General features: G+C 34.7%; 1 protein-coding gene across 1 annotated transcript; it reads left to right on the top strand.

The window, feature by feature from the left end:
- Nucleotides 1-14003: 14003 nt before the first annotated feature.
- Nucleotides 14004-68853, top strand: LOC145664822 (monocyte to macrophage differentiation factor 2-like). Its single transcript, XM_081731815.1, has 6 exons — nt 14004-14291; nt 24724-24857; nt 28998-29085; nt 32901-33058; nt 44666-44918; nt 54151-68853. Exons 2-6 carry the CDS (start codon nt 24769-24771, stop codon nt 54340-54342), a joined length of 780 nt encoding a protein of 259 aa, XP_081587941.1. The 5' UTR covers nt 14004-14291; nt 24724-24768; the 3' UTR covers nt 54343-68853.
- The last annotated feature ends 3236 nt before the right edge of the window (nt 68854-72089 follow it).

The raw sequence follows: 72089 nt of genomic DNA, 5'->3' as shown, positions 1-72089 counted from the left end.
TTGCTAAATCACTTCACAGCTACAGTATAACAGAAATGTGGAAGTACGGTTTGACGGATATATTGAAAAACGCACGCTTTGAGGGATAAATAGAAAAACGGGCAAGTTTAACTTTTGCGCTAGAAGCTAGAGTACTAAAAGCTCTTAGAAATGAAACACGGATGACAAACTAGAGAAGAAAAAAGATGTCGATAACTCAAAAGTTAAAATAAAGTTAAATAGCCTCTAAAATTACCCTCAAATACTACATTCTTCATGTTAGCTTTAATTCGTAAAACATGTGCTCCATCCATCTTGATGGTGAATTTCAGAGCGAAATATCACATTCAGGTCATGGAATTTTTATCTAATTATAGAATATACTATAAGAAAGCTATTTAGATAGAAAAATCATGAAGTTGAAAAAAGCCAAAATTTCCAAAATTCTCGTTTTTTTCCCAAAAAAGCCGGCTTTTTATGTGAAAAAAACCATCGATTCAAAAAAGCCGGCTTTTTTGCATCTCTAGATATTTATCCTCACCATACTGTACATTTAACTCCCACCCCAATCTCTCTTCAAGCCAAAAATCGAAAGTCTAGTTTCGTACTCGACTAGATCTGATGACGAATTCATACACAATTAGATCATATGTGAATCAAATTTACTGCCTCCAGGTGATTCTTTCTATGAGGAAATCTGGTAATAGAATCAATACACTATTTTATATATAAGTGTAGATATATTGTGTCTGTTAACGTATTACTACAGAATACCGGTAGGTGTACCGATTTCAATTTTTATTAATTTATTTAGCATTTGAGAGAACATAATTTCGCGGTGGTTTCATATAAATTTCAAAAGCATTACTAAAAGCTTATCTCAAAAGCTTATAAATGCTAGACCTTCAGAGCTAGACTATGAAACATCTCAACGGGTGCAGTACGGAAATCATAATTAACCGATTTTAATATGTGTGTGTTCAAACATTACTTCGACATAGTTGCATCGATTTTGATGATTCTTTATTATTATTATTATTATTATTATTATTATTATTATTATTATTATTATTATTATTATTATTATTATTTGAAAGAGTATGCTTTTTGTTTGAATGAGTATACTTACTTTTTGTTTGAAAGAATATGCTTACCTTTTATTTGAAAGAGTATGCTTACTTTTTGTTTGAAAGAGCATGCTTATTTTTTGTTTGAAAGAGCATGCTTACTTTTTGTTTGGAAGAATAGTTTTACTTTTTCTTTGAAAGAGTATGCTTACTTTTTGTTTGAAAGAGTACGCTTACTTTTTATTTGAAAAAGTATGCTTACTTTCTGTTTGAAAGAATATTTTTACTCTTTGCTTGAAAGAGTATGTTTACTTTTTGTTTGAAATAATATTTTTACTCTTTGCATGAAAGATTACACTCACTTTTTGATTGAAAGAGTGTGTTTGCTTTCTGTTTGAAAAACTATGCTAACTTTTTGTTTGAAAGAGAATGCTTACTTTCTGTTTAAAAGAGTATGCTTACTTTTTGTTTGAACGAATACGCTTACTGTTTATTTGAAAGAGTATGCTTACCGGGTGATTTCACACAAAGTTCATTAGGATCTGATGATAATTTTTCGAGTTAGACTCTGAAACTCTTCAATGGTTGACAGTGTCAACAACGTAATTAACTGACTTCATTGTGTGCAGTGTCACGTATAACTTCAAAATATTAGATTTACCAATTTCGATTATTTTTGTTTAGTTTCAAAGAGTGTACTTTCTCCCTATAAATTTCAGGTTCCGTATAAATTTTATCAAGATATGATGACAGTCTGGTGTTACACCATGAAACTTGTTAGCAGATGATATTGTTAACAAAGTGTGTATGTTCACGTATAATTTCGCAACACGTTATTTCAGTTTCCCACAAGACGAGATTTGGAACTTTCTCGTGTCAGAAAAGTGTCATGAAAGTGCTATCTCGTCTCGAAAAGTATATATAAGCTCTATTGAAAGATATTTGTCTCGTCTCGAAACGTATATAAGCTCTAATAAAAGATTTCTGTTTCGTTTCGAAAAATACAAAAGCTCTGATTGCAGATTTCTGTTTCGTCTAGAAAAGTACATAAGCTCTGTTGGAAGATTTCTGTCTCATCTCGAAAAGTATATAAGCTCTACTGAAACATTTCTGTTTTGTCTCGACAAGTATATAAGCTCTATTGAAAGATTTCAGTCTCGTCTCGAAAAGTACATAAGCTCTGTTGGAAGATGTCTCGTCTCTAAAATATATGAACTCTATTGGAAGATTTCTGTCTCGTCTCGAAGAGTATATATAAGCTCTATTGCAAGATTTCTGGTTCGTCTCGAAAAGTATGCATACGCCTAAGCTCTGTTGGAAGATTTTTGTCTCGTCTCGAAAAGTACATAAGCTCTATTGCAAGATTTCTTTTTCAACTCGACAAGCATATAAGCTTATTCGAAGATTTGTTTCGTTTCAAAAAGTATAGATAAGCTCTATTGGAAGATTTCTGGCTCTTCTCGAAAAGTATGTAAATTCTAGTGGAAGATTTCTCTCTTGTCTCGACAAATATATAAGCTGTGTTGGAAGTTTTCTGTCTCATTCGAAAAATAAATAAACTCTATTTGAAGATTTCTGTGTCGTCTCGAAAAATATGTATAAGCTCTATTGGAAGATTTTTGGCTCGCATCATATCTCATAACTAAAATTCCGTCTCACCTCGCGAACAACACTTGAATATCTGAATATTCTGCAATCATTACATATGTTTTCTATGGTTTAAAACATATAAGTCGTAGTATATTTTCATATATATAATTATATAATTATATAGGTCGTAAAATGTTTTAAATTTATTCAGTCATAATGCCAGTTTTTGTTCATTCATAATATACATAAAGTCGTTAATAATGTCTCTTATTAAAGAAAAGAAAGGTTAGCATAACTAAATAGTGATTTACAAGAAAAATAATTATAAAATTCTCGGGCTATGGGAACACGGGTAAAATAATGTGAAAGATATGATTATATAATAACAATAATAAGCTGTTCTCGTTTTTTCCCGTCCAGGATCTTGCATGAACTGTGGATATTTGTGAAAATATAATAGTGATCAACATTGACCTTTATAGACTGCATCCGGAAAGTTTCATAATGTTGTCTATCAAGCATATAAAAAAATAAAAAAAAAAATTAAAAAAAAAAATAAATAAAAATAAAAATAAAAAAATAAAAGGAAAAATTTTTACATTTTCATATACGGTGATCATGTATACTGAAATGTTATAAACTTAAAGTGTATATAGCCCTAGAGCTACGCAGTTTGCATACGCAACTTTGGCGTGGGAGAATCCGGTGGGAGCTCCCGATTCCCGGTGGGAGCTCATGTGGTTCGAGTTCCAAGTAAATCTGTATATCCAATTCTCGTAGCCTCAATGTTGATCGGGGCTCTCACAGAGGTGCCCACAAAGGGGGGCTATGACGCAAACTCTATCATTGAAATATTTTTGGGGGGTAAAAATCTATATAAATGTGTTTGAGGGGGTGTAAAAATTAATCGATTTTTTTTCCATGGAAGAACACCTACGGATAGACAATTGGGGGGCTGCGTCATGGACATAAGGGGGGGGGGGGGTGGGCACCACTGCATTAAGTTGTATGTCTGATAGATTTCCAATGGATGTTATGTGCTGGGGATAGGTTATACTACAAAAATTTATTATAAGAAGGCTAAATCCGCTGGCGCAACTTTTTCTTTTTTTTCCAGCTGGGCTTCTGAGCAAAATCATAATCTGGCCCCTCTCCTTAATACTTTTTTAGTGATCATGAAAACAATATTAACCTTAGGGTTCTCTCGCAATACGGATTCTGCGGGGATGTAAGAATGTAAGTTACACCAAAATTTCGAACTAATGAAATTAAAACAAACTATTTATACATACTTTCAAGAGGTTTAAATACATATAACTGTACATTGCACTAAGGTATTACTAAGGTATTTAACTAAGATATTACAATACCTTGTAACACTTACATACTATAGACCAGAGTTTCTCAACCTGGGGGTCGGGACCACTAGGGATTGCGAGAGGAATACACGGTCATCACGAAGATTACGTGTTGTTTTCCACGACTCGATTTTGCTGTCGTTTGCCACGGTATTGTTCTCTCTGGCTTATCTTATATCACAGTCGTGAAGATTCCTATAAAATCGACTCATAAGCTGAGGGTTGCCAGATGACCATATTATAACAATCAAATCTATTATAGTTATAAACAGAATACATACAATTGAAACTGTCTTAAGCACGTTATTGGGTTACCGTGCTTGATGTTGAACGGGACGCTAAATCTGAAAATCAAATCAAAACAAGCCAATCCTGAGGAGATTATTACAATACAAGGGTCGGCAATCCCTCCATAGATTTTCTGAAACAAGAAGAAATGTGCACTAATTGGAGTAGATTTTGAGTTGAGCATCCCATTCAGCAGCAGACTATGAGACCTGAACCTACAATTTAACATGGAACCCGATTCAAATGAGTTTCCGCCGGTAATCGAACCCGGGTCTCCCATACGAAAGGCGCATTCGCTATCCATATAGCTACAAGGGAGCTCTGTGTACGATTTGAGACAATAAAACCTATGGCAGAAGTAAATGGGCAGATTACATTTCTCTACGTTTGAACCGTTAATTTTCTCGGACGTTTGAAGGTAAAATGTAGACCATATATATGTAAGAAGTTGAATCCCGCAATGGAAAGATAGCTCATTTGAAACTAAAACACTCCCAGAAGAAACCGAAGAACAATTTAAAATATATATATTATGTAATCGTACACAAGATCGTATCTCAGGTGGATTCTCGGCGTGCACAAATGAGAAATATTTGCTTAACTTTTCAAGCAATTCTCAGAGTAAACACTTTGGACGACAGTGACGCAATCAAGAAATTAATTAGAATCCATTCGGATGACTTTAGTTATAATTTTGTCCAAGAGAAACAAGTGTAGAAGTTAGTGTGTGTGCAGGTACACTCATGTTCAAAATGATTGTCGCATATCTATAACTGTCTTCTTGTAAGAATATAATTTGATAATGATTTTGCAGGGTACTTTTAACACTGATACAATGTGTATAATCGGGAAATGTATATTTGTAGTAAATTTCATAGGAAAAGAATTATAAATACGAACATTACAATGAGTAAAACAAAATGTTGCTAAATGAATAAAAAAAAGTTTTATTTCCGTTTTATTGTTCTTATTTACTGCTCTTTTTACATGAAATTTACCACATACACGTCTTTGCCGATTATACATACACTAACATTATAAGAAATACTGGGGGAATTCGTTATCAAATTATTTTCGTACAACAATATGTTTATAGACATGCGACAGTAATTTTGGACATGAGTGTACTTTCTCGGATCTTTACAATGAAATTTATAAATTGAGGTTATATTTGTATTTCCTGAACTTTACAAGCCACTCAGAATTTTCCTTATCCTGTTAGTGACTGCTATTTCAGGTGAGATCGTTAAAATCACAAACCATTGATATCAAAGACCTCAACTTTAAATGTCATTCTTCTCGTGACCTCATGCATGAATATATTTAGAAATATTTTCATTCGATTCAGCGTCCTCCAATTAATTTAAAAAGCTAAAATTAGACATTTATTCAAGTGTGGGCATTTGTTACGAGTTGCATTAGCGTTAGCGACATAAGATTTATAGTACACTTTCGCGAAATAACTTTTGAGTAACTTTGTTATCACCCAATCCATATACTTCTCAATAACAAGAACTTTCCTCATTAAAAGAAAAAAAATTGACAATTATCACTGATTTCATGCCTATTGAACACATTATACCTATTTTTTATTTTTTATTATTTTTTTGCCCCTAGAGAAATTTGTTCGAATGCATTTTGTATATATGAAAAAGGTCCCATATATATTGACAATATCGACGAGAATTCCAATTCTCTCTTTTCTAAAAGTTAATGTCAAAAAATCCCACGAAATGAGATTTTTCACACGGGTTGACATCACTGACTCTGTTTTGATGTTGAGATTTGTTTTCTCTTAATAGCGTGAACCAACTACATTTTTTCTCCCCTTTGTACTTTTATCTTCCACGATACGATCTATTACATTTATATATATATATATATATATATATATATATATATATATATATATATATATATATATATATATATATATATATATATATATATATATATATATATATATATAAGAAATTTGTTTCTAGCAGGGACATACGCAGGAATTTCTTTCGGGCGGGTCCAAACACAATTTCATGCTAAATTATATTAAAAATTGTAAAATTGCCCCTAAAATTAGACTAAATTTACCAAAAAAAGTCTGTATTTGCGGGGGTGTGTCCGGACCCCAAGGACTCACTCCCTGCGTACGTCCCTGGTTTCAAGGTAATATGTTAAATAATTACACTTTCCTTGCTTGAGAAAGATTTATTGAAAAGCTTTATTTATTTTTTTTTTTTAAATACGACAAATTTTGACATAAGGTTACAAAGCATTAAATTTTTGTTATTCACTATAACTTAACGAAAATGTATTTGTACATTAACAACGTGTCCGTCTTGCTGCATGTTTGAAGACCGGGTATCCTTATCATGTATATCCGAGAAGCGGACATTAAAAATGATGACTCATCTGGAAAATTGGTACCAGTGAGGTCAGTGGTGCGGTTCATATAGGTCACGGGTTCGATTCCCGGTGAGAGCTCATGTGGTACGGATTCCACCGTTAATCAGTAGGTCCACGTCTCATATAGCCTCGCTGCTGAATGGGACGTTAAACTCAAAATTAACTTAACTCATATAGGCCAAAAATACTACTCTTGCTGACATTCATAGAAAAAGATTGCAGATGTGTATGGAGAGGGCTAAATTGCAAAGCAACATGTAGGGAAGTGGTGTCGTGCCTTTAAAGGAAGATGGGCCAATATTGTTAATGGCAACCCGGACACAGTGGCAGTGTTGGGTAAGTTACTTGTAAAAATGTAACGCGTTACAAGTTACTTTACTTTCTCTTAAAATGTAACGCGTTACCGGTACTAACGCGTTACTTGACTCAAAAATGTAACTGTTACTTTATTTCGAAAGTAACGCATTACTAACGCGTTACTTTTAGGTCCGAAACTTTGAATATGTGAAAAAATCTTATTACTTCAGTTTTCCGTACTATTATTACTACCGCTATTCTTTCTTCTTCTTCTTCTTCTTCTTCTTCTTCTTATTATTATTATTATTATTATTATTATTATTATTATTATTATTATTATTATTATTATTATTATTATTATTATAACAACAACGCTGTGTCTGAACATGAAAGATAGGCGGTTTATATCTGAATACTAAAAAAGTAGTTGATTGCCAACCTCGGTAGTCGTGAAGTCTAGGAGTCAAAGACATTGTTTACGAGCTTCTGAATTTGGGTTGAGGGTGTAGGTTGAGTATTCGGGTTCGAGCCAAACATTGTTAAAAGTTATAGGGCACTGGCCAAATATCTTCAAAACTTCTCGGCCCGGGTTTAGAATTGTCAAGGACTCAAGCAGCTCGGCTCACAGCTCATTCACTATCGACCCAAACCGAGTCGGCTAGAGCCCTTCGCTCAGTTGAGTCGAACCGAGCAGATGGCTCAACCCAACCAAGCCAGATCGAGCCGATGGTTCACTCCAAGCGAGCGGCTCGAGCCATCGGCTCAGTTAAGCCGAGTCGAGCTAAGCTTGTTATAAAAAATCTCTTGTAGTCTCGCTATCGAGACGAGACGAGATGCGAGCAGTATCCCCTCTCGTGAGCAATACTAGAAGTATTCCATATTACTGCTTAGCTTACATTTCTCATGGCTTTCGCTTCCCAGTGTAATCAGCCCATGATTTCAAAACGAGTTAAAACGAGCGAGCCATTTATCAAACTCGACTCGAGAATATTACTTTTGATTCGACTCGAAACTCGACTTGGATTGGAGTCGAGTTTTAGCTTGACTCGTGCCCATCCCTATGCGTTAGAAAAAATGGTTGCTTAATATTATTCTGCTAAACTAATTATATAATAATAACAATGTTGCTATGTAAAATTAAAAATATAGAATATAGAGAAACATTACACTACAACTGACAAAATGAGAACACATGAACTGGGGTGAATCAAAACTTGCCAATAACTCTAAAATCGATACATGCTTTTTAAAGCTAGTTGTTCCAAACTCTATAATCAACGGGACTTTAGGATACGCAAACTGATCTAAAATAACTCTAATATTACATACCATCAACATTACATCAATAAAGTAGACATGCTCATCAGAACACAGTTTATTCGTATTAACTCCTTACTGTATGTCGTTAATTATGGCACCCTAGTTGTTGATAAATATTTCCCGCCGGGCCACCACTTTACTTTTAAATTCTGTTCACCATTATCTTCAGCTTTTAAGAAAAAATATTCTTTCAAATGTTCCAACGGTAAAATATTTTCGTTCTCCATCTTTATAAAAACAACATCAATCAAAGTAAAATAGACTACCAGTACCATTGCACTCGTAGTTCATTCACTGAATGTATTGATTTGGAGCTGTCAAAATCTAAGACAAAATCTTCCGGGTGCTTGCAATCAGTACAGTGATTTTCCTGAGGCTGTCAACATCTTCCAAAAAACAGCAAGTGGTACTATATTTTGTTATATAAATAAACAAATCAAATTGTATCTATGCATGTATTTGCGAGCCTACCAACATAAAGTTCGTAAGGCGAAACGGGAAAATGCACATCGAGATTTCCCGTTTCGTCTTACATTAAGATGAAAAGTGATAACAGGTTTTACATGCAAATTTCATTGTTAGAGGTCTTAAGGCGAAACGGGAAAAGGCGAACAGTGCAGGAATCATCGGTCACTGACATCCTTCATGCTCCATTATTCCATTCTGAAAAATTCACTTACAGGAAAGAAACATTTGTTTCCGAAAAAAATATACATATGTTGTAGTTACTCATCCGAAATGTAACGCGAAAAAAGTAACGCAAACTAGGTACGTTACTTAAAAATTTGTAACGCGTTACCGTTACAGTTACTTTGGAAAAAATGTAACGCGTTACTAGGAAACGTTACTTAAAAAGTAACGCGTTACAAGTAACGCGTTACTTGCGTTATGTTACTTCCCAAGACTGCACAGTGGTAGACCCAGTATTTCAACCACTGACGTTACGCTTGGAACGACTAAAACACCCTTTCTACAGCTCTGACTTCTTCCCAATGACTTTCATCCTTTCTCTGTTCTAACCCTTACGGGATCCGGGGTTTTGGGGGTATTTTTTAGACTTTCAGTCAAGCAGCTACTGCATCGTCACTATTTATCCTAGGATCATGGTTCATACCTCATTCTTTTCAGAATGGAGCTGGCTTTCAAATGGTACCACTTGCATGCTCATACCGTATACCAGGAGAGGGGAAAATGATGTCAAAGGGAAAATTTCGGAGGGAATGTTTTTCACACTTTGTGCCCCTCTGGAACGGCTCTGTGTGAACGTATAGATCTAAAAAAAATCTGATAAATAGTACTTGGTATACTGAATGTGTGTGCCAAATTTTAAGTTTCTATCTTGAATACTAAGGGCGGAAGAAATTTTATCAAGAATTCCCACAATGCCCCAAATTACCGCAAAACACCATGATCTCAAGTAAAAAATTTCCTGAGACATCCCTATTTACCCTAGGACTATAATCCGCCAATCATTCTCTTCAGAATAGAACTGACTTTCAGGCGGTACCATTCACATGTCTTCATCATGTATCTAAGGCGGGAAATACCCGAAAAAGGGATTTTTTGGTCTAAATATCCCTATTTTCAACTTTTAGCCCCTCTGGACCCCCCCTGTTTTAACGCATAAATCTGAAAAAATCTGTTAAATACTACTCGGTGAACTGAATGTTTGTGCACAATTTCAATCTTCTAGGTGCAAAAATAAGCCCGCCAAAAATATATATATACTGACAATGTCCCATATTCCTCTATACAGAAATATATTTTGATAAAAATTCCCTGACACATCCCTAATTACCCTAGGACTATAATCCGCCAATCGTTCTCTTCAGAATAGAACTGCCTTTCAGACGGTATGACTCACGTGTCTCCATTATGTATCTAAGGCGGGAAAATCCCGTAGAAAGGGATTTTGTGGGTAAAAATATCCCTTTTTTCAACTTTTTGGCCCTCTGGATCCCCCCCTGTTTTAACACAGAAATCTGGGAAAAAATCTGGTAAATACTACTCGGTGGACTGAATGTTTGTGCAAAATTTCAATCTTCTACGTGCAAAAATAAGCCCGCCAAAAAATAATGAATATAGGCTTAATAAATGAAAATATATATTTTAGAATTATGACGTCATCATCTCCTATGTCTCGACGCAGAAAGGTGTGAAATCATACGTAAGGTCTTCTACAATGCCTCTGGACTTAAAAAAAAAAAAAAAAAAAAAAAAAAAAAAACGGACGAAAAAGCTCAAATAGGAGAGTTATAACGCAATGTACCATGAAACACCCGTATGGTACAAATTGTACCATTGGATCCCCAAAGGACGAAAGAAAAAAATGGGTGGCCACCATTATCCGCATGTGATTATGTCAAAACCACTGCCTCATGGTGGATACAAGAACTTGACGCAGATTTCTATGCAAATGGTATAGAAAACTTTATCTGCCATTGTGATATGAGCTTGAACAAAAACTGTGATTATATCGAGAACTAGTGTTGAATGTCCTCTATCATCAGGTGTTGATCTTCTAACTATGTCTCACTCATAAGCCATAATAGGCCCAGGGGCGTAATTTCAGACTTCGCTTGGGAGGGGCAAGAGCACCACTGACATGAGAATCTCACGTTTTGTACTAATATATTAGTAGACAATCTATTAAAGCATACGTATTCCTCAAACTTTGGGGGGGGGGGGAAATTGCCCCCTAAATGACGCCCCAGGCCTTTTGTAACATTTTTTTTTGGATCATTCCTCATATTAATGTCTCTTAATGTGTAATATCAGAGGTAGCGTTGCTACGAAAAGAGATTCAGTTAGGAATAAAACTTTGTCCTCTCGTAAATTTTGTAGGTTTCGCTCAAAAATTTATAAACTTGTTTCTTTTTTAATTTCATCTAGCAGTTACCAGAATCGTTCCGCATCACAAGAAGACCACGGAAGGTTTGATACAATTATGCATATATTTAAACTAAATTTAAAATTGGAGAATACATATTGTGTAACAATTTTCCTATCTTTGAACTTTGATAAATGCTCTTCATTGCGTTCGTAATCAATTTATCAATTTCTAACTTTTTATGGTATGAATTATGTAACACTAAAACGCAGGGACGTACGGAAGGGGGGGACACGGGGGTCCGGACCCCCCGAAATTTCGACTTTTTAAAAATTTAGCCTAATTTTAGGGGCAATTTTAGCAATTTTAATATAAAATAGCTTCATATTTAGTTTGAACCCCCCCGAAATAAATTCCTGGGTACGCTACTGCTAAAACGGGATTTGAGACCTAAGATTTGGGCGAACTAGTTGCCAGCGAGATTCGTGAAATTTCTCTTCTCGTCTCGAATAATAATAATAATAAATAATACTTCTCATCTCGATTCTTGTCTGGTTTTTGAGACGAGAATCGAGTGGGCAACACTAGTCAGGGGTGTACACAAGCTAGTTTTAGGGCAACAGCTCATGCCTATTAGAACATTTGGAGGACACTTTTAATTGGAAAATGGTAGGTCTACAATCAAACTGGGTAAATTTGGGTGGAAAAAGATATATTTAGGGGGGGGGGCAGAAGTTAGACTGGTGGTAAAATTGGAAGTTAGACTGGTAAATTTGGAATTAGAATAATAAATTTGGAGGATTGCACCCAAGTCCTTGGGGAAAATGGACACTCCTATTTAATACTTTAGTTGACTATACTTCTCTGCTACCGCGTGACTGATTAGCACATCTATCAATACCTACTGCATGCATAGGCGTAACTAGAGGGAGCAGGGTGTGCCAGCCCCCTACCGAAAGTTTCAATTGGTTGACCATACTGCGTTAAATTTATCACAGTTTACGCAAAGCGAATTTTTGTGTTGTGTTTGCCTTCTGTAAATTTTGACTCTACCTCACTCCTCTTCGCCTCCATTTTATCTCATGCGTAACACTATTTAGAATCTTATTTATAATGCAAATATATCTCAGTCTGTGAGTAAAGGTAATATGCAAACCTAAAAAATTTAAGAGTTACGGGTTGCATAACATTTAGCCAAAACTATTTAGACATTCTTAATCTTTATTATAAAAGCAAGACGTCTGTCTCTCATTTACATTAATTCCCAGCAGTTGTCAGCCAGGATAATAATTGTCACTAGCTGAGCTCCCCCATACCTGATGCCAAGATATGTCGCTAACGTGCCGGCAATTTACAAGACTTGGGAAAGTAAGATCTTCTGAGAGAGAGTTTCAGTTATCAGAAGTAAGAAGCCGTGTTCTTCAGTTACAAAAACTTTGAGTAATTGCTCCAATGACTATGTACAGCATGTCCTGTGCAGTGGTGGCTTTAGCGGGTAGGCCGGGTAGGCAAGGCCTACCCAAAATTTTTGAAAAATATATAAACGCTAAAAGATACAATAAACAGTAAATATATTTTGCACTATTTATATTAATGGTAGCTATTTAATAAATAGCATCAACCACTATTGTAAAAGTAATTTCCGTGCAGTTTTATTATCAGGATCCATAGTATAAGTAGTAGTAGTAGTAGTAGTAGTAGGAACTGGTTAGAAACCCCGCAGGGGTTGATTGGGTTCTGTTCTCGACATGAAATGGGCAAATTTTAGACGTCCATTTTTTTTCTGTATTTTACAATCTATGCATCTGTATAGTAAAGCTGCACCGTAATTTCCTACTGTCATTATTCAATCAAAAATATGTATATGTATCCATAAGCGAGAAAGCGGGCCAACCCAAAATTAAAATCCGAAAGCCGTCCCATGTGTTCGATTCTGAGCGGGCGTACAATTTTTGCTATTATCCTAATATTATGATTGTATATTGAGGTAATTGGGTATCTAGGAACATGATAATTGAGGTTAGAATACTTACGGGAGGAAAACTTGTGATAATAATAATTATAATAATAATAATAATAATAATAATAATAATAATAATAATAATAATAATAATAATAATAATAATAATAATAATAATAATAATAATAATAAATATGTTTATTGGGACAAACAGCATTACAGCCACAAGTGTCCCAAAGAAAAAAGAAAGGGTTTTACAAGCATAGGGTGTATGCAAATAGAATTAACAACATAAAACTGATCATAAAAAAGTGAAATGGATAAAACATTGGTTCAAAAAAGATAACATGAAAACATGCAGTACCTATTACAAACTGAGAAATACAAAAATAACAATAGTGAAAGATATAAGCATAAACATACATATAGAATAAGTATACCATATGGAATAGGTATATCATATAAAATATAAAATAAATTATTATTCACAGTATAGTTGAAGCAGTTTACAAAATATTAAGAGAAAAATAGTTTTCTGAAAGACAATATGTAAATAATAATAATAATAATAATAATAATAATAATAATAATAATAATAATAATAATAATAATAATAATACGTTATTATGAAAGTTATTTTGAATATCGCAAGAGAAAGACAGAAGTTCAAGAATGAATCCAAAAAAAAAAAAAGGAATATTTTAATCGGATTAATGTCATGATGTATTTATTACGTAACGTGTTACGCATTAAAAACAAAGTATTTGCGAGGTAGAAGGATTTACTATCCCGAGAGTATTTTTTCTTTTCTTTTTTTAAGCAGACAATTCATGGACTGGGCAAGTTACGTCAGCAGTCCGCCAAGCACGGATTGGCTGAAAAATGTGTGTCCCAGGCAGCAGGCGCAGTGAAGAATTAAATTGTGTTTGTGTGATTCAGGCCGGCTGGTAGTGATTGATAACTCTTGAGAAGGGGTGAATGTGTGTGGTTTGAAGAGGTTATTGAGTAGCTAACGTGAAGATGTAGATCAAGTGTTCTTGTTAAGTGAAATATACAAGTGTGAATGATTTATGTGCTACTTTGCTATCCGTCGTCTGCTAAAAATCGCTCATTTTTGGTTTTGTTTTCGAGTGAGCAAAACGCAGCCATCTACGCTTGTATTCAAGATGTAAATGTAGTACAACTTGTTTATACAGTTTGTAAGTAATATTTAAGGTATTACACTGTATTACATGTTGAATAAATCGGCGTGTGATTAATGTAAGATGCTTAATTTTGAAAGGTGATCTATGACAAGAAGAGGTATAATACACAAAATAGCTTATTAATAACCTTTGCATGTATGATATAGAACGTACTTGTATTTCCATGAACTTAATATTTACTGGAGTGAAACGATGTGATTTGTTCCTTCACATTGCGTACAATGCAGATGTTAGTTGGTTATACTACAAACTTGTGTGTTGCTAAACTAAGAGTTGTCTTGTTGACTTCTCAGTCTCAAGGTCCTACCCCATCCATTACCGGCCTGTTGTTCCTAAATAAAGGTTAATGATGAGGTAAACAATGTGTCGTATCTGCGTGTTCTGCCGAAAATAGGCTTACTAAGCCAGTCAATGGCTGGTTTCTCGTGTATTAAAAAATGAATAGAAAATAATAAATTGGGCTGGAGAAATCGGATTCATACTACCGGTAGGTATCTTGTTTTAATAGAAAAACGGAGTCCTGTTTCGTAACACAAATATTCACTTACACACGTCCATTAATATTTATGGCACATAAAGGGATTCTAAGTTCATAGTGGGGGCATGTTGATCTGATCCAGTGTGGTACGGGTCCTTCGTTCAGTCACGGCCACGGGAGTTTGTGGTGGACAATATCGTGCAGTTTTCTCAGATATTTTTGTTCCGCCAATTATTTCATAATCATTAAGTACCATTAGTCATCAATCTCTGGGCCGTAAAATTAGAAATCTCGTTTAATTCATTTTTCTAACTTAGTAGTGCCAGGAAATTAGGAAATCTCTGGCCGAGGATATTGTAATAATAATAATAATAATAATAATACATGTGCCTGTGTAAGTTGTGACAAACTCTAAATGGATCTGATATTTGGTAGCGTGTTTGCCGTCTGTATCAATTTTTTCTAATTCTAATAGTTGTTTATCCTGATTAGAAAAAAGTACTACAGATGTTGCTATAAGGGGAAACATATTCAAGTTCATATAATGACGCATCATTTTAATAGTTAGACTTCACTCTCTCCATTCCCTCGCCTCACTTCATATTGTTTTGAGAGAACTATGAAAACATCAAGATTTACGTCTTCGGTCTTGACGGGCGTTTCCGTAACAAAATCCATCCAATTCTAAAGAAAACTTCCAGTTGTCCAATATATTCCTCTAGTGCTCTACGTAAGGAAGGTGTTTCCTAGTTTACCTCCCCCCTTTAACAAGATATAAAAATAATTATGGTATTAATTATATATTATAATTATATATATATATATATATATATATATATATATATATATATATATATTACCAAATCACAGGTATCTCGAAACTATATAAGCGTGGGTGCTTGTGCCCTCTCCTTGATTAAATTCTTTGTATGCCACTGCATCCGTCCGGATCAAGGAAGGAAAGTTTACTGCGTGAGCGGTTACCTTCTATAAAAAAATTCCCAACTAGGCCTACGTAGTATATTCTAATATTCGTGGTGGAAATGTTATAGGATATGCCCATTTAGAAAAAAGAAAAACTACGCATGACGTCACAGGTATTTCTTTCATATGTCTTGATTGAGCGAATTCTGAATATTTCATTTTATAGCATACTTTTCTTTTAATGAAATAACCATTTAAACATTCTATATATGTAAGACACGCAGATCTACTAAATGCTAATAAACTTTTCAATATCAACGGACTGCTATGACAATAACACATGCTTTTTGAGCGAGTACAAATGTCAGTGAAGTTGGTAGGTAGTCAATGAACACCGATGTGCATATGCTTCAATTTGTTCTATAAAGAAATATTATCATAACCCTGCCCTCTGTTTTTTTTAAAAAGGTCCTTGATCTCTTATGACAGTGATTGTCGATTTATAACTGGCACTCTGCGGCCTAGGACAAAATAACTATAATTGGGAATTATTTTCTATTTCTTCACTGCATTTAAGGATTGAATGTTCGTAAGTCATATATTCGCTGAATCTTTGTTCTATTTTTGGATCAAAAGATCCGATATATTTCAATCAAAAGTTTTTTTGCTGTCCTTATATCTGGAGAAGTACATATAGTGTAGCGAAATCTAAACTATCACTTAACTCAATATGATGTGCTTATTCCGTAGAAAATACGAAAACTCGATTTAGGGGCCGTTCAAACATTTTGTGGCCCCTGATCCAAAAACTAATTGTTGACCAAGATCACAATCTTTTGATCAATTTTTTTTTTGATCATTCCAAAAATTCTTGGCCAAGATCGCGATGTTTAGGTCCATCTTTTAAAATTAATATCTTTGTGTCAGATTTCATATCTTCATAGCAATTAGGGTCTCAGCAGCCAGCAGGGTCAGCTCTACCGTATCTGTAACATGCATTTGCACGGGGCGGAAAAAACTAGCATAAAGTATACAAAAATGAAATACACGAAAAATGTATTACCGTAATTAAGATGTATACGTGCAGCTCAAAGAACTGTGTATAACTCTTCTTACTAATATTTTATTATTATTATTTGGGGAATCTTATGTTTTCATTAATACTGCTATAATAATGATGATGTAAGTTATTGCAAATCATAGCTTTGAAGTATGTTCTTTCTAGGGATTCGGGGAGGGGGGGCTGATATTGCATGGGACCGCAAAATGGTTGAGGGCAACCCTGCCTACCAGTATATGAAAGTAACCGTATGAAATCTGCGTTTTTCTAAAACTAGGCTCGGTACCAGTAATGTTACCTTGGTAGTAAACAGTCGAAAGTAAAATTTCGATTCAGGTGCATTGTCATGACCAGTTGCAGTCTTCCTGTCGCCACTATTTTATAATACCGTACATCAGGGTTGTTAGAATTTTCCCCAGTGGGTTTTATTGGGTAAAACCCACAATAAAACCCATCTCAAAAAATACATTTCAAAACTTGGATTGAAATATTAATCGTAATATGATTATAATTACTTCATTTTAATCGTACTTCTTATTGTATGCCTAGATTCAAAATTGGCATGTTATATGTATTTACAACCAGAACAGAACAGAACAGAACACCATTGAAAACAAAAAAGGTTTGGGAATCATTCATAATGAATTTTATTTGCGCTCGATCAAATTCGTTGTAACACTGTTCAGTTGTAATCTATTATATAAAAATGAAAAGAATTTTGTTTTTGCGCGCAACATCGGAAAACGGTTAAACCGTTTGGAATGAATTTTTGGATGCAGCTATCACGTACTTCGTACTAGGTGTTGAATCAGGTTACTTTGATTAAAATGTGTGTTCTATTAGGGAAGCGGATGGTCAAAATGTACGCGAAAATCTTAGTATCTCACGATTCTGTCAAGTTAGGAAGATGACATTTTTTTATGACAACATCCCACTAAAAGTAAGTGAACCCTTGTGTCAGTATTTTTGAGAGTTTCCATTTTAAGTGGGGAAGGAAAGCATCTATCTATTAAAATGCTACAAAAGCAATTAAAGGCGCCCGAGCTCCAACATATAACTATGGCTTTCAAATCTTTCATTTACGGTTATGTGTGATTTCACGTTTAACAGAAATAAACATTTTAAGTACGAGTACTTTAAATAAATCAGTTAACTAGATCTTTTTCATAAAGTTTATGATATAAAATTGTTGTTCAGAGCTTTTGTATTTTAATAAGCTTTCTCCAAAATCAATGCACATGAATTGTGCTTCCATCTTCCGAGTTCTTTTAAACTATATGTTGTAAAAATTTATATGTTTGTGGCCAATCCTTTCGACAATGAGATCTCGGAAACTACAAGCTCTAGTAAGATGACTTTTTCACTGATCGATTGGAAATTTTGCGTAGATTGTCCAGTTCTAATTGAATATTTTAAAAACATGGCCGTTATTTCTTTATTACATTTTTTAGGGAACGCATGGAAGCGTTGAAATTAAAAAAAAAACAAAAACTAAAGCACCACATCCTACGCGTTATACATTCCAACACCACGCTGTTGTATATAGGGGTTGCATATGTCTGAGGCGTTTATTTCATGGTCAATAATGAAAAAGGAACGATAACCATTTCTCCAGTTTAACCAGTAAGATGAATCTTTATTTTTGGAGTAATTTGCCAAATGAACAGCATATATAATTGCGATTATAATTAATTGCGTATCTAATGTATTTGCTTATTACATACTGCATGGAAGAAGAAAAAAAACACTGGTCATGCATGAATTAGAAACTCCAACCGGAAGTAGGCTCAAATCTTGCAAACGGTGCGAAATATTGAGGTCCCCTTGATGATACCCCTTGCCGATTTTTTTTTTTAATCAAAATTTTTTTTTTCACTTGTGTCTGTAAAGGGACATGTACAGATGTGAGGAATGAGAAGGATATTTATGCTCATATGCGAATGATGCGCAGTATAGAGAGCGCAGGTTCAGCTAGTTTTCTATAATTTGAAAGCGATTTTACCTGTTGTTTCTGATCGCATCACACGGGGAAACGGTTAAGCAGATTGAAATGAATTTTTTAACATAAAGAAGTAGTTAGTTCCTACCCTGAGCTGGGATTTTTACATTACTTTGATTCAAGGGCACATTCTAGGAGAAGAAGTAGAGGAAGTTCAAAATTCATGAAAAAAAAAAAAAAAAAGTATGTCACGAGCTCGCTCGATTAGGAAGATTAGGAAGATTAAACTCGGTATATAAACTTTTCATTAAAAATAAGCTGACATGTGTTGTAGTGTTTCTGAAAATTTTCGTTTTAAGGGGTAATTTTCCATGATTCCTTTGTTCACATTAAAAGCGATGTTGTCTGTTGTTTGTGATCGCGTTACAGGAAATGCTTGAACAGTTTGAAATGTGTTTTAGAAGATATTTAGTACCTACCTCAAGCTGGGTTATTATTATGTAACTTTCCTTAAAGGGCGTAAGGGAAGGGGAAGGTAACTTTCCTAAGGGAAAAAGGGGTTAAAAATTCATGCCAGAAATAGAATATCTGTCTTTCTCCATGTGTCAGTTAATTTCTAAAAGAGAACGCTTCACTTGAAAAAGGAAATTACTAAAAATACACCTCTACCTTCTCAACACTAACGGCAATCAGATCGTGGAACTCTCTAATTCTTCTTGCGTATCTGGTAGAGTATGTGAAACATAGAACAATTATTGTATGCTACAAAACCCCTTTAATCGTAAAATATATTGTAAGAAACCAAATTGGCAACTGAAAATGAAAAAAAAAAATCCATTTCCAACATTTCAGTTCTTTAAAAAAATCTAGAAAAACAACATCCATTCAAAAAAAAAAAAAAAAAGTTTTTTATCTCTGGCTCCTGAACTTGAGATACTATCCCAGTATTTGCAACGCGTGTTTTAATTGAAACTTATGACGGCTGACTCAGGGATTTGAATCATAAGTGTGAGAGGGGATTTTAATCCTATTCTGTATTACGTAAAACTATCGACCTCTTTGTTACTCTAGAAAATTCTGTACTTCCTTCTTGCTAGAAATCGAAATATAAGCAAGTGTCAATGGTGCAAAATGTGTCTCACGAAACGCGTATGGGACTTCACGGATACCTTGTGCATTATTATTATTATTATTATTATTATTATTATTATTATTATTATTATTTGTTATATCTAAGCTTAATTCAATGAGATTATGATTATGTGGATAATAATGGTGGCATGACAAAACCAGCCCGAGAAACCCATGCACACGATGTTTGTCCATCACAAAACGCACTTGGTGGGAGCTGGGATCGAACTAGGAACCCGCGCTAGACGTGACCTACCTCTGTCTCACAAGGGAATTCAATAGTTTCGTGTGTACAGAAGAACATATATGCTTAAATGGTATAGGAATATAGCTTTAAATATACGTACAAAATTTAATAAAACCCAACATTACCCAATAAAGCCCAATTTTGTCCAATAAAACCCAATTTTACTCAATAAAACCCACTGGACTATTTTTCGCAACCCTGCCGTGCATTGCACAGTACCACCTGAGCTGGTCTTTCTTAGTCCAAAGCGGCCTCTAGAAAGGAAATTTGTTTATTATAGTGGTCTATGGCTGGTTAAGGTACATTTCATATTATTTTCCGAAAGATATATTTATTATCGCTATGCTAGTGGCTGTCTGGTCCATCAACAGGTGATAAAGATAGCACAGCAATATTCCAGTGCCACGATACGCTAATTCTAGTTCCCATCTCATTTGAAGAGTTGCCTCACCCACCAATATTTGTAAATCCTATTTTAATAACATGTATATATGTATTATTATTGTTTTCAGAACAAACCTTTCCTTTTCTTTTCTTTTCTTTTATTTCTTTTTTCTTTTTCTTTTTTTTGGTATTACTATCCTTCTAGAGGCTTGGTTTTCTGTCCGAAATAAGAAGATAAAATTCATAAAGATTCCAAAGTCCAGAGGTTAATCTGGAATTGTTTAAGAGATATAATAAACATGGTATTGCATTTAATACTGATAGGTCGGATTTAATGTTGAAATTTAATGTTAAAGTTGTGTAACCGGATGACTATTTGTCGATACCTTATTTGATGTAAACAAATTAGTGAGTTTAGTAGTGTAAAATTTATAAAGATTTTTCCAAAGAACCTTGAAAAATGACAACTAAAGGTATTGGTTATTACTGAAACATTTATGAAAAAAAAGAAAAAATTTAAAAAATCTAAACGATAGATGTTTTATGAAATTTGTATTCTAGAAGACCTTTTACCCTCTAGTGTCTAACCCTTGCCCTTGATGTATCCTGCTGTTACTTCAAACCCATCCCACGAAACTTGTTGTTTGGGCCGTTTGAAATATTTGTCACTCTTTTCTTTTTCTTTTCTCAGCTCTCTAAATGATGCGAGTGATCCTTCTTTGCTTTGTTAAGACAATGAGTTCAAAATTTACTATCTTTTTCGCTTTGTCTTTCGTTACTTTATTTGAGGACTAGAGGGGGCGCCCTTATATAGGGCCTACTTACAATACAACAATCGGCTCTCATATATATATATATATATATATATATATATATATATATATATATATAATAAAATGTATATAATAATGTCAAAACTTCCTTTCTCCACAACATTCCGCAGCTCTGGGATTACATTGAGTAAATGATGTGTTGTAGGCAGTAATATGCAGGAACAATTTCTTTATCAGGTGCTTAGTGCTACTCACAGAAATTTATTTTATTATATACCAGAATTCTATAGTGACTTTCAAAGGGTAAAAATACGTTACTGGACCAAGGATCGAATCCAGGTCTCCGGCTCACCCTACCGATTGATGTGTTATACCTGCTGCAATACCAGTTCTTCCTTTGGCTAACTATATATTTTCACTCCACAGTGCTTCTCAGTGTATATAACGGCAAGTGTAGCGTTGAAATTTAATGTAATTTCAGTTATAGAAAAAAAATGTGTTGCCAGCGTTTTTCAAACATGTCAAGGATGCTTGGATTCAAAATTAAATTTTAGTGTAGATACCACGGGTGAAGGCCTTCTTCAGAGGTCTATGATAAATGCAGTTGGAAAGTTTCTGTAGGAATTAAACCCTGATTAATTTATGATTATTGAGATGGAGCCGTTGTTCGAGAATAAAAGATGAATGAGACAGGGATGTAATGATTGTTTTCTATTATTTTATATCATTATACATATATAATATCTCTTCATTCATTTTTTTTTTTTTTTTTTTTTTTTTTTTTACTCCTGCACTCTTAGCCGACAAATTCATCCCATTAGTTTCATCTCCATTCACTAAACTCTCTCCACATGCAGCTTGGTAAGAGTATCACGTGACTGGATTCTAGTATCGCTCCCAAATGAATCAGTTATTTCACTACGTTTTAGTTCATTTCCCTCCCTACGTAATGAAGTCCATTGAAGCGTTTATGTTGTGATTTTTTTTTAAAAAAAACTATTATTACTAGCTGTTCTCCCCAAGTCAGGGTTGGCAAAAACCTGTTTTTTTACTGAAAAAACCAAAAAACCTGGTTTTTTGGTTTAAACCAGTTTTTTTTTTTTTTTTTTTTTTGGTTTAAATAATTTGCTCTATGTATTTATATCGCATATGGACAGAAATAAGTTTGTTTCGCCTTGGTGTTATTATGCAACAACCAGTTTATGCTGGAAGGGTTCACCTAAACTTGAAGCGGAATCCAAACGGCTTTTCGGCTTACATCCGAGAGAAATTGTCCTCCATTTGAACTTGAAACCGGGACTAATTGGGCATAAATACGATATATCTGCCGATTCACTCACGAAGGACTTCTGATGAAAATACGGTGTTCTGATCTTGAAATTTCAGGACAAAAAGATATACAGTTGCAGAAGTGAAACCATTATACAGAATTATAAATGGACAATTTCAAAATACTGCAGAGTACAGAAGAACTAATTTAGTCCAAGTAAGTTCACTACGACTTTTATTAGTCCAAGTTAAAGAAATACGACGACTTAATTTTCAAATCAGTAAGAAAAGTGAATAAAGATACGAATTATTTGAGTCCACTTTGGCTTTGAACAATTTATACATAAATAGGTACCAAAGATACTGGTGATTTCAATAAATGTCTTTCGTGGGGTTTGTATGATCCCCCGTCCCAAAAAAATACGGCATTTCGATGTATTTTATCAATAGTAAACATTAAACCGAAATAATAATCAGAATTTTCTTCGATTGCAATTGCATAACAATAATAACTGTAAAAAAATCACAAAAGACACATTCATAAACTTATATATATATATAAACTTGCTTTTGTAGTTTAATCTTTTTGAGTAATGAATGGGAAATTGAGGTCTGAATATAATACTATAATATACGGGAGTGAAACGTGATAACACACAAATGTGTGTTCAAGAAACTTACAAACACTTACCCTTTTACGAACATTTTTCGTTTTTTGGTTTAAACCAGTTAAAAAAAAAAAAAAAAAAAAAAAAAAAAAAAAAAAAAAAAAAGCTCGTTTAAACCAGTCAACCCTGCCCCAAGCCTTTAAATTCGTCTGCAAATTGCCATTTCGTGATGCCAGATAGGAGTTGTTGTAGAGGCTAGCTACAACTATTAGCCTCAATGTAACTATTAGGAGCGACTGAGAGACTTAAGTATGTTGGTTTTATAATATGGATTATTTTGATGTGTGTGGGTCGCGGTTGGCCAGCAATAGAGCATTCACCTCTGGTGATTGGGGTCCCTAGTTCGATCCCAGCTCGCGCTAAATAAACTTTGTGGTGGACAAACACCGTGTGCGTGGGTTTCCTCCCACTTTCTTCATTCCACCATTTCATTCATTTCTCATCGCTGTTTCCTTTAGCCTAGGCGACATAATCGTGGGACGTAAAACTAAAAGATTTCATTTTATTTTGATGTGTTTCTTATTTTCTTGTTCTTACATTTTAATTGTTTCTTGTGTTTTCTTATGTAGTTATTCAATATAGTTTTCTCGAAAAGTACGCATGAGTTTTTTTACACTTACGCATATACTTTTGTTCAGCTCAACAAGATCTATTAATTAATATGTTTCATCTTTGAACATTTTTTTTCGCATGAAATGAAATGTAATCTGTCAGTTTAACGTCCTACAATTATGCCGGTGGGCCAAGGGAGACTAAAGATTAAGGCAAGTGAATGATGATGGAAGAATTGGTGGAATGATATTGTGGGAGGAGACGGGAGTACCCAGAGAACCTATGGATACGATGTTCTCCACCACAAACTTACTTAGCTGGGGATCGAACCAGATACCCCACAAAAAAGAGCTAAGCGTTCTACCACTGAGCCACCGTGCTTCTATTACACGGTAATAATAATGTTGAATTATAATATTTCACTTCCATTACTTCTAGTTTTCCTCTGCCGAGCGAAGTAGCTCAAGTGGTAGAGCGTTGGCTTCGCATTCGGGAGGTCGTAAGCTCGACTCGCGCTGCCGACCATCCTGACGGGTTTTCCAGGATTTTCCTCAGTTCTACCAGGCAAATGTCCAGATGGTACCTACTAAACAGGCCTTGGCCGATACCTTTCCTAATCCTTTCCATTGTTGTTGTTGTTGTTGTTAGATATCCAGTATAAAATGGCCTCTGAGCTGCATCTGATGATTGTCAAATAAATAAATTTAAACCTTGAAACATAGAGGAAGGAATGTGCCATCCTGTCCTAACTATATTATCTTAATGGATCCTCTTAACTGCGTTAATTAGTTACTTTTGTTCGGGTAGAAATCTCAGGTAAGATAGAAAATAAGCTGTTGCAATAACCTTTGCAGGTTTAATTTTGAAAAATTTACTTGTATGATAAAGTTGAGACTTACTATCATTTAGGGCTTATTATATGTATTTGTATTTTCTATATCTTGTATTAAAAACTACAGTGTGATATGATGGTCATATATATTTGGTTGTTTGTTTTTCAGAAGGATGAGGTCGATAGAACAAGTTCTGTACGCTGCACCAAAATCATGACACCTCGAACACTGGTTAGTAGGGTGCCTTTTACCAAAGCCCAGCTTTGGTCTTTGAGAATGCAGCTTTTATGCAAACTTCAGAGGTATGTTTAATTAAATAATTTATGATTTCACTTAGCTGCATTTAAATGTAGTATCGCGCTATGTAGCTTATGTGAATGTAGCTCTAGAGTATGCACACTGGTAGAAAAGGAGTTTCATGAAAAAAGGGATACGTACAGCCTGTTAGACTTAAAATAGATAGCTTAAAGTTGGATACGAACATCTAGTCGGATTATATCTGACATAAAAACTGTTTAAATGTTTGAAAATATTACAGTGTTTAACGTAGAGTAGTATTCGTACCTGTCAATAGTGTATGTGGTAATTTTTAATATACGAGGATATTTCAAAAAGTTTGCAGATTGACATTGGAACATCACTTAAAAGTGTTCATGACATGTAGTGCAATCTATAGAAGTGATGTATTAGTTTCAACTATCCATCTGTGTTGGAGGCAGGCATTAGAATAAGACACTGTACGTTGAGCTTGCATTCCTCAGTCCAACAAATGTTTTTGCCAAAGCTGTGTTGCTAAGTGTGGGATGTAAGATGGATGTTGAATCGTCTCGCAGCCACAACAGCAGCCGTATTTGTTGTCATGCACTATGGCGAGCCCACCGCACAGCGACTAATTCAAAAGACTGTCTTGAACAAAGGGTTGCAGCTAGACAGTTGAAACTAATACACAATTTTTTCCATAGATGGCACTATATGCCATCAACGGCTTATTACTAGTGGGGCGGTATTTCATTCTCTGCCTGGAAACTTTTAGAAATATTCTCATACAATGGGATTATGATTTACTCTTCTTGATAGTGAAGTGAAAATCATCAATATTTTTTTCAGTCCCATAAAAGGAAAAGAAGTCCATTATTGACTTGAATGCAATTAATCAAATTTACAAAGGCTAACGTTTACCATTACGAGATAGTATGGTAAGAATCACTCATTGAAAAAATATTTCATAAAACAATTAAACAAAAAAATCAAAAGTACGCTTAGATTATTAACAGCAATTTCACAAACATCATTTAAAGATGTGACTTACGGATCATCAGGAGTTAAATCTTTGGGTCGAGAGCCTCCCAATTTATAACCCAATGACAGCTGGTTCACGGCAACACTACCGTTGATGTCGGTACGGTGAGACAGTTGGCTAGGCAGTTGAATGAAAGAAGCAAATCTGGCTACCTCTAGTGTGCTTGGTCAACTCCGTATTGGACGACCCTCGCCGCATCAGATGAGCAATATGAAAGTAATGTTGACGAAATAATTCTCAGTGACCGTCGAGTCACACAGCGACATACGCCAAAGACAACAAGATTTTCTAAGAAAGAGTGCATTTTATCGCAACTGAGATGCTGGGATATCTCAAGTTGTACGTGTGCTCGTTGGGTCCGGCGGATGCTGACAAAAGTGTGCAAAGTGCAGAGGAAGCAAGTTCTCTACAATCTGTTGGGTCGGTACGAGCTTGAGTTTAAAGTCTCTCTAGAGCATTCTCACGGGGGATGAGTTATGGGTACATCATTTTGACCCTGAGAACAAGAGACAATCAGTAGACTAATGCCATTCAAGGTGGTACTGATCTACGGGTAAGTCATGATTATTATTTTTTTTCTCGTGGACTTCGAAGGTGTCGTATTCGTTGACTTCTTGGAACAGGGAACCACGATAAACGTTCAACACTCTGCGGAAATGTAGGAGAAAGCTACGTGCAACCATGCACTGCGTCCGGAAAAGTTCGGACCCTATTTGCAGCACAACAACGTCAGCCCTTATACGAGTTCAAGGAGGTTGTTCTACTGCACCCGCCGTACAGCTTCGTCCTTGTACCTTGCGACTTCCACCTCCTCCTAAAGATTAAAAAACACTTTAAAGGGCATCTCTTTTGTTCTTACGACGAGGTGAAGACTGCCATTCAATCCTAATATCGACAACAGTCACCGGGATTCTTCTCCGACGGGTTCGCCCGAATTGTCACACGGCACAAGTGCATGGAACGTGATGCAGACTGGGTCGAAAAGTGAATATTCCATTACGTAGAGAACAAATATAGTTATCTGGTACAAAAAGGTTTGAAAAGCCTGTACAAATAAAGTTACAAACATTGGAGGCATTACTTTTTTTTGAAAAGCCGTTACTAGGTAGAAAAGTGCTTACCGAATGTTAGTGCACTGGAAATTTAGTATTAACCAATATAATTGGAGCATATTTCCAGTAAACAGATATAAAATGATGTAAGAAGAAATGCTCATTCTTCACATATCCGTTCACATTACGGTATTAGGGCTCTTCTTTTATTTACCTATAAAAGTTACACCATTAGAAACGGTTGTCTTTCATCCTTATACCGAAACTTTGCAAAAGCCACATTATTCGCTTATGACACAAGTGTAGCAATAACAGGCGAAAACCAACAACGATTAAATACTAACATAGAAAACACCGTAAAACAGCTAACGAACTGGTTTGATCATAATAAGTTAATAGTAAATTCAGAAAAAACCTTGTCAATAAGTTTTAAATTAACAAACAACAATCTAGATAAAGGAAGTATAAAAATAGGAGAAAACGAAATAAAACAAGTTAGTTCTGTAAAATTTTTAGGTGTACATATATCAGCAGATTTAAAATGGGATTATCATATAGAAAAAATTGCAAATAGGTTAAGAAAAATGTGTTTTGTCGTACAAACCATCAAAAATACTATAAACCGAAATACAGCAAAAATATTATATTACTGCTCATTTGAATCTATATTAAGATATGAATTAATATTTTGGGGAAATACTGTAAAAAGTAGAGATATTTTTGTTCTTCAAAAAAGAGTTGTACGAATTCTAGCTGGTGTAGGACCCCGAGAGTCCTGTAGGAAATATTTTAAAGAACTAGCTATACTACCTTTATCATGTTTGTATATATATTGCTTAATAGAATTTGTAAGATCCAACATAAATGAGTACACAACAAACAGTGACGTGCATGGATACAACACAAGAAATAACTCATTTTCATCCACCAAACCATAGAACAGCAATGTACGAAAAGGGAGTAAAATATGCTGGTATTATGCTATACAATAAGTTACCAAACAAATTAAAGGTAATCAAGTCTAATGTTACATTCAAAAGAAAATTAAAAAAATACCTATTGTCACATTGCTTCTATACAATAGATGAATATAATCAATTAAATAGTCACAATGTAAATAGTAGTAGCAAAGTAACAAGATAGGTTCATTTATGTATAAGGTATGCTGTAGTATTGGTATAATGATATTTCAAATTACTGTAATGTATAAATGTATGAATTATGTTTAACAAATGTGTCTAATATATATGTACTGCATCAATTAACCATGACGAATCCCATGTACTATCGTAAAATTATTTCCAAGTTTGTACAGAATGGAGGATAAATAAAATGAAATGAAATGAAATGAAATGAAGAATATGTTCTTAAGTGTTGAAAGCTCTCGGCAAGCTGAAACTGTCAAGTAATGTCTGATGAAGACAGTGACATATTGCCGAAACTATAACGCGAAGTAGGCGTCACGGTGGTCCAGTGGTAGAGCGTTCACTTCTGATGTATGGGGTCCTTGGTTCGATCCCAGCTCGCGCCAAGTAAGCTTTGTGGTGGACAAACACCATGTGTGTGGTTTTTTCGGGATTCTCCCGTTTCCTTCCACTTTCTTCATTTCTCATCTTTAGCCTAGCCAACATAATTGTGGGACGTAAAACTTAAAACAAATTTAAAACTTTCTGGCTTCTTGATTTCATTTCATTTTTCATGTAACGCTCAGAAGTAATAATACATTTTGCTTTGGTAAATTTTATTTCTATTGAAGCCAAATGTTATTATTTAAGATCATTTGAGACTAGACTTTACCACGTTTTTTAACTAAAATCAGTTCTATTTTCCAAACTTCTTCCTTTTGAAGCCAGGAGGAGCATCAGATCACACAATTAGCATATTTCTTCAAACCACCTTCAAACATTTACATATCAGAAATCGCTTTCATTTTAAGTAATTAATTGATTTATTGATTTGATTGTAACGTTCGTTTTGAGCACTGATAGTTTGAGATGGGATTGCGACTACGAAAAATCTAGATCCTTGAAAAGACATGTATTGTAAATGGTAATAGTAACTAATGCAGTATGTTGATTTTTTTTTTCCAGCTTCCGATGGATGAATGAAAAGGCTCGTGCTAACCAGGCATACATTCCCACACCAGTTGAACATGTAGCCAACGTACTCACACATGGAGTAAGTAGTAGGCAGTAATTTATTATTATTATTTATTTTTCTCCAAGTCTCATCTGAACAGTCGATATATAATTTGCAGGTCACCCAAGTATATTATTTTTCCTCTGTTTTCCCTTTATTCTGGGGTTTGCAGGAAGTTTCTTAGAATTCTTCATGTGCCCAATAGTAAGCTCTTCTGTATTTTCTTTGATATTTTTCTTTCAATTCCAATTGTTTCAAGTGCATTTTGAACTTTTTGTGGACTACTTCGGTATTCAATATTACTACTGATCTTATTTTCACAGTTTGTTTTCAGGTTGCTGCTTGTAATACGATAGTTCTGGAATTATTATTATTATTATTATTATTATTATTATTATTATTATTATTATTATTATTATTATATATTTTGATTTAGTATTGTTACTATCATTTGATGTTTCAATCTTATAATTTAGATTGGAATCCGTTTCATTCACAAAAGTTTGAGCTATTTATTCGACATATCTTTGTATTTTGGAGCAACTAATGCTATTGTACACTCCGCAGCAAAAAACCTGCAACATGAGCAGTGATTCTTTCAGAAACAATGTTCCGGGGGTGCACATTTAGTATTCCGGGGGGGGGGGGCACTGCTGGTACTAATCTATTTATTATTATATTAATAGACGTATCCTCCGGAGGGCACTCTCAGAGCTCCGGGGCGGGAGGGGGGGCAGTGCCCTCCCAAAAACATGTCTGGAATAAACACTGAACATGAGCATGTAAGTTTATTGTGAAACTACGCCTAACAGCGCAGGGAATCAACAGAACGTCTAAGTGGCACGAATCACGCTAGGGTAAACCTCGGCGTCCTCCCCTGCATACTTATTTTGGAGCACAAGACTTCGTCGTTTCACAATAAACTTACATTCTCATGTTGTAGGTTTTTTGCTGCGGACTGTACCGCACAAAACACGCTCTTTGTAATTTTTTTTATCCAGGATATAGGAAACTCGTGTAATAATGTGCATATAGGAACGAAATGTCTAATGGCTGATGTCCGTATGTACTTAGAGCCTCAAATGACACTTTGCTACACATAGTAAGAGACTACCTATTACTTCGCTGTTGTTAAGGAACTCTGAAACAAAGTGCTGTATGTAAAATGTGTAGTGTATTGTCGGTGATCCAAGTAGTTCGTTGCTGGCTAGTAAGGGGCAATGGACGAGGCATGGTTTCATTTAATGGTACTTAAATTCACAGTATACATAACTAGGAGCATCCAACAACACATGTTGCCATTCATGAGAGACTACTCCATGAACAAAAGGCCAATACCAGTCACGCATAATTGCTTCCTGTATTCTTTTGAGATGACACAGAACATAAACGTATACTTTCAGATTTTTATGTCTTCGTCACTCAGTTGAGCGAGTAAGTTATGGAGGTTTATATACATATGATATACTAAGAGTGAAAAAATGCACGACTGGACTGAGTCTCCAGCTTGCCGCTAATGCGCTAACCACTATGATACCTTCTTACAGAGCACCTCTGACGGTTGTATATATTACATATGATAAATAAATAAAATAACTGATTTGAGTGTAGGATATACAAGAAGTAACAGAACACTGACCTAAAAAGAATAGAATGTATGGCTGTTCACGGAGCGGATGTGGTAACATAATGTTAAACATCGGTACGGTAAGTCGAAGACCCAGGTAACCTACGTTCCAGTCATGCATTTTTCATTTTGTGTGTCAATGAATTCATACCTATACAGTAGGAATTACCAACCTTTTGAGGACTACTATTTATTTTAGAAATCATTGGCGGTTTACTCTGCCACTAGCTCAGTTGAGGAAATCAAAAACAATAAAGTGATAGCCTGCGGTGGTCTATGTCATACTATCTCTATCTTTCACGGTATGCCGCTCAACCAGTAGACTGCGATCGACGCGTTGGCCACACCTGCCACAAAGGAAGTGTGGGATATATAAACTCGATTGTATCCCCCGTTTATATCGAAGATTTACTTCCATCAAGACAGTGTGCCCTGTCACATGCCGGCACGTTTGTATGGCAGATATTCCCAAATTTTTCTCATTGATAGATTATGGGTATTTCCGCGCTTTACGACCATTTATTCTTTTGACCTAGGATAGTAAATAAAGCGGATCGTCGAGGATAAGGTTGCTGCAACTCCGTAACGTGAGACTCTGCGTAGTCAATTGTCTGTCAGAAGGGGATGGAGACACCTAACATCGTATGAGAGGATTCGGCGATACAGACATGTAGAGGCGTGTTGAACTTGGTCTTGTTTCAGTCAAACTTATACTAAGTGTGTGATTCTGTTCTGAAAGAATCACTCTGTATATAACTTACTTGTGCGTTAAAATAGAGAACAATTTCGAGTCGATATTTTATAAAATAATGTGTAATTGTAGCGAAAAGTATACTAGTAAAACAAACGGAACATACATGTAATAACTCTATCAAAGGTACCCAATTTTTTGCTGCTTCCGTTCGGGTCTTTCCAAATATAAATATCAGAAATACCAAACTAAAAGAGAAAAATTGCTTCACGGTTAGAATCTAACATAAAAGATCTGTTTTTGAAGCTGCATTATATCATATATAAACGTAACCTGTGTTCAGTTACGTATCCTCGGCTTATAATTTCGATGATTTTTGTTTAATCTGTGGCCTTCCTCTGAGCATGGATCAACAAATTTAGATATTACAAAAGGCAAAGGATATTACATGAAAGAAAAAATAGTCCCGACAAACTAAAATTTTTTTGTACTAGAAATTTCTTTCTATTTCGTTATACTTGCCACTTTCCTGTGTTATTATTTTAAATTAGTGTTGTCAGAATGTGAACCATTTGAATTGTCAGATTGAAATTTCAGTAAGCAACTGTTGTACTATTAAGAATCAAACTTTATCTGTCTCATGCATCGTGAGGTTTGGAAAAGATGCGATGCTTCGTTGACTTGGTATCTGTTAACTTTGACGAGCAGGTTATTACTCTGGGATTTATGTCCTGAACTTCTACGTTTTCATATTTGTTTTTCTTCTTGTATGCAGGCAAAAGATGACTTTAGTATTTAAATATATATAAATCGTTATGTGCATACCATAACGCACAATAGTACCATAAACCAAATTAACTACTGACTAACAAAATCTCTAACATATTCAACGTGATCTTCTGGATATTTTTTCAAAATGACTAGGAAACTAAGAACATAATCTTTGAACATTCTTTTTCTTACGAAACACTGAACATTCTTTTTCTTATGAAACACAAATAATGTACAAATGAGCGTATCCTCGTTACTCATTGTTTATGGATTTCCTAAAGTACTTTTCAAAAAGATTGTTAAATTCCAGACACTACAAATGGAAGAATTAAGATATACAAAATCTATCGATATGTTGACGATCCAAATAACGGTTACATGTCTTTTTAGAAATAATAAACAAAGTAGATTCAAAATGAAATTTACTGTTCAATTAGAAGACCTGAAAATATTTGAATTTGGGTTTACGTACTTGAAATTTAATCAAGTTCATAGAAAAAAGAAAGGTGCATTCGTATTCAGCAAAGTCAAAATATTTCGATCAGTTTCTTCATTAGAGCATAAGGATTAGTAACTGTAATAGGGGATAACAAAGTTTATTACATTCCTAATTTAGGGTCAGCACAAAAGTATTTTACATGTCTAGTTCAAAACGTTGTTTGGTTATGTGTATCTTATATATTGTGTCCCCCTTATTATTTTTTTCAAGCATGAGATAATTTTCATTGGAGTGTTCCAGTTTAACTTCTTTCTCTACTTTTACAGGTGTGGGTGTTGCCAAGTGTGTGGGCCGGTGTAGCTCTGTTGCAGCGAGCCAACAGCTGGCCCCAGTATTGGTCTGCACTTGTGTATGGGACAGCTTTAGTTTTGCTTTTTACTGTATCAACATTCTTCCATTCGGTTTTTTTCTGCAGCAAAAATAGGTAAATTCTCCTAAAATGTTTATATAAATTATAAAAAATAATTTCAAATACCTTTTGTTGTTAAAATTTATATCATTAAGAGAGATCTAATTTAAGTAGTACATACAAATATTCATTACTCATATTTCGTCAGTAATAACAGCAGTTTTCTTATAAACCCTTCCTCTGAAAGATGAGCTTGAATACGTTCGTCAATTAGTAATTACATGTCTTTCTATTGTGAATAGTCCTGTGAGATTTAAACACTTTTGTTATTGAATATTGTGGTTACGTGAAGCAGAATCAGTACCTGTGTGTCAGGATTGATTCATGTACAACCAATATATGAATTACTGGATTCAAGGACTTTTAAGGGTAGCACTCATGTCAGTGAAAAATATCACTGGAAGAGATGTATATACGGATATTTAGTGTAAGATATGTAGGACGTGAGTTTTTAACGTGAGTCCGCAAAATATCTGGAGAAGTAAGAATCAATTAAAAAAAGTTTGAATTTTATCGCTCTTTGGGCAACTTTGGAAACTTAAGTGAGGATCCCCATTTTTTAATTGCAGATTTGGTTTCTGCGAGAAAAAATAGGTAAATTGTATTCTAAATACTTTTCTCTCGAATCATGATAGATGACGCTGTAATCAGTGGAACCTAGTTTCTCTAATGTCTCTTCAATTGGGATCAGCCACGCTTCATTCCAGGAAAAAAATGTAATAAACAGTAGCAATCCTTTGTCTTTAATGTTCTCTCGATATGTGATAGGTGGAAGGGGCCATGGTGGCACAGTGGTGGAGCGTTCACCTCTGGTGCATGAGGTCCTTGGTTCGATCCCAGCTCGCGTCAGGTGATCGTTGTGGGGACAAATAAGTGTGTATTTCTCGGGGTTCTCGTTTCCTCCCACTTTCTTCATTCCACCATTTTATTCATTTCTCAACGACACCATCTTCTCTAGCTTATACGATATAACTGTGGAACATAACACTCAAAGATTTCAGTTTCTTTTTTTCTTCTTTTCTTTCTTTCTTTTTTTAAAAAAATATACGTGATAGGTGGAGTGAAAGATTGCTCTGCATTCGGCGTGAATTCAGATACCGTAATTCAAATGTGGCAGTGCAATTATATATAGGATGCGGTGGTAATCATAGTTGGCAGCCAAGCATTTAATAGTCTGTCTCTCTGCGTGGCCTACTCCTACGATACCTTAGAGGCTGTTCTTTATTTTTATATTTGAGACTCAGTTCTTTAATTGAGAATCTGTGTAATTGTTAATCGAGAAGTTTATTAGTCGCTTCATTCGTTTACTGTGTATTACTTTCGAAGTGAATTTTTAGGTTTTTTCAAATTGAAGTGAATTTCAAATTTTAGGTACTTCTGATACCATATTCAATTTTATATTTTTTTTACCACATTCATTTAGTTGCTTCATTTGTTTTGAACTATGTTCATTCGTTGAGGAGCTCTTATTTAAAAAAAGAAATAAGACAAAACTTAATGAAACTGCTTTTTACTAATAACAGCACCATCTATCAGGAATAAAAAAAAATCACATAACATTTAGTTATTTGCTCCCGTAGAGTCCGAATCTGCAATAAAAATGGGTCCCCATTTAAGTTTTCAAAGTTGTTTTCCACACCGCTTCCAGGGGGCGATGGGGGGCTAATTTTCCCCGTCAAAATAATAACACTGTTTCGAAGATTTTTTGTCCGATGCTTCTTTCTGCAGGTATTTTGCAGTTAAAAAACTCAACTTATATATTGTATAAGCATTTCCTCTCAAGTACATTACGTTTTTGCCCTGGTGAAATTCCGTAATTTGCATAATTTTTGAGCACAGAAGTTACGGTGTTGATCAAGCATCATTACATAATCGAGGAGCTAATTATAAGGTGTTAATCTTCGGTCTAAAAAGTTAGAAAACTTAAATAAGGTCTATGGCAACTGATGTACTGACAATATTACCCAGTTGAACGTGCGCCTTCTGGCCTGCGATAGCCTTTCGTAAACTATGGTAATTAACTGTTAGTGCAAATTTCGGAGTCTTGAGGGAATAATGTACTAATAATATATAAAATGTAATGACTTAAATTCTGTAATTATTGTAAATTAATTTATGTACGGCAGGGTTGACAAAAACCATATTTAAAAAGGCACTGAAAAAAGGAGTTCTGTTTTGTTTAAATAATTTACTTTATTTATTATATTTAGATTGTATATGAGTTTGTTTGGTCCTAACGTTCTATGCAACCCCGGGATTACGAAGGATGAGACTTACAGCTTAAAGTGACTTGCGAGCTGCTCGGTTTGCACCCAAGAGAAATTGTCCTCTTGGACTCGGGACGTCTTGATTACAAAGGTGACAAGTCCACCGACTCATCCATGGAGGACATCTGATAGAAATACGTTGTACTGATCTAGCATTTTGTGAATATTTTATGAGTCACTTCAGAAGTGAAATGACTACAGAGATATACAGTGGTTCCAAGTTAGTTCATTAAGTGAGAAATAGTGACTTAATTTAATTTGCATATCAGTAAAAGAAGCGAATAAAGATACGAATCGTTTGAATTCATTCTGGGTCTGAACCATTCGTACGTATATATGTACATATGCAGAAAATACTCCTGATTTCAATAAATACTTACATTCATGTTTGTTGGGTTTGTAATGTATGAGGAAAGATGTACTAGAGTATTTGATATATGTGGAAACATTACCATAAAGTTTACACGATTTGTGACATTTTTGTTTTTAAATTTATACGTTTTTTGGTTTAAACCTTATTTTAGACCAGTCAACTCTGATATACGGCATTTATTTAATGCAAAACAGGGGAGATCTGGTGCTTAATTAGTGTATAAAATCTATGCTTATACTAAAAAATGTATAATGTAATTTAAGCAGATATTATTGCACGCTTACTTATTGTTACAAGGTATTTTCTTACATTACTGTATAGTTTTTACTTTAGTCGAAGCAGATGTTTTGCAGTATTGCAGTATGCTTAAATGTGTCTTAGCATTATTTTTCTGAGGGACAGTCACTAATCCTCACTATTACTTTTTTTTTTTTTTTAATTTGGTTTTTCCTATCCTCCCATGGCCACCTTTTCCCCCCATCTTTGTTTCCTATGTGCCTATTCTTCCCCAGTGAAGCTTAGCTGAGGAACCTTGCCATGCTCCATTTTTTTTTTTTTTATAACGCAAGCTGTGTTAGCATTTTCTTTCAGCAATGTATGTGCAGCAGTATTGGCTAGGCATTAAAGTGTGTTGGTATTCACCAGCCTTCCAATATTGCTGTACATAATATGCAGGGTTCTCACGCCTCCTGGAAAACCTGGAAATAAAAGTGTGTCATAGAAAACAGAAAAATGGTGAAAATCCTGGTTGCTTTAGAATTTTCTCTCTGTGGTCAGCACTGACATAATATTTCTTTAATTTCTTTCCCAAGCAAAATCAAATTTCATTACCGTCTGAAAGTTACAAGAGAATCGTTCAAAATTTGAGATTTCCTATTACATTTGCTTAGTTACGTTTTCTTATTAGGGTAGGCACTTTGTTTGATAAATTCCTTGTGATTATGCAAAAACAGGAATCACTTATCTACATTTTGCATGATGAATTCAAAGAGTAATGGCAATAGTTGTAGTATTTGATCTGTACAATGAGAAAACTTCCGATCTTTTAAATATAAAAGTGAAAGAAGAAAAAATCTACTGGCAGATAAGAAAATTGATGTCGGTGATTAAGGCGCACGGTTGGCATCGAAAGAAGTCGATAAGGTGCAACAACAGTTATTCACATTAAACGCAAAGAAATTTTTCATAAAAGTAACAAGTTACCTTCAACAAAGACTGCCGCTAAACAACCGGATTTTGAAACATTGCCAAATTTTGCACCCTGCTGTTAGACATGCAAACGAAGAGCAAGATAAGATATTGTCATCTTAGAAACGATTAGCGTCTTGTGTGCCTTAGGCGTTGACTAGTCAGGAAATTGACAAAGCCGTAGACGAATAACGAATTTATATGAGTGATCAGAGCATACGAGATGACTTGTTTGTTGATTGTAGTTTTGACTGTATTGGAACAAAGTAATGCTGCTCGAAAATAATACAAGGAAACCAAGCTGTCCAACAGTTACTAAACTTGTGAAAGCAGTGTTAATACTTTCACACGGGTAGGCATCTGTTGAATGTGATTTCTCGACAAATAAGAACACGATGCTATCCAAGAGACAAGGACTGAATGAAGAAACCATCAACGGGCTACGAATGATTAAAGACATGGGTAAAAATGTAAATGAAGTTAATATTACTAAAGAAATGTTAATGTACTACAAAGAAGCACATAAGAAATGTCGTGAAGATGTGGACAGAGATAAACAAAACCTAGAACAGCAAGAAATTGAGCATAAGATCACAGCAGAAAAGACAAAAGTGAGTGAAAAAAAAAAAAAAAAAGGAGTGGAGGGAAACATGTGTGTTGAAGTTCACGAAGTTAAAAAATTAATTTCAGAGGGGAAACATTCGGATTCAGAAAACAATAAAGCATCGGCTTATGGATGACGTGTCAGCTGCACAAGCCCTGATTGAGGCTGGAACGAGAAAGGCTTTAAAATGCCACAACAAAGGTGTCGCAAAAGTAACACGTGTACAAGTTCATTATTGTACCTTCAAAATGTAAAAGTAAAAATGTAAAATACCTAGGTAGTGGTGGACCGAGGGAAAGGCATAGGCAACTCGGACCACAAGAGTTTTTCTCTTAATCAGTAAATCAAGTCTCTTATTTCAGTCGGTTTCTTTTTTTCAAAACTACAGCAGGTCTGCTAAGTTCAAAAAGCTATATATACTCTTATTCTGTGTTAATCTAAATCTTGTTTTCAGTTGGCTGTTGAGGTGAAGGGAGGCTATAATACATTTATATTTTTTTTTCTGCGCTGTAGATATTCCATTGTATGAACCAAACTGTCCTATTTTATAAACCAAACCGTCCTACATTTTTTCAATTTCCTGCTGGAAGGCCTGTTCCAATTACGATTAGTAGTTTGTGGATACTTGAAGATAAAATTGATTGATATTAAAATTGCAGAAAAAGTAAAATTTCATTCCAAAAGATATATACGATCCGCTGAATTGAGTTAATTGGGAACACTGTGTGTTTCGGAGCAAAGAAAATGGAAAAGAATGGAATACAGGAAAATTGAGATAGTTACCATAGCCGAATATGGTGTAAGCGATTAGATGAAGGTGTCTAAAAAGCTACCGTTTAGAGTCGATATTTGCACAACAAGCTTTTTATCCGCTCATTAGGTAATGGTGTTTCCCGAAATGGTAAAAACATCGTATTAACAATTACTAACCTTTTATGGTTATTTTTTTAAAACCTGAAATGATTTCAGCAACCAATCCTGCTGACTTCGACGCCAGATACTAAATTAGAAGCTTCAGCTTCACAGCGTTATTTAAGTAGTTCTTTTTTCAAAGAGAACACTAAAATTAGCAAAATAGTCTTAAAATAGTCACCTGAATACCTTAGCGATACTAATACATTTATCTAATATAAATAAAATAGTTTGTGTGTCTGTTTATGTGCGGCCTGGGGGACCAGACGAGTGGACTGAGAGTTCCCAAAGTTTGGTCACGGGTACCTTGGTCCAGGCCCCAGACCAAGACGAAGCGTAAAATTAAAAAAAAAAAAAAAAAAAAAAAAAAGAACCAGGGAGGTCTCAGGGGGACGTTTACCAGAATCTAGTAGAAAATGACCTATATTAGTATCGAGTTCATAGTTTTCGCAATCGCGGAGATCAATGGTGAAACTGCGATCGCATTAATTTCCAAATTCACCCCATTCGGCTGCGGGCCGGGGGTTATCAAGAGGGAGGGGATACCGAGACATGTAAAACTAATCCAAAATGACCGATATTCGTGTCAAATCCATAGTTTCCACGGTCGCTGAGATCAGTGGTGACAATTCCATTAGCGATGACTTTCAAATTCAGCTGTCATTGTATGCTGGCCGGTCGTTACCTCGGGGAAGGGGGGGGGGGAGTACCGAGACACGTAAAAATAATCCAAAATGACTGATATTAGTGTCAAATCTATAGTTTTCGCGGTCGCTGAGATGAATGGTGATCCTCTCACAGGCGTTGACTTCCAAATAGAGCCCCCATGCGAAGAATGGCTATTTCAACTAGTTCTCAATAATGACGAATGATCAGCACTTTTGGGTTGAAGTTCACATGGTCTCTTGTTCGATTCCTATTAGGGTATTACGTTCTACTAGATACAGGACATCTGTGCATTCATATTTTCGAGATTGGCTTTAAGGAACTCAATTTAAGACAGTTTTTCTTCAGGGATAAAAAGAGGAAAAGGTAAACCATTTTCAAATTGAAATTTTTATTATATAACCTATAGGCTAGGAATTAGATTTCTGGGCTTTTGGCACTTATGGCCACGTTAGTCCGTCACTTACGAGAGATGACGTCCCTCGGAGATCACACTACTTGGAGAATTGGGAAGGAATGAGAAGACTTTTTTTTTTTTTTTTTCAAAATTCGAAGTAGGGGGTATCAAAGGGAGTTTACCAGGATATGTAAAAATAGTAGAAAATAACAGATTTTTTTTCCTTTCGTTGTTCAGTTTCTTTACATAGATATTTTACCTGACACATGCAAAGAATGGGTATTTCAGGTAGTATATAAATAAATAAAAAAAAAAGCAATCAAAGACACTACTATTTTTACATAAGCTTTTTACAATTTAAAATATTTTATTTCATTTGATGTTTCGTGGGATACAATTAGTTCATCAAGAATAAATAAATAACTTAGTCAATACGTGAACTTAATAAAATAAAGTATATAAATCATTTGTAAAGGTAAATAAACTACAATTCTAAAGTTGGAATTCTGGAATCGCGATTAAAGAAAGTTAGATAACATGCTTGATGCTTGTACATATAAATAATACACCATATTTCACTGACTGTTAAGTTAAAATTTGAATACCAACAAGGTAAGATGTTTTTTATGTGATATCAGCTAACTTGGAGTATTTTTAGAACCAGTCAAAATGTTTGGGATAAGTAACCTATTAATGAGGCAAATCGTCTTCAAGAACTGACTTTAGAATGAAAAAGAAAACAGTAATTATCAAGTTCCATCTCGATCTATTGAAGATAATCAAAATTTGCCAATTCATTGTATAGTCAGTTTCGATGGCTTCAGAGAAATCCTGACTTTCGCAGAAAAGCTCGTCCGACAGTGGAAGTTCAAATATGAGAGATTGGACATTTAGAACCGTATTAGCGTAGTTGGTAGTATTTACCAGCCAAGTAGGTCTTCGGGTTCGATCCTAGTTCCTCTACGGCCCAGTTCCGATGCGAGACTGAAATTCATCCAGTCTTTTGGAAATGGGTGCCTGGTGCAACCTGGGGAAGTAAAGGAGGGTGGAGAGTAATGCTGACTGCAACTGGAGCTGGAGGGTGGTACCGACTTCACCTCCATGAGAGCCGAAGTTAAGAAACTGTGGAGTCTTTACCTCATTACATAATCCTTGGGTTTTCAGGGCCTGTCCCGAAAGGGAGGAGATCGTTCACATTTACTTGTAGATTAGACATCTAATCATGTAAACAGTAGCCGAAGCATCAAATTTTCCTCTAATTTAAAGACTATTGTCATCAAGGATATTACTATTTGGACCAAATTATAAGCCATTACTTCTAAAAGGAAAAGTGAATCTTTGCGCCGTAAAATGTTAATCGTCTGTTATGAAAGAACCTTCATTTGCTATCCGTTATCAACTCTAAAGGATAGTTTGTAAGATTAGCTAGACGCTCATTTTGCGTGGAAAATACACTTGAGTTGCATATGGGGCTATTTTTCACCAATTTTTACCCCGTTTCCCCCTCTTGTCACGCTTCGTAATGCAAGGCCGAATTCCATCCCCCTTTGTCACGTAACGCTTTTTAATTTTTTGGTTTATCTCCAAATTTGCTTATTTTGGGGATTATTACAATAAAAAGACTAATTTTAATGGCATAACTTGTCACAAAATGCTTGTATTTTGAATAAATTTGTAATGTATTTTTCGCCAACAATTCAGTGTATTAGAAAATGGTAGTACCGTAATATTTTAACCCCATAAAGTTGTTTAATTAACCTGTTTTAATTCTTCGAAATTGCATACTGTCCTTTTCCCAAGGAGATCACACCCATTCTTTTAGGTTACCAATGACTGATAAGAAGGAAGTACTGCTGGAAGATGCAGGTGAACCAGGATCGAAAGAACTGACATTGACCTCTTCTTCCGGGATCCAGTGTACCCCCGCCTCTCCCTTGACACACTTCATAACAAAGACGGAACCCCTCCTCCCCTTGCCGCATTACGTAATATGTGGACGACTCCAATATGCATATATACAGTGTGTTTGAAAAAGAACTCCCTAGTTTTAATGTGTCCTACAATCTGTACAAAGTGACATACACTATTCTAGTTTGTGGTGTTTGATTCATCAACTCCCCAAGTTTGGCTCTCCTGCAGTTGACAGGTCTGCTTGACCTTGAGACGGCACCAGTGCTGTTTTTTTCCCCCTCTAGTTTCCTCAGTTCAGTCGAGGCAGGCGTGCAGTGCAGAGCAACTCAGCAACAATGTGTACTCCCCAACAGAAAGCGCAGTGTGTTATTTGGCTTGTGAAAACTGAATCAGTTACAACAGTGCAACGTAATTTTAGACGTCAGTATGGTGGTGAACCACCTACAGCAAAAACTACCAGTCATTGGCTAGTCTTTCAAGGAAAGAAGTCTTTCAAGTGGAATATTGTCTCGACGTGTGCAGGACCACAATTGGATCCCACGTTGAAGTCTACCAACATTAAACAAAAACTTGAATGAATTCTCTTTCATGATATGGACACATTGATGTAAGTTTTCATTCATTTCCCAATTAAATTTATACCTAAAACTAGGGAGTTGTTTTTCAAACACCCTGTATATATATATATATATATAGGTATAGGTATAGGTGGCTAAGAACATTTTGATTGAATTGGAGTTTTATTGACAGGTTTCTGATTCAGTGGCGTCTTTGAACCTTCGTGTTCCTTAACTCATAGAAATAGTGAAGATTTAGTGAAAGTTAATGAATTTAAGTAAAATAATGCAATTTGCCCTGTCTTGTCAGTCGCTTTAAACACTCCGCTACTCAGTGCGTCTCCAGACTAGCCAAAAACACACTTCTTTTGTGATCAAAAGATGTGGTGTAAGTATGAAATCGGTTATTTCCTTCCTTCCGTATATATATCTAATTAAACTGTTATAGATGTTGATTAATACAGACAATGGGTTGTTTGAGCACCAAGTAATTGAAGTACAATCAGAGTGGATAAATATTGATTAGCGCTATGACATGGTAAGTCGTAGACCCGGGTTTGATTCACTATTTTTAAATTTGTGAATTTCATTAAATCATATCTATGAAGGAAAGGTAACCTAAATCGGCTGTTTCCTCCATTTCTCACACAATAACTAAGGTTTATTGGGGATAAAATGAGTATATGTATATGTGCATGCCAGTGCTATGTGTAATCTACGTTTCCAAACTTCAGATAGTTTCTTACTATACTTTTTCCGTTTATTATATTGTCTAAACGAAGGGTTATGCATTCTGCTGCTGCTATTATTATTATTATAATAAAAATATTATTAAGGATGCTTAAGAGAAGTGTTTGGGTTCGAACAGGAAGTTTCTCTTTACAATTAGTACACAGAATCATTTGTCACATTTGATGAGGATTGTAAAGGTATTCGACTGCGTGATGTTTGAGTTGTTTTCTACAGCCGTGGAAACTGTTGGAGGATTTCGAATTATGACACTTGGTTTGACTGAATGAGAGCAAAAAGCTGAAATTATTATAAAATTTATTTAGAAAATGCAAGAACCAATTTAAGAGTCGCAATAAATACACAGAGTGAAACAAATACCTGAATACGTGGGTTCTAACGAATGTTCCTTGTTCGGAATTCACGCAGCGCACGATTTCGAGAAAGATTGCGAAGTAAGTCGACCTTGTAACAAATAGTTAGGTAATTACGAACTTTATTTTGGGTTTACAAAGGATGAGGCATCAGGCTTGGACTGATACGCGAATACAATGGAGTGGATAATTGATTTGATTAACCAAGTAAATTTTTTTGTGATGAAACGTAGACTTACAAATTTAGATTTTTTTTTTTTTTTTTTTTGAATTTTCAACTAGTTTTACGTACTCTGTTGATTCTTTTGTATTTATATAGTGAAGAAATAGTTGTCCAAGGCCTAGATAAATTAGGTGTTTTTGGTTTAATTATTGTGCATTCAGTGTTTATTCGACCTAATGATTCGTGTACCAAGCTTATGATTTATATGTTGATGTGTGATTTGTGGAGGGTCTTAAAAACGTAAAATTTATTTATATGAATTAAAAATCTTGTAGTTACACAAAAAACAACGAATCACATTTATAACCATCGTATAACACTTAGATATCTATTTGTTTGCGTAATATAAAATATTAAAAAGCAATAATTGACTCCGTTAGAATACCAGTTCACAGTTCCAGATATAAATATATATATATTGGGAAACTTATTTTTCAACACCAATTACACGTTTTTATGCGTAGTCAGTTCTCTACTCCATTATATTCAGTCCCATGCTTCAGTATTTCTAACAGTTTTGTCGGGTATGACGCATAGTAATTAGATTTGCAAATGTGATTAAGGTAACGTTTCACTTTTCACCCTTGGAAGTATAATTTTAATAGCTACGTAGTTATTCGTTATACTCTGTGGGTTTTTATATTGCTTGTCGCGGTTTTTATTTTTTATTTTTTTTTTTTAAAAACAAACCATGTGTTCATATATTTGACATAATTTTCCTGAAGATGTTTCTAATCCAATAAATAAGACTTATGTTATTCTGTCCGTGTTTATTTTATATGGCTGACAGTGGCGTATTTAGGTGGGGCTTCCGGGCTTAATCCCCCCCCGAAAATTAGCAAAGCTTCCCCGAAACAAAATCGTAAATACGCCACTGATGACTGACGTTTGAAACGCACTGATTTCGTTATCTTGAGAGTTGTCTTTCTCAACTCTAAAGACAAACGAAATGAGTGCATTTGAAACGTTAGTTATATAAAATATCAAAACAGCTGGAATATCAAATGTCTTACTATGAATTACAAACAATATGTTCCTTTTTCAGAAGATTTGGCCTCTTTCAATTATCACAAATTGAAACTCGGAGAACTTAAGCGTTACCAGCGAAGTAACTAGGCTAGTTGTCGCCCGGGGCAAGAACTAGCCTTAGCGCCCCCCTGACGAACCAAACCAAAAGATTCTCGCAAATATTTACCCAATTTTGCTCCCTCCCAATCCGGCGCCCGGGACACAAACTGTTTGCCCCACCCTAGTTACGTCACTGAGCGTTACAGGTCGAATATTCTTAGGGTCCTCGTTAGTCGTTGTCGGTGATCCAGTGTCCCAGTTTTCAACCACATCTTCCTGTTTGAACTGAAATGTTTTCATTGTTTAATTAAGTATACTTTCACGTAATGCCATCATTCTGTTTTTTTGTTTAGCCAACTGAAGGATCTTCTTCACCGTGGTGATCGTGCTATGATCTACATCTTCATTGCTGCTTCCTACTTCCCGTGGCTGACGCTTAGACCATTACCTCCGAACGGCTGGGCAGCAGAATTGAAATGGGCTGTGTGGGTTCTTGCTTCCTTAGGAATTCTCTATCAACAGCTCTTCCACGAACAATATAAATGGCTCGAGACTATGTTTTATCTTGTAATGGGTATTTGTCCATCGTTGGCAATTTTGAGTATGGTAAGTAGTAGTTGTTCTTTTTATCTTTATAGATCGCTCGACTATGCCGTCTACCACCAACTATACAACTACCTTTGATCTACCGGTACGTTTGATAGATCAATAATATTACAAAAAGAGTTTCAGTTATTCAATTCAATGATACTTTGATAAATGATAAAAACTGCCACACCAACAGATTTATGTTCGACTTTGATGCATCCGTGTAGAGAAAGATAATGTTTGAGGGAAAACTATCTATAAAACTATACTAAATATTTTTATTTAAATTTTGAGAGAGCTGTTTATTTTTAGTATCAACATAAGGCCGAAGAATTGGTTTGATAGTAGTCGTATTGGTTTCATATGCAAAATTGAAGCACGGTAGATGTGGAAGCTTGATAATTTTTGAACGCAAGACTTTTAAAAATAGAAAAGCTTTGTAGAACCATGGTAGCTTGGAACTGTATGGTAGCTTATTTTTGTTCTGTACTTCTAATTTGATCAATTTTTTTGAAAATTGGCGAATTAGTAATAGTGAGTCGGAGTAAAAGATATTTGCATGCCAGTTTAAACATTTTTATAGGTAAAGGGAGCGTGCTTGTTTCCTCCAAGATGACATTGTTTGGACGGAATCGAGGCTGTGCAAGTATGATTTTTAATGTGGAGTGCAGCAGTTTTGCTAGAGACATATAGAGCTGTGACAATGTAGTGGAGTAAATAATACTTCCGTAGAGAATCTTAGCTTCAATGGATTGTTGAAAGATGGTGTATAATGTATGTGGGCAAATGCCCCATTTTTTCGAACTTAAACTGCGAAGAATGTCCTGCACTTTCTTACAATCTTGTATAACTTGATTTAGATGAGTCTTCCAAGTTAATCTGTAGTCAAAGTGTAATCCTAAATATTTGATGCATGTTGAACTATAAAACTCAAAATTTGAAAGTTGTAGAGGTGGAAAATTATTAGTTTTTTTTTTTTTTTTTTTTTTTTTTTCTGGTGAAAACAGTATATTTTGTTTTGGTTCAATTAATTTGTAAGCCGTTTTCCTGACACCAAGCTGAAATTTTTCCCAACGTATGCTCCAGTTTCTTTAGTCCATTATGCATATCATCAGTAATAAAGTAAATTAGTAGGTCATCAGCATATAGATACGCAGAAACAGCTCCTGTGAGAGCTTGAAGTAAGTCCACCATCTAGATATTAAAATGAGTAGGACTGAGTTTACTGCCTTGCAAAAGGCCAAGAGAAGTTTGCCGAGAAATGCTATGTGTCTTGTTAAATTTAAGATATATTTGTCTGTTTATAAGAACGTTGTGAACAAATCGAATAAATAAGGCCGGGGTTTAGATGTGCCATTTTTTGAATCAATATATCTAGTTGGACTAAATCATAAGCTTGTTGAAGATCTATACTTATAGCCATAAGATATTGACGATGTTGGAAAGTTGTCTATATGTCTAATATGAATGGGCTGATAGCATCAATTGTTGACATATGTTTTCAAAATCCAGTTATATTGGGGATAAGAGCTGGTTATGTTCCAGATACCATTGTAAGCGGGTGAGAATCAGCTGTTCTAATCTTTTTAAATAGCATGATAGTAATGCTATCGGTCTGTAACTAGTCGCTTTACCAATGGATTTGTTAGGTTTTTGTATAGGAGTAATCAAAATTTGTTTCCACATGGATGGGATTTGTGAAGTTTTCCATACTACTGTATATTATATAATTTCAGCAATGCAGCAACTCCCTCTGGAGGAAGAGATGTTAAATGTTTGAAATATATTCCTTCCAGATCTGGGGATGTGTCCGCTTTTAATGACTTTAGAACTGTGATCAGTTCCTCCATTGTGAACGGCTGTTCTAATGTAGAGTGTGAACGGAGAGAGAAATATGTTATTAGATCTAGGCGATTATTATTCACAGAAGACGGTGTCAATTGTTGATGAAATTCCTCGATCGAAGCATATCCAGGAAGCTGTACTTTACCTGGTGCAGATAAAATTGATTGTTTGTTTACGTTTGAGAAATTTCCAGATTTTTGTTTTAGGAGTTTGATATGAAAGGTTGTTGCAGAACTCTTGCCAATGTTGACGTTGTGTTTGACGAAGTATTCCTTTGGTAAGTGCATTCGCTTTTTGATACGCTATAAAGTGAACTTTTTCTTTGGTGTGCAGAAAAGTTTTCCAAGTCTTTGTCGGAAATTAAGACATTATTGGCATTCTAAAGTCCACCAAGGAGGTTTGATTAAAGGGCGACGAGTAGGAGGTAGTTTAGAAGGTTATGCTGACTGCAATTTGGAGTGACAAACTGCCATTTTAAGAAGACTATCAAAGTTTCTTGCTGCATTCTGTTGGTCTAAAAGGGTATTGAAAAAAAAACTTATTGTTTTGAAAATGAGAAGTAATGAACTCACAATATGAAGATCAATGTACAGCTGTGGTAATATGAGGTAATTTCGATTTGAAAGGGGAAGTGTGACCAGTTTCGGTAGTAGGTAGTTTACAACTTGATACTTCCGTTAAGGTGGGGAAAATGGTCACTTCCTAGAGCTCCGTAAAAAACATTCCATGAGGAATAAATGTAATGAGTTGTTTTGATGAGTGAAATATCTGGTGCACTAGCAAAGTTATACGAGATGCGAGTTGGAGTACCATCATTTAGAAGAAGAAAATCACTTGTTGATAAAGCTTTGATTAGTTGTCGACCAGCTAAATTAGTACGGGCTCTACCCCACCAAATTCCTTGGGTATTGGTGTCACCGGTTATGACATCAAAATTATTATTATCAAATAGTTCCTGTCTGAAATCTATTTGAACAGTAACCGAAGAAGGGTTATAAATGTTGGGAAAATTAACATTTTGTACTTGAAATCCTAGAACTTGGACGGTATGAGGTATGCGAGTTAAATGTATCAGAAGTCTGGTATAGGGAATGTCATGGCGGATACCAACGGCAATACCTCCATACCCATCTTCACGAAGTTGTTCGATGATCCGATAATTTTTAATATGTAGCACAAAGTGAGGTTTAGACCAAGTCTCCTGTAACATAAGTAAATGTGGGTGAAATAGTTGAATTAGGTGATTCAGTGCATATCCCTTCCCTTTTGCACTTTGCGTGTTCCACTGAAGAAGTAATAACTTTTCAAAAGAATGTAAAGCCATTAAGAAGTTATTTAGTATTGAGTATACTAGTAACTTGTTGAATTAAATTATCTAATATTTTAGGATTGGGTTCATTAGTAAAACTGAGAGAGGCCGTAGTCAAGAGTTGTTTTATGGCTTTTATTTGATTGTTGAGAATTTCATTGAGACGGAATAATTCCCGATTTTCTTCCTGAGCATGTTGTTCTGTATCAGTAAGAAAGTTATGATTTTGACGATTGCTAATTGGACCAGATGTCGATTCGGAAGAATTAAGGCCGACAATGGAATTGCCAACTGAATGTATGGTTTCAGTCGGACTAGTTTGTGCGTACAGATTGCGAAAAGGTGTTATACCTTTTATGCGAAAGGTACCTTTATTATCAGACATAAATTTCGATGGAGTATATTTCAAGCGAGGAAAAAGGGGAAGACGGAACAGTAGAGTTAGAAGGAACCGTTGCAGGGAACAAGTTACTTCTTTTACTGTTTGGATTAGATTGAGAAAGCGGAAATTGTTCATTATGTGTGCCATTCCTTCTTTTTTTCTGGCGGAGCTGCAGTAGAAGGAGGGGGGGGGGGGACAGGTCAAAATTTGGATGGATATGATGTTCGGAGACCGTAGAAGAAGCAGAGGAATGGTTTGAAATCCATTTGTTAGAGGATGAAGATATATTGTCAACAGGAGATTGTCGGAGCATTTCACTATAAAGTGTACGAGGGGAAGTAATCACTTGTAAAAGTATTAGGTTGTTTAGGAAGAGTAGTTAAGGTACTTGCTTCGTTAAATGACATATGTAAATTAGCCATTAATTGTACAATTTTTTTTTTTTTTTTTTTTTTGTCGGGCATTGGCCAGAGTTAGCTCTATGATAAGATTTACAATGATAATATTGTAGAGATTGGTGCATTCATTGGAGGTATGATTTTGACCGCAATTAATACATAATTGGATCGTAGCTTTACACGAACGTATCGTGTGACCGTATTTTAAACAACCCAGGCACGACCTGATGGCCGGTATGTATAGTTCTAGTGGAAGTTTGAGAAAATAAAGTTTAATTTCTGACGGTAGCTGGCAAGGATTGAAAGTAAGTATAATAGTTTTAGTAGGTATTTTTGTGTCATTGTCTCCTTTACGGAGAATTCGTCGCGCCGAAGTTATCGGTATATCAGAGTTAAGATCTTGGAATAGATCTTCTGTAGAAATGTCTACATCCACGTCTTTGATTACATCCGTGGAGTACAAGGCATGATTAGGTATGAATGATGACCAATCTTGCGTTTTATGAATTGGATGAGTTAAGAATTGATTTGCCTCAATATCAGAATTAAATGAAATTTTAAGGTTTCTTCCTATTGTCTGTATTTTAGTGATACCAGAGATTTCTGCTAAGCATAGTTTTCTGTTTATTGACATGATATGTTTTTTTTTTTTTTATTCCTTTTCCATGCTGTTAGCTTTCAAAAATACAAAGAATGGTACAGAGTGATGAGTACCATAGTGATTAACCACATGATCTTGGTGTGTGGCATATATTGGGATGTCTTTAGAATTATCTTTATTTACTTTATCCATGATTGCTATTTCCGTATCCTGCTAAAGTTGAACGTCACTATTGGCGATTTCAACTTCGTTGGAAATATCCATAATTTCGGAAGAGTTTGAAATATTAAATGTATTTATCGTTGATGGCAAGGTGCCATTTATGTTTGTGGGAAGTTCTGATGACGAAAAACAATTGAAATTGATAATAAACTTAGAAATTGATGTCAATAAAGATAGGCCTAACTTATAGCAACACCTAAATTTAACAACTAACAAACACAAATTAATTAAAAATACCGCATTTACAAGAAATGTGGACAGATCTCACCAAACAATCAGTTCTTTGATGAAACTGCGATGTATTTACACATCTAACTTTTGTTTTAACTTAAAAATATGTTCATCAACTTCACTTTCGCACTGTCACTTTTCTTCTGTCAAGAAAATCTCATCCCCACACTTAACCCAGATCTCCCTCGCAATAATGGAGATAACTCACCACAGAACATTTATATCCAGACTGTTCAATACTTCTCATCACACAACACTTACTGGTTAATCTTAACACTTAATACCTGTTTCATGTAGTTTTATTTCAACCTTCAAATTGAGTGCATGTTATTATATGCACAATAATGAGTATAAAACAATTTGTTCAACAATCAATATGAACGTGGCAAAACGGAGACGGGCAACTTCTTAGTGGCTCGCTGTGTAGAACAAATTCGAAAACAGAATTGTTCATCGCTTGACGATAACAGTATATGTAATTTAAATCACTGTTGAATAACTCAAGAATAGGAACATGCTGTAGAAGAGTGAGTTTTTTTTTTTTTTTTTTTTTTTTTGTATAAACTCACATCTGTTGTTTCGTATCTTACATTGCAGGATGAAATGCATTTTGATGCAGCCCGTGACAGTCTGCCAGTGTATTATTATGTATTATTGTACACCATTATATCTACCTACAGTAGACCTTCACCAGTGACGTATTTACGATTTTCTTTCGGGGGGGGGGGGCTTTGCTAACTTTCGGGGAGGGCTTTGCCTGAAAATGTGAAAATTCTGCAAGATATTTCATATACTTTACTATAGTAAGTAAGATTTCGGGGGGGGGGGCTTAAGCCCGGAAGCCCCCCCCCTAAATACGCCACTGACCCTCACACTTAGCCAGTGATCCCGATTATGTTCTGATTCCTGGTCTAGTGGCTCACGCGTATGCCTTTAGTGAAGAAAGTTCCATTCCTGAGGGGAAAGTATCATACACAATTCAGTGGTTCAGATTTTGCTTCCGTTTTGTATAACCTCACTGTTGATGATTTCTCACTGTATATTTATGCATCAATGGATAATGTACAAGGTAACCAAAAAAGTTCTTGCCGTTCTAAACTAGTGATAAACAAAGAGCAATACGATACGTACATTTAATCGTAGGGTTTGAAGTAATCTTCATCATCATCCAACATCTTTTGCCAACGTTCCTGTAGCTGCACAATGCCTTGGTGATAAAACTCGGCGGTCGTGGATGCAAAGAAGTCTATGAGTGCGTTCGGAAGGCCTCTCTCATTTGCGAAGGATTTCCCACGGAGATGATTGTCAAGGGAATGAAACAGGTGGTAATCTGTTGGCGCAGGGTCCGGTGAATATGGTGCATGGCACAGTCTTCCTAGCCAAGTTGCTGAAAAGTTTGCCGGGACCTGTTTGCCACATGTGGCTTGGTATTGTTGTGTAGGAACAGCACACCTTGCGATCCATCAATGCCTGCTGCTCTTACCCCAATGTACGATGCATCCTTTGCAGCTGCTAAGATTAGAGATCAGCACTGATGGTCTGACCAGATGGAAGGAGCTTGTAATGCACTACTTGCCGACAATTCTACCATACAGAGGGCATAACCTTTCGTAGGTGCAGAGGTGGTCTTGAGGTGTGAGGAACAGATCACGTGGCGACAACCGATGTCTGGTACGCTTGGAAGTGTATAATAATAATAATAATAATAATAATAATAATAATAATAATAATAATAATAATATTAATAATAATAATAATAATTGATGAAAATTATGTAATATGAAACTGAAAGCTTTTTTCCTTTCTAATGTGTATGAATGCTGATTTTTTTGTTTTGTTTTTTAATATTCAATTTTAAACTAAATATGTTCATGTATTTTCATTTTCATGTGCATAAGACAAGCCTCACATGCCTTACCGAACGAACCGCTATGCTATGATACAATTCATGCGGTCTTGGTGCTGAGGAGGCACATTAAACGCCGTATATCCAAACGAACTACTTTCAAGCTACATGACATCTATTTGTCATAAATATGAAATGCACATGATAGATTTGACGTAACTATAACGAAAAATGTTTAATTTATTTATTTAGTCATTTATCAGTTAATGCCTTTTATTTATTTTTTTTAAGAGATAAATATAACATCTTGTTGATTGTTTCTTTGCTTTCCTGAACAGCTTGAACCATTTAGTTTGGGGTATTCTTAACTGGGTTAAGCCATTTCCATCAAGGTCGAATCACTTTTAAAAACATATTGCTATTTGTGTACGAAACGTAATAATAACATACAATAATAACGTAATAATAACGCAATAATAACTTACTTAGTCTTCTGCCTGAAAAACTGTTTATCAAAAAGTCTTACTTCCATGTTAGAACCCTTACACGTAAAGTGGAAGATATTTTCGTGAAGTGATTCTGTCTGTGCGTGATCGACTTAACCAAGTGAAAATGGCTGCATAAGAAAGCGTTAAAATTGTTCAGAAAAATCTTATAGATGTAATGAACAAGATAAATGATACATGTATCTTTCTTAAGGAGTTTGGTTTATCAAAACTTCTTCATATATTTACCCTGGGTGTCAGTGTGTCCGTTCGTCCGGAAGACAAGTTTCAAGAACCACTTTTTGGATCATCATCAGTTTTGACCAGGATAAAGTTGGTTAAAAGTAAAGAATCCAGTTCGTTGACTTAGGTGGTCCATCTACGGAAGTGATACAAATGAACCATTTCCGGTTTTAACGATCATTACAAAGCAAAAACTGTAATATATAACGAGAAGCGGTTTCCTGCATAAGGAGTCCTAGGAATATATATTTTATCCTTACGTCATCCTTAACTCGCTGCTAAAACCGGAAGTGATGAAAATCTACAATTTTCGGTTTCAATATTGGTCTACACAAAGCACAAACGGTAAGCGAGAGAGACGTTTTCGTGGAATTGATTTTGCGTTCTAAGAATAGGTTCCGTCTTCTCTCTTAAGCCTTTATTCAAACCGGAAGTGGTTCTGTGTGAGAGACCCGGGCTCAATTTTCGGCATGATCTAATGTGTTTCGAATCGTCCATTAAGTTATGTCCGCGTCTCATCTAGCGCCGCTCGTGAACGGGATGCTCAACTTCAATTCAACCAAAAACAAACTATCAAACCGGAAGTGATAGACATCAACCATTTCCGGTTTTAACGTTGAACGCTGTAGAGCGAAAACTATGATACGAGAAGACAAAAAGTAAAGGGACTTTTGAGAAAATATACATTTATTCTAATGATAGAAAACTGAAACTTACATTATTTTTCTACATAATCTTCCTGCACTTTAACGTACTTTTCCAACGCTTCACAAATTTTGTGATTGCGTCAGAAAAAAATAAGTTTCTCGGTTGCACCTGTAACCAGTACTGCACCGCATCAATGACTAACTGATGGTTGACGTTTAAATTTCTTAACTTGAGATGGTGATGATGAATGTTTCCAAACCATACTCGCAGCTTTACTTTCCGGTTCGTGATGATGTTTCCAAGTTTCATCTACAGTAACAATTTGCTGTAAAAATCCATCTCCCTCACGACGAAAACGGGCCAAATATTTACCAGAGATGTCCAACCTTTGTGCCTTATGCTTCGCGATAAACAGCTGTCACCATATTGCGCTTGCATTCGACGAATATTTCCCGCAGGTTTAAAATCTTCTGCAAACAAAAAGAGAATCATCGCCCTCATTTCCTCCTTGGTGCAGATCAACAATGGAGCTGCCATGTTTATCGGTCTGCTACACTCCATGATTAACGCGGGAATAAGAGTGACACGTTGCATAGAAGTGTTGCAGACGACACTAATTCATCTCTGGGTACTAGCAGTGTTACCAAACCCTAGTGCGAGGGATCGCAAGTCCTTTTACTTTTTGACTACTTCTCGTAGATAGTGAGAAGCCTGTTTTCTGTAATGAATGAAGCGTCCCAAGAATATATTCATCTCCACTAAAAACGGAAAGCTTTAGAAATCTGCTACTACTTCCGGCTTCAATATTGAGAAAATATCATGCCATACAAACCAAACTCCTTCACGTGGTGTACAAGTGGCACTGTTACGTGTTTCTTTTTAATCTTTAGTTATCTTTATACACTTCATCGTATCTAAAAATACAGGAAAATTGTAATTACTGTCAATAATATGTGAAACTTTTCTGCTAATTTCATATTTCTATCTGCATTTTGTAATTACACAGGTCCATTTATGATCTATTTTCTTTGTTCTTACAGACGGATGACTTCTTAGGCTTGACGGAGCTCAAGATTGGAGGTTTTATCTACATAATTGGAGTCATCTTTTTCAAATCTGATGGCTGCATCCCCTGTGCTCATGCAATTTGGCATTTACACGTTGTAATAGCTGCAGGCGTACATTATTATGCTATATTCAATTACTTATACCCACCCGTTATGATGACTTAGTAATTATGTAATAACGGTAGTGTTGACAGTAAGAAAAAAAGAAAATGCTATTGTTGCTCACAGTGTCTTGAAAAGATCCTCTCTTCCTTTCCCTAATCCGTCAGTATTTTTCAACATGAAAAATTTACACCACATTTTTACTCATTCGTGACGGCAAGAGGTTTTTGGTTTCATACAAACAGGAAATTGGAAACATATACTATTCGTATGGTAGTGCGTCGTTGATTGCTGAAAATATTGATTATTACGAAAGAATAAGATTTTTTTTTTGGTAATGTAGCTTTTCAAACGAGAAACTGTGAATAGTGTGGTGCTTCCATGTGAAATATTGATAGAAAAACTGCTTCAGCGCATTGAAGCCAGTACACTTGTACTCTTGTATAGACACATATTTAAGTATTAATATTGCCAAGAAAAAGGTGCAGAAATTAATCTCTTTCTTGCCTAGTGAGGAATATCTGTGTGACAGTTTTTCTTTGACTACATATCAAACTGTTAAAATTCTTATTCCTGTTGTATTGTTGCAGCTGTATATCTCTACGGATAGTGGCCATCGAAGATGGACACTGTACGCTCTCTTTTATAGTATATATATATGGATATGGTTATAAATAAGATATATATAAATGTGTGTCTAACTGTGCCAAATATTTGTCATAGTTCTTTACTATTAAGTCGATCGATTCTTTTTAGAAAAAAAAAGAAATAAACAATTGATTTGTATAATTATGAAAAGAATTTTTAAATTTTTTCTTTCTTTTGTCTATTGTTGCAGGCTCAACATAGAAAAAGTAAAATTTAACACTTTATTTTTGTATTATGAAGGAACATTTTGACAGTAGAATGAATGTGATACGCTGGAGAGCTAAAGGATAATTTCAAAGTTGGTTTCAAGTTACTATTTAACCATGCGGTAGCTTCTTAAGAGGCCCCATCACGGCAACATTAAAATACCGCCAAATTTACAGGAATTATCTGATATCTTCAAATAGATAAAAGATAATCAAAAAGTGGAACAAGAGCTCGCTAGACAATATTATTTTACGTGTGATACCGATATCACGACTCACTTATCTGCTTTCGATTTCCAACCATTTAGAAAATCGACATTTATTTTCGCGTTTATAAATGGCTGTAAACGGAAAGCTACTGGGTGACTCGTGATAACGGCACTTCATGCAAAATAATTCTGTCTAGCGAGCTCTTGTTCCACATTTCAATTATCTTTTATCTATTTGAAGATATCACATATTTACTGTAAAATTAGCTGTATTTTAATGTCACAGTGATCAGGCCTTTTAAAGGGGATTTAAGAGAGCCGTAACAGGTTTTTAGAATTCTGTTGTTTCGACTTTCTGTAAATTTTTTCGTGGCAAACCTGAATGCATGTAGTAATAGGGAAAGTAATATTTGTGCCTATTTCCCATTAGCCCTTCCCATTGATCTAGTGGCTAGCGCATTCGCCTTTCGTACACGAGTCCTTGGTTCGATTCCAGATGAGAAAACCTTGAAATTCGAACCATTACGGATTCAGCCTTAAACAGTAGGTCCATGTCTCATGTAGCCTCAGTATTGAAAAGTAATGTCAAACTCCAGCCAACCATTTATATCTTCCAGTTTTAAATTTTATATTGTTTAAATTTTGCCTGTAAGTTCCTTTTTTGCGCAGTGACTTAATATATCGGATATCAATCGAAATAACAATGACAAGTTACATATTTTCCCTTCTTAAAGAACTTCAGGTGAGGCTGTAGCTGTCTTTAGTACAGTATTGCGACTTTTTTACATACTGAAAATAATATAACAATTTGAGGATTAGATATGATCTTGTAGTATCAAAAAGCACATATTTGTTACGTTGAATTTTGAAGTTTAACATCTACTAGTGTCAATAGACTAGTTCAATGATTTTGAGTTTAACGTCCCCTTCAGCAGCGAGGCTATATGCGACGTAGGCCTATTGATTAACGTGGAATTCGAACCAGATGTGCTCCCGCCGCAAATCGAACCCGGGTCTCCCACGCCAAACCGGTGGTAACCGCTTAACTACGAAGGACCTCCAAACTTCAGTTCAAATCGTGTTTTTTAAGCTTTAAAAAGCGTGTTGTGTTTGAAACTTTAGTTGAGAAAAGAAACCGGAATTAAATAAAAATGTCTATTGAAGTGTATCCTTTACCTCTCCAGTTTAATCACACTAGTTTGCTTCCCAAAAAACGTTTGTGCTTGAAAATGTTTTATAAAATAAAACGTAGACCAAAGAGTTGTGTAATCAATATATTTTTTGTTTGTTTAAATATCTTCCATCAGTGGTTGTTGTTTTGTAGGTTATTGTTAAGAAATAGTAATCATATTGAAAATAAGATTTGTTACGTTTTTGTTTTCATTATGCAGTCATCTACAAAAATTGATTCTTGCCTACTGGTAAAGCTTTTGTGTTTTTTCTTGGTTTCTTCTGGGTTTTACGTTTTTAATTAAACTTTGTGTACGTTTTTGGTTTTGTTTTTTTATTTGTATTAATTTATAATGTCTGTAATTTACAATATATCAAGCATCTTTATGTAGTACAAACTTAAAATGTATCTCAGTGTAAAGCCAATTTCATACGATTTCTTGCTTGAATAGAATATTTACGACATTTCTTGAGATTTCGTATATCATCTTCGTGAAATATTGCAAATTAAATAATAAAAAATATATTAATTAGCTCTCTTGGGGGCGAAATAGTGTGGTGAGGACAGCTTATAATGTGAGAGTTGATCTTCTTGGATGATGGTCTGCACCCGCCAACTGCATCACATTCATTTCATGGTTGTTTTGGAATCCACTTCAACAATAGGTTCCGTCTTTTCGTAATATCGTTGTAGCATAAGGATACACACTGATTTATTCACAGGAAAAAAAAAAAAGTAATAAACATAGGAAAGTAACTGTGATAAGGTAATGATAGAGCAGTCACCGTTTAGAAGGAGCCCGGCTTTTGGTTCTTCGCCAGTCTAGAGAGCAGCCACCGTTCAGCGGGAGGCTGTTTTCGGTTCGTCGCCAGTTACCTTTCCAGCAAAAAGCTTGTTTTTGGTTCTTCGCCAATCCATACAGTAACCACCGTTCAGCAGGAGACCAAGTTTAGATTTTTTTGCAAGTTAACGTTCAGCGAAAAGCCTGTTTTTGGTTCTTCACCTGCCAGAGAGCAGCCAGCGTTCAGCAGGAGGCCAGGTTTCGGTTCTTCACCAGTCCAGAGAGCAGGCACCGTTCAGCGGGAATCTGCGTTTCGTTTCTTCACCAGTTACTGTTCAGCGAAAAGCCTGTTTTTGGTTCTTTGCCGGTCCAGAGAGCAGCCACCGTTCAGCAGGAGGGCGGCTTTCGGTTCTTCGCCAGTTACCGTTCAGTGAAAAGGGCGAGTTTCTGTTCTTCGCCAGTGACTGTTCAGCTAAAAGCCTGATTTTGGTTTTTCACCAGTTTAGGGTGCAGCCACCATTCAATAGAAGGCCAGGTTTCGGTTCTTCGCCAGTTACTGTTCAGCGAATAGCCAATTTTTTTATTCTTCGCTATCCCATCAGTCAAAATTGTTCAATGTAATATTAACATGTGGTTTGAGATGAAGAAGAATTGTAGTTATTAAAATTAATAGATCTTGCAAATTTGATATAATTGTGAGAAATGTTGATAATGCAATTTTTATAGAATGAATCCCATTAAGGTAAGAGCTGATTTTTATAGATGACTGATTATCTGTTTTATTGTAAAAAAAACATGCATTTATTCTGTTACTTGTGAAATCTTTTATAATATTTGTTGTCTTCAAAAATATTGTATATCAACTAAAGAAATACGAGACCGACTTGTGATGAAAATGTCTCTTAGGGGATAAATAAGGGCTTTCAAAAATTCAGTCTGTAACTGTTATAAAGTTAACTATACACCTAACGAGTGAGAGAACATATTTTCATAGAATTTCTTCAATGTTCTAGGTAGTTCTTGTTTTTTTCAAATGTAGATAATAACCATCATGGGGTATAGTGGACTTTTTTAAAATTATTTTTTTAAAACAATAGATTATTCTATCTCTACCAGGAAAATAAACAACCAGTATCTTCTTCGGCCAAATAAGATCCATTTTGTAGAAACCTGGTGAAGCTTAATATCAAATGTCTCTGTTAACAATGTGAAAGCTTTAAAAAAACAAATTTAAATTTTCTTTGTTTTCACACCAACTGAAACAGCTTTAACATATAACTATAGTGTGTTATTTACTAATTAAAAATGTATGTATCATTATGTTGTACAAAGAATTAAAAGTTCGACCGATAACGAGTCTTTTACACATAACTGAAAATTTCCAGTGGTATTCATATTAATATGATGCCAAATCTATCATTATAATGTATACTACACTTACTAAAAATATTTAAAAATATTTCATACATATTTTCCAAAAGTATTAAAATTGTGTTCTGAATAATCTTTGGTATTGTATAGTTTCTACACAAGTCTGGGTAGTGAGAACAAATTTCTTCCATTTTGTATGTCAGATATTTTTGTTTGTATTTATCTTGAAGAAATATGATAATGTATTATGTTTAGTAGCTTTTACGGTATAGCTACAGTATTTGCGGTTTGAGAAACCCATACATAAGACCATGATTATTAGTATCAGTATATAGAATTGTTCCACTCATAATTGGGTGGTCAAATTTAGGAAATCAAAAAAGAACAAGACACTCGTGAAACTGGAATAATTTGAGTCCACCATCGTTATTATGTCAGTGAGAATGAAGTCTCAAGCTTTTCAAAAGAAACAGTTTTTATGTATTTAAGCTTATTCTGATTTTAATTTTTATATTATTGTTTAAAATTTAAGAAGAACCTAAATCGATTGTCTTTTGAATTTTATACAGGGTGTTATAAAAATGTGTCACAATTTTTTGGGAACAGATTTCTCACATGAAAATAAGCAAAAAAGTTCATATGGACCTGTGCTTAAAAATGAATAGTTTCGGAGTTATAAGGTGCCGAAAATGTGAAACAAGTTCATAGCTCCACTAGTATGGTATGTATCGTAGTCGGATCAAGATATCACTGAGGAACTGGTGTGTGGACTATCCAAATATCCATATTTAAGAATGCTCCAGTACTTGCATACCAGTTTTTTAGAGAGGTAGGTGGAGAGTGATCAAGTATTCCGAACAGCCTCTTTAAAAATGATTGTGCAAGTACCGGAGGTTCTGAAAGATGGATATTTGGATAGTTCTTATACTATTTCCTTATTGATATCTTGACTCGACTATGATCGGTTCTATAGTAGCGGAACCTTTAAAGTTCATTTTTTAAAAAACGTTTTCGGCATTCTATAACTCCGAAACTATGCACTTCCGACCACAGGTCCATATGAACTCTTCTTTTTCCTATTTTCATGTGAGGAATCTATTCTCAAAATATGTGGCAAATTTTTGTAACACCTTGTATTTTTTTAATGACTGAATTTCTTGTATACTAGTATACTAAGTAACTGCGAGCGAAAAGCTGGACGCATCTTTATGAAACGGGACATCTTGCATCACATTTTCATTTTTGTTGGGAGATTTAACAACTTTCTGGAAAAAAGAGTCAAACTCGTTATAGACGGGACGTTTGGTCACCCTAACTTTAATAATGTGTTTCGGAAACAATGCTACATTCACCTGTTTTGCTCATAGTTTCCAGTCTTCTGTGCCAAATGAATAAGAATGAATCCCTGTCAAGTATGTTTCTGAAAACTTTACTGCAATGTATGAAATGTTCAAGTACAAAACCTGAATTAATAATGTGGGAAATTTTAAGAAGAGTTTGAGAATCTGCCCACTGCACGGAACAGTGGTAAAAGAAAAGAGTTGGAGGTGTTGTTACTGAAATGACTTCTTACGTTTGGTAACAATTGTAAGAACGTGGTCTTCATGATTGAAATCTCGTAAGAGTAACAAAGACTTGTTGCAATTTTATGTTGTTAAATCAGCCCTTTTTGACGGGTATTTAATGGGCTGCAATTTTTATGTAACATTTTTTGTGGAAGAGAATACTGACAGAGCTTGTAATTCCTCTAAAAAAAACTTCTGGTTAATAATTTTTTTTCCAGTCTTACACTTGCTTCGCTTAGTTTTTTTTACATTCGTACACTTATTTCGCTTATTTTAGTTTTGCAATGAACCTTGTAATTGAATTTTCTGTAAATTTTGTAAAATTTCATTTTGACTTTTAACGTGTAACACAAAAATTTAAGTTTTGCTAAAAACAATATATTTTTTTTTTTTTTGATTAGCTAAAACTTAATTTTATGTTGATTTATTAAGAGAGAAAAAAATAGCAAATACCTGCTATTTTTAGTTTATCGACAGAATGAATTACTGTGAGATGTTTTGCCTTTCTTTGCAATTGCGATTAACATGGTACTTAAATTATTGAAACTTTTACTTCTTCGTCTAAAATATCTAAATAACTATATGGTGTCGGATAAAATAGTGCTTTTATAAGTTGGACAACTACGATCAAAATAACTTCAAATTCTTTATCAAATTTCTTTGAAAGTCATGCTTTTTTTTTTCACTAGAATGAAATAAAAAAGAATATTCAACAATAATTGCTTTACATTTATTGTTTTAGATTCGTAATTATGTATTATTTATGTAAGAATATAGAAAAGTATACTTGGTGACAACATAGAATTACTGTTTGTTTTCAATAGTGCATCTGTTATTATTGTTCTCTGTTTTGTTTTATTTATGTCAAAATGTTTGTTATTTTGCTTAAGTGATCGAACAAATTATGCCCAGAAGTATAACGCTGTCATATTTTATAACTTTTATAGGTAGTAACGAATTATCAAAAGTTTTTAATAACAATGTATTGCGAAAATTATAAATTTTGATGGATGTTAATAATAGTTGCGTAATACATTAATAAAGAACACATTCTGTTCATCATTGGGATTAAAGAATATGTAATTGTGGTTTACTTTAGATAACTTATATAAGATTACAGTAAAGGCAAAAAACTAACTAAATTGAAAGAATAAAGGAAAATATGTAACGTAATAGTAATAAAATATATAATTTTAGAATGTGTTAGCGGTACTTTTTTCGTAAAAGAAAAATAATTTCAATGTATTTTCTTATTTAGAAAAAAAAATGTATTAGAAACTTAGTTTGTGAACGATATAAATTGTATTTTAGTATGTACGTCTTTTTTCTAAATTTATACTTGCTATCTTTGGTAGACTAAGTAAATATTGGAAAACTGGTCGAAACTATATTGATGTAACTTTCTATAAGTGTAAGCTCATTAAATTTATACGAGAATAGCATCCATAGCATATTGTGTCAAAATGTCTTCCTCAGAGTAGAAGTTGTCAGCGTATCATGTTTATTAGCGTTTGTTATTAATATTAAAAATATGGTTAACTAAGATATGGTTAACGAAAATATGGTTATTCTAACTCTGGGATTTGTCTTTGCTCATTTTTAAATTCGAGAAAAATTGTAGTCCTCGAAAAATTAGTATGCTGTGTATCTTTTGTTTGTTTGTTCATATATGATAGCTACTGTTTACCTTTGTATGTGCATACACGTGGCAGACTTTTGCAATAGCAGGACTTGATATGTAATGTAAAGGATGACTTTCATGTTGAAATCCGCGGTGAAAATTCTGTCCTATGCATTCGAGGCGATTCCGGAAGTCTTTTGTAATTTTTAAAAGAATATTTTAAGTAAAGATTTTGCACCATTTTAAGAAGGGAGGGGGAGTATATTACGTAGAATTAATATTATAATCTTCATTGTTGTTGGTGAGTCTTTTAAATACTGTTCTTTTAATTGTAAGAAAAAAAAAAGAAAAAAAAAGTTAGCATCATCATCATCATAGGTATTCTGCCATTATTGGCAGGTCACTTGCTGCAACTGAGAAGCTTCCATGCTCCACGGTCTTCAGCTAACCTCTTCGTCTTCACGTACGATTTCTCTGTTTTGATATCGTCCATTAATTGTAGTCTTCTTTGCTCCTTCCGTCTCTTCCCTGCCACCATACACTCTAAAACGTCCCGTATATTCAGTTCCTTCTTAGTCAATGTCTGTTTCTCTTTGTCCTCTTAATAATATCTAAAATTATTCTTTTCTCCCCTACTATTTCTAACAACCTGTTATTCATTTTCTGCTCGACCCAGCTAATTCGCTCCATTTTTTTTTTCTACACGCACATTTGGAAAGCTTCCAGTCTTTTCTCATTTTTTCAAATCTTTATTGAGAGTAAAATTAAATTTGACTGAGTACAGTTTCCAGCGAAAACTGCATACTTACCGTATATACTTTCCATTATGAATAATTTTGGATGGAAGTAATCAAGCTTTTATGTCAGCAAGCAGAGAAGTATTAGTGTTTGTACATCAGGAAATGTTTATTTGTTTCATAATCATGGAATAATACATATGCAGAGTTCCGGCATTGCTTTTAAGTGGACTTTTTTTTTTGCAAGACTTAAGTAACGAATACTTGAATTCTTACTTTGCACTAATATGTAGAAATTGTGTATAGAGTAAAATGCATTAATGTCCATTAATAATCTTCTAATATTCTCTTTTAGCAGCATCTTACTCGTAAATTAAACAAAACAGTTGATAACATTAAAAGTTAGAATCAAGGTTTTAAGCTTACCGTATAACAAACGAAACCTTGAAGTAATCATAGACAAAATATTCTCCTAATCTTCTTTTATAAATGAAACCATAGTGGAAAGCAACATATGATTTGTCAGGAAGGGAGATACAAATCAAGTCCTGCTAAATATTTAAAATAAATGTTAATTATTAATTATCTATATTCTCTGTGTTAATGTGGACCATATATAAAATGTGTGTATATTTTAGCAGAAAAGTGCAGATTTTAAAATATATAATTTATTACTGAGTTTAATCGGAAGTTGCTTGTACTGAGTTTGCTTTAGAATCATTGTTTCAGCTAAGTTCGAACAAATAATTGCTATTAGTAAGATGCATCAAAGCAAAGTGACTTCAAAAATATGTTTTTTTGAAAATTGAAGAACTTGGGTGCAGCGATTGGGTCTAGGGCAAAATCCTCATGGATAAAACTTCCTTTGAAAAAAAAAAAATCATGTTCTTAGAAAAAAAAATGGCAGTTGAAAAGCTGATAATATAAGAAGCAAGTAGAGTTTCTACAATTTTATAAACTGGGTATTATTCTAATATTTAAAAATTCAAAACTGTTTTTGTATTTGGAACAAATGAAAAGGTCAGTTACAGTCACCGAAAAAATTGTGATCTCTTTTTAAATAGAATATTTGCAAAGCTTCCGACTTTACACATTCTGTAAAACTAATACTCAGGTATTACACATTCATTGTACTATTAAATCATGTAATATAATATCCAAACATAATAGAAGTAACACGATTGATATTTATAATAAGGAATAAGAGAGATTAGTGATTAATTGTGCAATTTTGTCCAGGGGAAATTGTCCAGATGCTTCTTCTGCAATTTTTGCTTGAAAAGATTTATTTTTCCGCCATGGGAAATAATTATTTCCATTCTGGTTTAAGCTTCACATGTATATATTTTCCCTTGTTATGATCTGTTTCCTCGAAGCTAGTGGATATTAAATTTCGAATAGTCGGGTTTCTTCTGTTTACTACAATGGCGATGCAAAATCATTCTTGTGATTAATTTAGTTGCCTTTATGATATATCTTTCGTGATTGCTTTCTTTCTTTCTTTCTCTATACCTTTACAATAAGTGTGCTAGTTTAGTGCCTAGCATTTTTAATGTTTAAAGTAGCCGTCCTATATAATATGTAATTTATATATATATCTATGTGTGTGTGTATGTAATGTACAGTTGACTGTTTCACATAGGGAAATACTTAGACCACAAAGATACTGCATTGCTAAGAATAATGTAATGATTCTTCTTTTCAAGTTGACCTATATTAAAGTAAGTATAGTTTGCAATTACATATTGATATGTGTGTCAGTTGTGCCCTTATTATTTGCCCATTAGAATTTCAAGAAAGGCTCACGTCATAAGCCGAAACAAATAAGCTGTCTGATAAATTTTGAAACGTTTTATTTCTCTGTGGTCTTTAATTCCTGACTGATAAGCTTGTATATCGAATTTATAACTTTTCTCTTTCGCATTAAGACTTAAATACAACTTTAATGTGTTTATTTCTTAGTGATAAGTTACGTTTTTAAATTTAGAAGTTTTAGTGTTTACAAGATGAATAATGATTTGTGTTCTAGGAGCGTTTCTGGCTAATTACTCTTCAATCGAGGTATGTTATAATTGGATGAGGTGATATAGTTCGTAGCTTTGCGAATAGAAATGCGTATATTTTTCGCTATATATTTTGTTAGTATTTGGCTGTTTAGAGCATATGAGAGCAATATCCATCTACAAATTTTATAATTCGTGTTTTACATTAACGAATGTTCAAGCCTACCTCTGTATCTCCTGCAGGATTAAAAAAAAAAATCCAATGTCTGTTATCGTCATAACCTTCTTCGACACCTGGTCTCTAGCAGCTAATGTGTTAAGATTTGATAAGTAGAAATTAAGGTTAATTCTCTTTTGCATTCTCCATTTTGTGATGAGTAAAAAACATATGTTATTTTCTTCCCACGTGAAACAGTCGACAGTATATAGTACTTGGTCCCAATCTAATGTTAATGTTGGCGATACATGTATTTTTCGACCAGTAGATTGAGATGTACGTATATTATCACAGTTTTAATTGATGTGCTCTCACAGTATTTATATTGTAACTCGGTGTGTTCAATTAAGCTCTTCTTCTACGTTTATACGAAATAAAGGATCGTTTGTAAGATCACTTTTAAAACTTTTAAAAATAAGGATGAAAAACTATTGTAAAGCAAATATATTACTGAAATGTTACTTCTGGCTGCTTTCAAATGAATTGGTTTTGAGATTTTTTTTTTTTTTTTTTTTTTACGTATTACGTGCATAGTATGCAGCATAGTTTTTACATGTTTAAACTGAGGTTTATCTTCGGTAGTTGTCTGATTGTGAATGAATAGAATCTTCCTATCTTATTTAACGTTAATATTGACTTGAATAAACTACGTTATAAGTTGTTGTATATTACGTATAAGAGCACTTTATACATAAGTGCTCTTACACCTTGTGTGTATAAGAACACTTGAATTACATTCTCTTTCTAGAAAGGATTCTAATTAAATTTCAATTAGAGCTGTTGTATTCAGTCGCATAAAACACGCTTTCCTTTGTATTTTTTAGCAGTGTATTTGTATTAATACTACTCTTACTAGTTTTGTTATACTACTACTACTATTACTACTTTACTACAATTGCCAGAGTACCTATACATAAATTAAGAACCTTTCTCTACCGTTTTCCATTGACAGTTTGAGTTTGACTTAAAAATTTCTCCTTTAATATTGCCAGTCAATTGGATTAATGTTATTCTACTTTTTGTCTTCCCTTCAAGCACACAATCTTAATTTTATGACGGCAGTTGGAATAGAACTCTTTCTTTAATATAACAATACGTTAACCAGTTTTCCTCTTGTAGTATCTCTAAAATTGAACGTATCTTCAAATTTTGCTGATACTTTTTCATATGCTTTTCGTCCATCTAACTTTCTTTATTCCCCATACCTGCAAGGCTTCTAATTTTCTCTTCGTTATTTTGTAATGTTTTTGTTCCGTACAACAGAACTGCCATTTCTAAAAACAATACGTGCTGGAAATATTTCACGATAACCTCGATTGTAGTTTCGTAATAAACAGATTTAATGAGTGAATTAGTGCGAATAAAAATGGTACATCTTTATAAATCTTTTCTGTTCTTTCGTGACGACCAAGCATGTAATAACATATTTTGAAAGTTATATTAGCATGCACATTAACTAAAATTATTCGTTACCAATTATATAATAAAGTGTGAACTTCCATAACTTCAGAAGATAATTTTGTGTAATATTACATTTAGTTTTAAGGGGTTATTTTCTTTTAACTTTTGGCATTGTTACTCTCCTAATGTTTTCAGTCGAACAAAATAGAAAGAAACCAACCTTGTTAGATAGTACATATTGTTATGGTCTCAATAATTGCCTCATTTAAATGGGTCCTCGTCTGTATAATAATAATTGCTCAGTTTTTATGTCCATTGTTATGTACCATAGTTAGTAGTCATAGTTTGTATAATATTGTATAGATGCTGAAGTCGAACCCTGTAGTTCTATTTGTGAGAAGTGCACACAGTATTTTAGTCCAATGTCTTCTTTTTTTCTTTTGTTTAATTTCTGCACGCGGAACTTGAGAATAAAGTATGGTTAGAGAGTATCTAGTTGTAAAGCAATTAACCTTCAATTGTTTTCTGATTATTTTTTAAATAATGCTTCCCAGTATAGTAGGCGAGAGTACATTAAGAAAGTCTGTACTGCATAGATGTAGGTTAATTTAGATGGAGCTCGGTTCTGAAACGGTTTCCTCCTAATTGAAGTATTAGATTTTGAGCCGATAGACATGTTTATTAAAACATCATCATCATCATCATAGGTATTCTGCCATTATTGGCAGATCACTTGCTGCAACCGAGAAGCTTCCATGCTCCACGGTCTTCCGTCAATCTCTTTGTTTTTACGTATGATTTTTCTGTTTTGATATCGTCCATTAATTGTCGCCTTCGCCTCTCCCTATCTTAACTGCCACCATACCCTCTAGCACGTTCCTCATAACACAGTTCCTTCTTAGCTAATGTTCTAATCAGTTTCTCTTCCTCCTCTTAATAATATTTAAAATAGTTCCTTTCCCCACACGATTTCTAACAACCTCTCATTCCTCTCTACCCAGATGATTCTCTCCATTCTTTTCCACACCCTTTTTTCTCCAGTCGTTTTTCATGATTTTTGTGTAATGTCCATGTTTCTGGCCGATAGAGTACAGTACTCCACACGAAGCATTTTATGAGTCTTTTTCTGAACTCTATTCAGGGTCCCACAAAATAGTATTTTTTATCTCCTAAAGGCTTCTTTCGCCATTCCTATCCTTGCTTTTATTTCATGTTCACATTTCATATTACTACTAATAATACTATTCAGGTATCGAAAACTAATCACCTGTTCTATTTTCTCCCCTACTACTTCTATATTTGTCACCGACGTTCCAATCACCATAGCTTAGAAATGAAAATAATTGGTGAAGCTATATTTTTTAAGGAATAGTACTTCAAACTTCCAATCAAGTCACGAATTTTCTACTGATCATCAAGTTTTATTTCGTACCCTGCAAGTATTCATTGTGATAACCACTTGCCACGTGGGCAGTGTCAAAGCAATATGAGAATTCCTCCCAAACGCGTTGACGAATATAATTGATATACTGAGTTACGCATCCGCTATCTTTAAACTGTGTAAACTACCATCGAATGTTTTTGATGGTGGAATGTTGTTGAATTGTATTCGAGAAACACGCTGCACTGTAACAACCGAATTTGCTTTCGCGATCTCGACGCCTCACTTGCAGTTATTTAAAACTTGGAAATCTACTCTCTCAAATAATCAGTGACTCATTCCATGAAGATGCTTGAGAACTATGAAATATAGCTTCGAAATCTGCTCATTTTGTTTGAATAATCCTATTGAACGTTAAAATATATCATATATTATTAGCCATATTGTTCAGAACAATCTCATTCACATTATCTGACTACACTAATTTGACATTCACTTACTATTCACATTATCTGGCTGCACTACTTTGTTATTTCGTTACACCCACATTTTCTGTAGACACTGAATACAGTTTTTTCTTAATCTTTATCAGTAAATTGTGGCTGTACAAAATAGAATTCATTTCAGTAATTTTACGGTATATCCTTATATTATCGACATATTCTTGGCCTATTCCTCATTCCTATCTGTTATTTCTCTTTTGACCTTGAACATATGAAGATGACACCCGCTAGTCAGTCGAATGCATTTTTTTCTTTCATTAGAATTTAGAAAGTACCTCGAGTTAAAAAATAATACCCGTTGGGACTATCGAGTGTTGATTTCATCTTTAAAGCCAGGAGTATTTTGTATGTAACACTCCATATAAATTACCCTACATCTGTGGTATGATATGAGATCTAATTTCTTCCGGTTTTGTTATCCTGTCTAAAAAAAAATGTATTGCTATATATTGCGTTGTAAAGTGTACCCAGGTACCTTATAATTTGCGTTTATTTTTGTACACATGTAAGTAGTATTACAGAAAGTTGTGTAGAATTTTTGTTTCAGAGGCCGAAGTGGAACAATAAGGTATAATGCGCAGAGGCGTATTAAGTTGTGGGTCCACATACCATCTTTGCTAGAGACCCCTCACTGTCTGTGATACAACAGTGTGTACATAAACGTTGGGTGATGTATATATCATTGTTATATTTTCCTCTGTGAATACTCTTTTTAGATACAATTTGAATGTGAAAATATAGATACATCTATATAGAAAAATCTATGAAGTTTTATTTCAAGTAAGCATTGCCTTCTATAAATAGTGTTATAGTTGAAAAGTTCCATCGGCTAACGCAAGATGGCACCATGGGTATTACCAATAACACACCCAGGCGCCATTGAAATGCGTATTGAGCAGATAACTCCTGTTAATGATTTAGTATTAAGCAGTAGCACATTGGTGCTTTGTGTATTCGTTAGTGAATATGTTGTTTTCCCAAGAACAAAGAGTTTTCATTGTTGAACATTATTTTGCCAGTGGATATTTTTACGCACGTGTTGCAGACGAATTTCGTAGGAAATATCCTTGATAAGGCAATGCCTAACAATTCAATCATTACCGGTACGAGATTAACCCCGGTTTTAGAAAATGCGGATCTGTTGCAGATAAGAGAACCGAGACACCGGCCATTTTGACATGCTAAACTGGCTGAGGTTAAAAATGTGATGCAACGTTCACCCTCAAAAAGTTTGAGGTGGAAGTGCTCTGAGAGCGATGAAGAGATTACACTTTCGTGCATATCATGTTCGCAGTGTTCAAGACTTGAAGGAGCAGGATAAAGATAAACGCGTAGTGTACAGTTTTGCTCATTTGTTGACAACCATGGAATTTCAGAGCTTGATCGTGTTTTCTTCACTAATGAGGCGTAGTTTCACCTTAGTGACTACGCGAACAGTCAAAACACTCGTATTTGGCCAACTAAAAATCCATATGTGTTGGGCTACACCCCGTTACACACTCACAAAATAGGAGTTTGGTGTACCATATGGTGTCGTCGTATAGTGGGCCCCATTTTCTTTGAAATTACAGTGAACAATGTTGTATAACAAGATTCATTGCGCTTGCCATTCAGCAGGACAGTGCTACATGTCACACATCTAACGATGTCACGCATTTTTTGCGCTTTTTTTTTTGGAAGGGGGAGGGGAGCGAGCATAGTATCTCTAAGGGATTATGGCCCCTATGTTCATCCGATTTGTAGTCCCTAATTTCTATCTGTAGGATTACCTTGAAGTAAGGTCTATAACAACAGACTACACACACTGGAGGAACTAAAGATGAACATAACAAATGAGGTTCACATTATCAGTATACACTACTTCACAAGGTGGCTTAAAACACGGTAAAAAGAGTTTGTACTTGCATTACTGGACGAGACTTTGTACTTGTATTACTGAATGGGGCAGCCATTTTGAGTATATGTTGTGAAAATTTACATTAACAAGAGTTCATATGTTGTGAAAATATACATGTGAATTATACGTGTGTTGTGAAACTATACTTGAAAATATATATTACTATATCAAATAACATAAAGTAGGATTACTTAATAAAACCTAGTTTTCATTATTAGTTTGATATGCGCGACTTGTGGATTACCCGTTAAATTGCAATTAATGACCACATTATAATATACTGTCCCATTAAGCCTGGAATGAGGGTTGTAAAGCATATTCGTAATGTTACTTAGTCAGTTATGTGATTTCATCAATCTTTGGTTTAGGTAGAATCAATATGCTGACAAGCGTTTTTCATTCTAGATGCCAAGTGCCATATGTGTTGTTTGCATAAAACTATGGCTTTTTAAATACCTAAAAGCGCAATGGTGCCAGGGCTGAGCTTTACTGAGACCAATGAATAGTTTTTAATAGGCTGCTTTAGAAACTGGTTATTAAGGTACTTTCGCACAACACTGGAACAGTGAGTATTTAATCTGGTTTAGATTCACATCTAGTGTCCATTGATGGAATTTCATGGATTTGCGAAGATTTCCCTTTGTAACTTCTGGCGTAGTTGGAGTTATTAAGGAGTTGAAAGAATGCCGCCATTTATGCAACTTTACGATCGATGAATCTATTCTCGAACACGCCTGTTAGCTTTGATGTCCTCTGATACGCTGAAACTAATGTTGTTTTTTTTCTGTCAGTGACTTAGTTTTCACTGACGCTCCAAGTTCTGTCGTCCACACTTGCTGTTCGTAGAAACTTTTTCCCTCACAGCATTGAATGATTGCCTGTGTCAGAATTGAAATTGTTGAAGTTCTTACACTTCCCACTGACATAAATACACTGGTGTGCTAAAAGCGTTAAAAGAATGAAATTAGGCGTTTGTATAAATATCGTTTTGAAACTTTTTTTTTTTTTAATTCAATTCACTTCATACTGTATCAATTATTAAGGACTACACACTTGGCCTGCTATTACTTCAATAGAACGTTCTTAAAATATAACAGCTAATACAATTGTTAGCATTTTTTCCACCAGTATCCCATACCGGCCGAATTCGACCACTGTTTGGGACACGCTATAATATCTACTATGCTTAGAGCTGCCTGTCTTAAATTAAGCGTGACATTCTTCCAAAAGGTAACAACCGCAGCTATGTTAAGTTATTTTATTTTTGTTCATTTCAGTAAGTATTTATTTTAATAAGTAGCGATGTCGGAAACCTACAAGCATCATGTAAATTTATCTTCTAAATGCATATATTATCTTTGGACCGTACAATAGGCGTGTAAACCACGACCGTGTCTTCCACCATGTGATTATGCTATTGGTTTATCGTTAAAAAGTTTACTTTTTGTGACACTTTGCGATAAGTTTTTGTTAACCGTCACATAACCAACTATTTTACTATGTTCTTGGTAGCAAAGTCGAAACTAATTAACTGTAAGCATCAGGGGTGCCCATCCCCCCCAAAGCTGATGGCGCACTCCCCCCCAAAGCTGATGGCGCACTCCCCCCCAAAACTAATAATCTCTTCCCTCCTCAAAACTCAAGTCCTCTAAAAACAATTGCCCAGTGTAGCAGTAGTTTTTATAGTACTAGTAATTGTTATTTTTGTTGTTGTTTTTACTTCCTGTAGTAGTATTATATAATGCTTGTAGTAGTAGTAGGGGCAGTAGTAATTATAAAAATGGCATTACTTTTATTAGTAGTCTTGGTAGTGTACAATACAAAATATGTTCTATAAGGATATTGAAGGGTATAAAAACTTCTACACACTGTGTATGGCACAGGTATTCTTTTTTTTTTTTTTTTTTTTTTACAATTAGTAGTATTATTTTTTTTCTTTACAAAATATTGATATAATTCCTTTGTACATGAAAAGTAAGACGCAAGTTACAAGTTATTGAGTTTGATACCAAAAGAAAATGTTATCCTCGAAATTAGTCTACAAAAAGAAGTGATATCCAACAAAAAACATTCCTGTAAAAGAGCCAAGTACGAGTGGC

Source organism: Thermobia domestica, chromosome 11 (assembly GCF_964235325.1).
Source record: "Thermobia domestica chromosome 11, izTheDome1.hap1.1, whole genome shotgun sequence".
NCBI lineage: Eukaryota > Metazoa > Arthropoda > Insecta > Zygentoma > Lepismatidae > Thermobia > Thermobia domestica.
Note: the sequence above shows the minus strand (reverse complement) of the source record. Positions and strands in the feature narration are given on the sequence as shown.

Excerpts from the sequence above, each read along its gene's own strand:
- LOC145664822 (XM_081731815.1), top strand. The coding sequence starts at position 24,769 with ATGACACCTCGAACACTGGTTAGTAGGGTGCCTTTTACCAAAGCCCAG. Across the intron at positions 29,086-32,900 it reads CCAACGTACTCACACATGGA|GTGTGGGTGTTGCCAAGTGT; the intron begins GTAAGTAGTAGG and ends CTACTTTTACAG. Across the intron at positions 33,059-44,665 it reads TTTTTCTGCAGCAAAAATAG|CCAACTGAAGGATCTTCTTC; the intron begins GTAAATTCTCCT and ends TTTTTTGTTTAG.